This window comes from Ailuropoda melanoleuca, chromosome 17, assembly GCF_002007445.2.
Source record: "Ailuropoda melanoleuca isolate Jingjing chromosome 17, ASM200744v2, whole genome shotgun sequence".
Classification (NCBI taxonomy): Eukaryota; Metazoa; Chordata; class Mammalia; order Carnivora; family Ursidae; genus Ailuropoda; species Ailuropoda melanoleuca.
Window position 1 is genome coordinate 19707860 of NC_048234.1, and position 60948 is coordinate 19768807.

A 60948-nucleotide genomic window follows, 5' to 3' on the forward strand; every position below is an offset into this window, starting at 1 on the left:
TTTAACCTCCTCCTTACTTTTCAATTTTTCTTTTTCCTTACCTCCTTCACTTGCTTCCCTATTTCCTCTCCTCCCTTGCACAAATCATCAGGATTTCTAATATTACGGAGACCCTAAAATAGTTCCACCAAGGAGGGCTTTCCCCTGTGTTTTCTTTGATCCTAAACTCCTCTTCCATTAAAATCGCTATTGGTCTCTAAACCCACATTTCTACTATCTTTGAATTTCTAATCCTTAGCAGCCAACCCCCATCTAAATGCATTGTACTCCATCAGTGTTTCTAAGGATCTCAGGGTTTGAAAGAACCTTAAAAGTTCCTAATCTAATTCTTTTTGTTTAATGAAGGACGGAGGTAGAAAAAAGACTGGATAGAAAAAAGACTGCGCCTGGGTGGCACAGCGGTTAAGCTCTGCCTTCGGCTCAGGTCATGATCCTGGCGTTATGGGATCAAGCCCCACATCGGGCTCCTCCGCTATGAGCCTGCTTCTTCCTCTCCCACTCCCCCTGCTTGTGTTCCCTCTCTCGCTGGCTGTCTCTATCTCTGTCGAATAAATAAATAAAATCTTTAAAAAAGAAAGAAAGAAAGAAAGAAGACTGGATAAAAAGAATGTGTGAAACAAGAAAAGAGGGAAGCAGAGGGAGGGGAGCAGAAGGAGTATACACCTGACATTTTACATACATCATCTTTTTTTTTTTTTTAAGATTTTATTTATTTATTCAACAGAGACAGAGACAGCCAGCGAGAGAGGGAACACAAGCAGGGGGAGTGGGAGAGGAAGAAGCAGGCTCATAGCAGAGGAGCCTGATGTGGGGCTCGATCCCATAACGCCGGGATCACGCCCTGAGCCGAAGGCAGACGCTCAACCGCTGTGCCACCCAGGCGCCCCTTTACATACATCATCTTATTCAAATCTCACAATGACCCCATAAGATTGGTGTTATCTTTCCCGTTTCATAAATGAGGTTACTGGAGCTAAGAGAAGTTAATTATTTTGTTCAAGGTCCTTCAGCTTGTGAGAATCAAATTTAGCTAACTGCAACTCCAAATCCTGGGATCCAAGAAACTCTTGAATTTCAAGGAGGAGGACTATCCTCAAGGGTGTATGATGACCTTTTCCCTTGGTCCTGGGACAGACATGCCCTGGATAGACCACAGCTTTGGAAATGAGGGGGCATTATAAGGAGAATAACACAGTGTCTTATTTCTGAAAGGAGTCAGCGCTATGATGGGAGTAGTTTTGTCTGAAAGGACAGGTGATGCCTTAGGCGAGGAGAACATAGGCTAGGAAATTGGCCAAGGTTATGGTATTTGTCACCTGGAAGGAATGCCAAAGTTAGATATGTAAGATAGTATGGAAAATTCCAAGAGAAAACTTCAGAACATGAGTTACCTCAGTACCAAAGGAAGCTACTCATATTTCTGCAAGCTATTCAAAGAGCAGTAGCAATTTATAAAAATAGACAGAACAAGGTCATTACACAACCAAGTTCATTTGTTTCATTTTGCCTTTGACTTCTAGGGGTTGCTTCTGAAAACATTTTTAAAAATTAAGTCTGGGGGTGCCTGGGTGGCTCAGTTGGTGAAGCATCCGACTCTTCATTTTGGCTCAGGGTGGTGATCTTGGGGTTGTGAGATGGAACCCCATGATGGGCTCCCTGCCCAGCAGGCAGTCTGTTTCTCTCCTGATCCCTCCCCCTGCTCGCTCTAGCTCTCTGTCTCGTTTTCAAATAAATAAATAAATAAATAAATCTTAAAAAAAAAAAAAAAAGTCTTGTTGCAGAGTTAACAAAGTCAAATCTATAAACCACAACCAGAGAAGTCTGATCTCAGGTGCCTGGGTGGCTCAGTCAGTTAAGCGTCTGCCTTCGGCTCAGGTTACAATCCCAGGGCCCTGGGATCAAGCCCTGCATCAGGCTCTGCGCTCAGTGGGGAGTCTGCCTCTCCCGTAGCTCCTGTGCTCTCTCTCTCTCAAACAAATAAATAAAATCTTTTTTTTTTTTTTTTTGAAGAGAAGTCTGATCTCCATCTCTCTCTCTCTGCCCCATTCCCTCCTCCCCCTAGAGGTAATGGGTTTTTTGTTGTGTTGTGTTTTGTTTTGTTTTGTTTTTACAAACTCACAACCCTGAAATCAAGACCTAAGCTGACAGGTGGTGATGGCAGGGTCATGGGTTGGAGCCTTACATTGGGCTCCATGCTCAGCAAAGAGTTGGCTTGAGATTCTCTCTCCCTCTCCCTCTGCCCCTCCCGCTTGTGCTCTCTCTCTCTGAAACAAATAAATCTTAAAAAAAAAGAAAGAAAAAGAAAAAAGACCTAAGCTGACATCAAGACCTGAGGTGAGATCAAGAGTCAGACACTTAACCAACTGAGCCACCCAGGAGCCCCTGGGGTGTGGTTTTTTCCCCATACTTAAAAAAAAAAAAAATTGTCAGAGAGAGAGAAGCACAAACAGGGGGAGCAGGAGGCAGAGGGAGCAGGAGAAGCAGGCTCCCCAGTGAGCAGGGAGCCCGATGCGGGACTTCATCCCAGAACTCTGAGATCATGACCAGAGCTGAAGGCAGACGCTTCACCGACTGAGCCACCTAGGGGTCCCTTCATTTGTTCTTTTAACTTTGTTTTTATCTATTTCATTTTTTTAAAAAGTAATCTCAATGACCAAGGTGGGACTTGAACTCATGACCCTGAGACCAAGAGTCGCATGCTGTACTGACTGAGCCAGCCAGGCACCCCTTATCCATTTTTTAAAAAATGTAAGGTATATTCATCTCCTCTTCTCCCTCTAGTTAAATGGTAGTTTATTACCTTCAGTTTTGCCACCTTGCTTTTTTCCACTGGAGATCATGTCCTAGCAGTATACAGAGATATTTCTTTCTTTTTTTTGAGAATGTGTGTTTATAGCTCTTGCCTATTTCCCATAAGGTGATGGTTTTCCTTTTCTTCTCCATCTTTTTAAGTCCTTCATATATTAGGGATGTTTACAGTGATGGGCTGGAGGTGGCTAGTGGCAGCTTACAAGTGCTGATTGTTAAATCGTCAGGAATTCTGTGCCAAGTTGATGCCACATCGGTACAGTTGAGTGCATTTTGGAATTTAAAATCTGTTATGGTGGGAATATTTACACCACGGTGATGGGCAAATCCTGTGAATCAGAAGTCCTCCTTGCCTTCCAGGACACAACCACTGGACATCAATCTTCTCTAAGTTGGAAATATTTTTTCCCAGTTTTTAACTTGTCTTTTTGCTTTGCTTATGATGTGTTTTGCTATGCAAAAATTTTATTGTTGGGGCGCCTGGGTAGCGCAGTTGTTGAGCGTCTGCCTTCGGCTCAGGGCGTGGACCCAGCGTTCCGGGATCGAGTTCCAGTCGGGCTCCTCTGCTGGGAGCCTGCTTCTTCCTCTCCCACTCCCCTGCTGTGTTCCCTCTCTCTGCTGGCTGTCTGTCACATAAATAATAATCTTTAAAAAAAAATTTTTTTATTGTTGCTGTTGTTTTGGATAATGCAAATTTCAGTCTTTTCCTTAATTGCCTCTGGATTTTGAGTTTGGAAAGTTTCTCCAATTCTTCCATTACAGTGGAATCCGCTCTTATTTCCTTCTAGTACTTATATAGCTTTATTTCTTTAAAAAATTTTTAAAATATTTTACCCATTTGGAATTCATCTTGTGTGGAGAAACAGATATGATTGTCTGGCTATCCATTTACCCCCATACTATTTTTGAAGAGCAACTTTTTCTTCCACTGATTTGAGATGCCACCTTGATCACATATTAAATTTCCAGATGCAATTATTTTCAGATTTTTCTACTTTGTTTCTTTTATTAATCTATGTATTCATGTCCCAATACCTTAATCTTATTATACAGGACTTATCATGTTTTAATAACTGGTAGGGCTAGCCTCTCTTCATTTTCTTCTTTCTCGGGGCTTTCCCAAATATTCTTGCTTATTTAATCATCCAAGTGAGCATTATAATAAAATTGTCTTAACCCTAGGCTCCTTCTTCTATTGTTTTTGCCAAGTGTTAAAAAAAAAAAATATGGCCCTGTATTTTCTGACTTGTGACTCTTCTGGTCTGTACCCCCACTTTAGTCGAGACCTTCTCTTTCTTTTCCCCTTGATGTCCTTGTTCTGGATAATTTGAATTCTACTCCCGGACATTTCCTTACAGAGAAAGCATTTTGTAAATGTCATCTAGCACTTAATGAAGTCACTAATTCTGTTGCTAAATGGCTATGGGATTTAGAACAAAACCATTTCCAGATTTTTTCAGCTATACACTGTAAATAAAAAAACATTCTATTTCATAGGGCTTTTGTTTTGTACAATTAGAAATCATTTTCAGTCCGTTCTCAGTCACACCTATCAGCAGAACTGGACTCCCGTAAGTACTCCCTCCGTGAAGCCTCTCCTCTTCAAACTCCGTTTCTTCCTCAGCCTCCAAATGGTGGAGAGCCCCAGAACTCAGGTTTCAGACCCCTTCTCCTCTCATCTAAACTCACTCCCTAAGTGAGTTTATACATGTTGAGACTCTAAATGAGGACTCCTGAATTTTATATCTCCAGCCTGGACCTGAGCTACGTCCTCAAAAATTTGTACCTCTAACCGCTTCCTTATCAACTCTCGGATGTCTCAAAGGCGTCTCCAATTTAACCTACCCCAAAACAACTCTGATACTCTCCCCCAAACCTGTTTCCCTTACAGTCTTTCCAATCTCAGTTAATGACACTTCTGTTCTCGTAGCTGAGGGAAAAACTTTTTGTACACTCCCGAATCCACAAAGCCCTGGGTTCACTCATGTGACCACAGGTGGCAGTTCAGCACAAAAAGCTGGAATGACTGGGACAGCTGGGTCTCTCTCCACACTGGTCTGTCTCGGGCTTCTTCAGAACTTGGCTTGGGCAGGATTCCTAGAGGGCAGGCCCCAGTATACAATCTCTTCTTAACTTACAGCTTCTGATGTACCCGTATGAGCTCAGTGTCTTTACCACTGGAGCCAGGGAAGCAGTGAGGAACTGGCCCCAGGAATGCCTATGTATGGTGAAATGACTTTGCGGGGCCCTGCCGCCAGATCCCCCACAGTTTGGCAGTTACTTACTCATTTGTAATCAACAAACGTTAGCAACGCAGCAGTTAAGTTGGCAGCTTTGCAGGGCCTGTTGATGTGACCACAACACTCAGCTCTTCCTCCCCAATGACAGGATGATTCCTCAGCTATTTTGTCTAAAGGCTTGTTTCTAAGGCAATTTCCTCCAGGATTTTCTTTCAGGGCTCTTTTGCAGCTAAAAGCTCACATGTCCCCAGCTTTGGGAATTAGAAGTTCTTTCTCTACACATTCAAGTTTCCTAGTGTTTCACAACTTGTACCTGCTCAGACTTTTCCCTTCTTTTGTTAATTCTGTTTCGTACATTTTCCAATCCATTCATGTCTGTTTTTTTTCTTACATAATCCCTTCCTTTGATTTCCTGGGGTTATTTTCATGTCCTTTTTCTAACTACACGAATTGAATGTTTAATTCATTTGTTTACATTCTTTCTTAATCATGAATATTACAAGCTATTAAATTTCTTTTTTTAATAGATATTAACTTATTTATTTGAGAGAGAGGGAGAGAGAGACAGGAAGAGAGAGAGAGAGCACACAAGCAAGCATGAGGGGGCAGGGAGCCCAACTCGAAACTCAATCTCAGGACCCTGAGATCATTACCTGAGCCCAAGGCAGACGCTCAACCGACTGAGCCACCCAGGCAACCCCAAACTATTAAATTTCTAAGTACACTGCCTTCCACCTGTTAAATCCCCCCATCCAGTCACCCAGCTCAGACACACTTACCCTGTAGCTGGCATTGTACTTTACACACATTATTTTTACAACCCATACTAATCTTCACTGCCCATTTTACAGATGAAATATGCACTCAGATGTCTGTCTTGGGGTGCCTGGCTGGCTCAGTCAAAAGAGCATGCAATTCTTGATCTCAGGGTTGTGAGTTCAAGCCCCACATTGGCTGTAGAGGTTACTTAAAAAAAAAGTTAATTAATTTAAAAAATGTCTGTCTTGTGTTTCCATTCCTGGGACATTTGAACATTCAGTTTGAAGGCATTCCCCTAGCCTGTGCCCCTCTCACTGTATCTTCTAATTCAATATCACAGCAAATGCCATTTCTTCAGAGTAAAGTTTAGTAAGCAGCGACCCCCTGATCTAAAACAGCCTCCCTCCACACTTTCGCATATTCTATTTTATTTTGCGCGTAGCACTATCTCAAATTATCTTGTTCATTTGTTTCCTTGCGATGATCTGCCTCCACCACTTAACTTTAAACTCCAAGGAGTAGACATTGTTGTCTTGTTCAACACTGCATTCCTGGGGCTCCTCGGACTACCTGGCGCGCAGTAGGCGTAAGTAAATATTTATGGAATCAATGCATTGTCGAAAGCAAATAATGCAGCTCGTAGAGGATGCGGCACTTCGAGACTCTGCTGAGTAAAATCAACAGCTACTTTTGAATCTGAAAGTGTGATCCTGGGACGTAAGAGGCACCCCTCCATAGATGTGCCTTAGAGCAGCTCACTCAATTTCAGCTGGGTGTCCCTCCTGTGAGAAGAGGAGGAAATGATCATAGTCACCGTGATTCTACACAGATACAAACGTACCTCACAAACCGGCGTGAAAGCAAGAGAGGAGGAGGAGAGGTCGCCCAGCAGCACAGGGGGCAGGGAAGTGCAGGCTGGGGGGAGGGGGGACGGTCTGACCTGGGATTAGTGGCGAAGGGGCGCAGGGCTCGGGAGCGGCGAGAGGGAGCGCCTGGGCGGGAAAAAAAAAAAAAAAAAAAAAAAAAAAAAAAAAAAAAANCCCGCCTTGTGCGCGCGGCGCAGCCTGCCGGCCAGCCCCGCACCTCGCAGCCGGGCGAGCGCGCAGCCAGGCCGGAGTCTCCAGCGCCCGCGGCCCGGGCCGCTCCCTTATGGCCATGGGGGCGTCCGCGCGGCTCCTGCGCGCGGTGATCATGGGGGCGCCGGGCTCGGGCAAGGGCACCGTGTCGTCGCGCATCACCAAACACTTCGCGCTGAAGCACCTCTCCAGCGGGGACCTGCTCCGAGACAACATGCTTCGGGGCACAGGTGGGAGCCCAGGCGGGAGGGGTGGCGGTGCGCCGTCGCCCGGGCCGGGATTTGCGGGGTGGGATGCGGGTCCGGGGAAAGTGGGGCACCGGGATGCCAGTCCGGGGATACCGGTCTGGGGATGCGGGTCCCGGGATGCGGGTTCCCGGATGCAGGTCCAGGGATGCGGACGCGGCATCCCCCTCCCGCCGCCCAGAGGAGAGACCTTAGGCAGCTGAGCAATTGCGCCCCGAAAGCTTCAGGTTTGGGCAGCTTTGGGCGGGTTATTGGCGGAAAAGACTAGACAGTTAGGCCAAGTTCGAAGTTCAAAATTTAAAGTAAACTGCTGGGCTTTGTTTGAGAGGAATGTCCAGGTCCAGTCGCTGCTGCTCCCTTAGGAACTGTGGCCTGTTCTCCACGTGCCCTTTCACCTGGAGAACTGAAGTTTGACCTGAAGGGTTTGCTCTTCCTTTTTTTTTTTTTTTTTTTTTTTTTTTTTCTTTTTTTTTTTTAGTTAAACTCTGGGATTTTCTGGATCCAAACTTTCTCCCATAATCTGAAGGCCGGCTATTATTTGTGCTCGTTGCAGTCACAAAATTGGCTTAGATCTTTGATACTCTAGAGATTTCTTAGACAGGAAAGCTATTCTTGTGCATAGTTATCTGAAAGTTTGTTTTGTTTCTCATGCCAAATAAATTCTTAAAATTCAGCACCAAATCCAGTCAACAAACTCATACTTTACAACGGATGGATTTTATGTTAAGCAAATTATCTCTTAAGAAAGCTGTTTTTATTTATTTATTTTATTTTTCTAAAAAAGATATTAAAATATTTTTTTAAAGTAATTTCTATGCCCAACGTGGGGCTTGAACTCACAACCCGGATATCCGAGATCAAGAGTCTCACGCTGTACGGACTGAGCCAGCCAGGGCCCCAAGAAAGCTGTTTTTAAAATTCAACAGTAAGATGAGGATTTTCCCCTCAAAAGTGTTGACCTTTATTTTCCAAAACAGAACTCATTTTGAACCTACTTTAAAAAAATTATAGAATTAATGCCTGCACAAGGTAAAAAAGGAATTGGAAAAAGGACAGAAGTACATGAAATGAAAAGTAAAGCCCTCTCTCTGTCCCTGAGTCCAATTCTTTACAGGGGAACAGGACCTTGTGTTTCCTTTTAGAAATGTGTATTTGTGTACAAACACACACATATCTAGCCCTTATTTTATGCAGTGTGCAGTTGTACTGTGTACGTATTCTGCATCAGCGTATTTCCACTTTATATCTAGAATATTTTTCCACATCAGAACATAAAAATCCATTTCTGTTCATGCTTGTATAGGTATCTGCTGAATCTAGATCATTTCTAGGTGGGGTTTTTGTCTTTCAAAATGTAACTGAAAGAAAAAGAGCCACCTCAATGCTTTAGTTTGTCTCTTGGAGTTCTTTGGTTCAGCACTGAGTCTGGCAAGTGACTGTTTTTCTCTCTTCTAACATTGATCGCTTAAGAAACATAGAGTGTATGCAGTTTTTTGTGGTCAGTTAACACTTCTTCAAAAGGTTAAATTGTTTGGCCTGCTTGCTAAATGTTTTTGATGCAACATACTTAAGTAGTTAGGTAACAATAAACAGCCTCCAACCAGGCACCTGGTGGGGGTAAGGTTATCCAAAGTGGGAAGGCATAAAGAATGCCTAAGGGATTCTCAGAAAAATAACTGAGCAGTGAGGTGTAACTGTGTGGTTAAGGAACACTTTCCGCAGCGAGGTAAGGTTCCACTGATTTGTGAAAACATAAAGCATTTTTAAAAATTAAATTGAAAGCCAAAGTAGTAAACTTTTTTCAAAATTAAGAAACAATGCTCTGTTTATCCTTAACATCCCCGGACAGGCCCGCTGTTCCTTTTCTGGCTCCCTGTGGAGAAAGGGAGGCTACAGGGAGGGAGGGGAGAGGAGCATCCCTTGCAAAGAAGTCCAGCTCGCCTCGGGTGCCTGCTCCTTCTTTAAAAGGTCTTAAAAAATGGCAGTTCTTTAACGAAGAAAACAGAAAATGGAGCTTAGGGAGATGTCAAGAGATTGTTATTACAGATGTTCTGTATCTCAGGACTAAGAATATATTCTCAATAAATATTTTTCTCTTCTAACATTTTTCTCTTCTTGGTTTTTATTTTTTTAAATTTATTTAATTTACTTTTTTGGTGGGATTGGATATTTCCCATAGGATCAGAGCCAAAAAAGCGACATAGTCTTTTATTAAAAAGTAGTTTCATGTTTTTTGATACTAAAATTAAGGTATATTTATTATAAAGGAAGAAAAAACATGTCATGAGAATATAAAAAAGAGAATTAAAATCCTCATAATTCCACCACCCGGAAACAATTATAATTAACCCTTTAGTGCTTTATATGGTTTTTTCCTGTTGCATTTGTATGTGTTTGCAAAATTGTTGCATTCTAAATGATTGCTCATATACCTGTTTTTCTCACTTATTGTGAGCATGTCCACACACGATAAAACAGTCTTAAAAATGACACTTAATTTCATTTGTTTTGGACGATTTTATTTATTTATTAGAGAGAGAGAGCACGCATGCATGCGCAACAGGGGGAGGGCCAGGCAGAGGGAGAGGGAGAAGCAGGCTCCCTGGTGAGGGACTCAGTCTTAGGACCCCAGGATCATGACCTGAGCCGAAGGCAGACGCTTAGAAGGCAGACGCTTAACCATCTGAGCCACCCAGGTGCCCCAAAAATGATATTTAATTTTAACCTTTTCATATCTTCGGACATCTATGTTGTTAACCATTCTTTGCTCTAGTAAATACTGTTATGACCCTCTTTGTTCATGAACACTTGGCAGCACCTCTGCTTATTTCCTTCCAATATGAAATCCTTAGTGTGGAATTTCTATAAATGTGGTCCTGTCAAATAGTGCTGCAGAAGGAAGGTACCAGTTTACTCTCAAACCACTATTTCATGAGGATGCTCTGTTTTATAACCTAGAGCTGCATTTTATAGCTAAAGTTTAAAATCAACCCAGAAGATGTGACAAGGACACTGGACACATGAGGCCACCTGTTGACAGGAGCACACATGGAGTAATGGTGGCCAGCACTGACCCTGGAGTCAAGAGGCTGGAGCCTGACCCTTAGACATTAGGCCAGCCCTCTGGTTTTAAAGATAAGCACCTGAGTTCAGGAGAGGTTGAAGAATTCGCTCAATCATCAACAGCAGTTACTGGGAGACAAGGATGAACATCCAGGCCTCCTTGAGCGCTAAACACTTTCTTTCCCTGATGCAGTGTTGATGGTCAGGAGATCATTTTAGGTGGACACAATTTTTTAATCTATTTATTTCAAAGGATATTTGAAAAGCAACAAACACACCAAATCTTTTTTTTTTTTTATGAACATGATAATCTGTTAATTTGAAAAGCTGGGTCCCACAGAAGAAAGTTACGTGGCAGAAATTGTGAGGTCACGACGGGATTGCCCAAAGTTTGAGAAACTGCCTTGCAGCTTAGCGCTTCTCAAAGAGGGAACCCTGTGCTAGATGACTGATGCTTTTGAATGTCCTTTGTGCTCATGTATATGTTGGGGAAGTTGAACTCAGTAGATAATCTTCAAAGTCTGTCAGCTCCCAAGATTCTCCAACAAAAACTTTTATTATATACGCCTATGCAACATAGGTATGCCTAATTAGAATGATTTTGACAGTAGGGCAAATTATTTTTGTAATGGCAAAAAAACCCAAAACCCTAATTTATAAGAGGCAATTATTTACATGGTTGGGAATTCCAAAAAATTTAAAAGGGCATTTAGTGAAATGATCCTTCTAGAGCTATTTCATGTATATACAACCAAATGTCACCTGTTCTTTCCTGTTTGTTTTTCTCTTACATAAATGACAGCAAACGGTAATATGTTCTGTTCCTTTCATAATCATGCTTTTTATAGGGATTGCCTCATTTTTAATAGCTTTATTGAGATCCAATTCATATACCATATATTTTACCCATTTGAAGTTTACAATTAATAGACTTTCATATATGCACAGAGCTGTGCAACCAATACTGTGGTCTGTTTTAGAACATTTTCATTACCTCCCCAAAGAAACCTCATACCCATCAGCAATCACTCCTGCTCCCCTCCCCCCACCCAATCTGAGCCCCTGGCAACCCTAATCTACTTTCTGCCTCTCTCGATTTGCCTATTCTGAACATTTCATACGGATGGACTCATACACTATGTGTTCTTTGTGTCTGGCCTCTTTCACTTAGCGTGATGTTTTCAAGGTTCACCCGTGTCGTAGCCTGTGTTGGTTCTCCATCCGTGGTACCGCTGAGTGGTATTTCATCAGATGGATGTAGCAGATTTTATTTACCCATTCATGAGTTGGTGGACTTGTTTTCCAGTTCTTCCACTTTGTAACATATATCGGTACTTCACTTCTTTTTATGGCTGAATGATATAATTTTGTATAGATATATCATTTTATTTATCCATTCATCCCTTGGTGGACAGTTGAGTTTCCACTTTTTGGCTATTGTGTATCATGTTGCTATGAACACTCCTCGTGTATAAGTTTTTGTGTAGATGTCTGTTCTAATTTCTCTTGGGGTGTGTGTGTGTGTGTGTGTGTGTGTGTGTGTGTATACCTTGGCATGCAATTGCTAGGTAAGATGGTAACTCTTTTTGGGCACCTGGGTGGCTCAGAAGGTTAAGCATCTGCCTTCGGCTCGGGTCATGATCTCAGGGTCCTGGGATCGAGCCCCACGTCGCGCTCCCAGCTCGGCGGGGAGTCTGCTTCTTCCTCTCCCTCTGCCTCTCTCCCTGCTTGTGCTCTCTCTGTCTTTCTCTCTCAAATGAATAAATAAATTTTTTTAAAAAATGGTAACTCTTTTTAACATTTTGAAAACTGCCACAGTATTTTTCCAATTTGGCCGCAGCATTTAAAACCCTACCAGCGATAGAGGAGGGTTTCCATTTCTCAGCATTCTTGCCAACATTTGTTATTACCTGCCTCTTTGACTGTAGTCATCCTGGTGAGTGTAGAATGGTATCTCATTGTGGTTTCCATTTGTATTTCCTTAATGACTAGTCATGTTGGGCATCTTTCCATGCACTTATTGGCCATTTGTGTAACTGCTTTTTGTATTCAGAGCCTTTGCCCATTTTTAAAAATAGGTTGTCTTTTTATTGTGTAAGAATTATGTCTTTTATTGTTGTAAGAATTCTTTAGATAGTCTAAACACAAGTTCCTGGGGCACCTGGGTGGCTCAGTCGTTAAGTGTCTGCCTTCAGCTCAGGGCATGATCGTGGAGTCCTGGGATCCAGCCCCACATCAGGCTCCTCCTCTGGGAGCCTGCTTCTTGCTCTTCCACTCCCCCTGCCTGTGTTCCCTCTCTCACTGGCTGTCTCTCTCTCCATCAAATAAATAAATAAAATCTTAAAAAATAATAATGATAAATAAATAAATACAAGTTCCTTATCAGATATAGATTTATAAAAATTTTCTCCCATTCAGTGGATTATCTTTTCACTTTTGTGGTGTTCTTTGAAGCATACAGGTTTTTAATTTTAATGAATCCAGTTCATCTGTGTTTTCTTTTGTTGATTGTGCTTTTGGCTTCAAGTCTAAGAAATCATTGCCTGATGAATAGTCATGAGGATTTATGCCTATGTTTTCTTTTAAGAGGTTTGTAGTTTTAGCTCTTACCTTTAGGTCTGTGATTGATATTAATTTTTATATTTGGTGTGAGGAAGAGGTCCAACTTTATTCTCTTGTGTCTGGATATTCAGTTGTCCCAGCAGCATTTGTTGAAAAGACTGTTCTTTCCCACACTGAATTGCCTTGGTATCCTCCTTGAAAACCAACTGATGGTAAATGTGAGGGGTTATTTCTGGAGTCTCAGTTCTGTTCCATTGATCTATATGTCTGTTGTTATGCCAGTATTGCACAGTCTTGATTGCTGTTTTGAAATCCAAAATGTGTGTCCTCCAACTTTCTTCTTTTTCAAGATAATATGAGCTGTTCTGGGTCCCTTGCATTTCCATATAATTTTTAGGATCAGTTTCTCAGTTTCTGCAAAGACACCAGCTGGGATTTTGATAGGATTCCATTAAATCTGTTAGTCATTTTTGGAGATTATTTCCATCTTAATATTAACTTCTCTAATCCATCAATATGAGATGTTTCTCCATTTTAGTTAGGTCTTTAATTTCTTTTAACAATGTTGTAGTTTTTACACAGTCCATTTTACACTTCTTTTTAAAAATGTATTGCTAAGTTTTTTTATTTTTATTTTTGATGTAATTGTGAATGGAATTGTTTTCTTAATTTTATTTTTCAGACTGTTGAAAGCTAAATTTTTTNAAAGATTTTATTTATTTATTCGACAGAGATAGAGACAGCCAGCGAGAGAGGGAACACAAGCAGGGGGAGTGGGAGAGGAAGAAGCAGGCTCATTGCAGAAGAGCCTGATGTGGGGCTCGATCCCACAACGCCGGGATCACGCCCTGAGCCGAAGGCAGACGCTCAACCGCTGTGCCACCCAGACGCCCCTGGAATTGTTTTCTTAATTTTATTTTTCAGACTGTTGAAGGCTAAATTTTTTGTATATTGATCTTAAATCGTGCAACTTTGCTGAATTCATTAGTTCTAATAGTTTTTTTCGTGGACTCTTTAGGATTTTCTATATAGAAGATCACCTCATCTGCAAATAGAGATAGTTTTACTTCTTCCTTTCTGGATGCCTTTAATTTCTTTTTCTGGACTGCGTGCCCTGGCTAGAATCTCTGATACAATGCTGAGCAGAAGTGGCAAGATCAGATGATCTTTTCTTAATGCTATTTTTATACTGATGAAATTAAGAACTTTTAAAATGAGTTCCATCCTCTCATTCCATTTGGTGTCATTAGTTGAGGGCTTACAAGAGGGCTTGGTCTGAAGAGTGAGAGGTGAGCAAAGGGGCCAATCCCCGTGTTAGGGACTCAGCCTTGAAGCAATGCAAATTTTTACATTTTTCCCCCCAAACACGGGTGATGAGGCTGACCTCTGCTTCCCCAGAGCGGTGGTCAGAGCTGGTCAGAGCGACAGAGAGGTGCACACATACTAAGTCTGTGCACCTTCACAGCAGGTCATTTTATTAAAAGTTTCCTGAACGCCATCCCAGGGAACCATGCCCTCTTCCAGATACAGTTTGTAACCCCTGCCCGTACACCTGTCAATTCCATGCAGTTAATGTGCTTAGTGAAAACCTAAAGTTTCATGCAGATGACAATTTAGAATCTGTTCTGAAGTCCGTGTGGCAGTTTATACCAAGAATTATGGAAACAGGGGCGCGTGGGTGGCTCAGTCGTTAAGCGTCTGTCTTCAGCTCAGGGCGTGATCCTGGCGTTCTGGGATCGAGCCCCACATTGGGCTCCCTGCTCCGCTGGGAGCCTGCTTCTTCCTCCCCCACTCCCCCTGCTTGTGTTCCCTCTCTCGCTGGCTCTCTCTCTCTCTCTCACATAAATAAATAAAAAAAATTAAAAAAAAAAAGAATTATGGAAACAGCCATATACTTTGACCTTTTAATCTGACTCTTAGGAAGTTATCCATCAGAAATAATTTAAAAAAAAAAAACAGAAAAAAGAAGAAAAACAAGGGTATTAATATCCTTAAAAGTAGCAGTGGTAGGGCAAAACCAAGACCAATTCAGATAATTTAAATGTCCAACAGTCCTGCTGTGATAATGTTTTATATATCAAACTTGGGTATATATTGATGGGGTGTTAAACAGTTAACCAAAAATAACTATATAAAGTCACTGAAAAATATTTACAAAATAATGCTAAGTGAAAAAAGAACATAAAACTGTGTATACACAGGAGCACCTGGCTGGCTCAGTCTGTAGAGCGTGCAACTCTTGACCCTGGGGTGGTGAGTTTAAGCCCCATGGAGCTTACTTAAAAAAAACAAGAGGGGCGCCTGGGTGGCACAGTCGTTAGGCGTCTGCCTTCAGCCCAGGGCGTGATCCTGGCGTTCCAGGATCGAGTCCCACATCCGGCTCCTCTGCTGGGAGCCTGCTTCTTCCTCTCCCACTCCCCTGCTGTGTTCCCTCTCTCGCTGGCTGTCTCTCTGTCACATAAATAAATAAAATCTTTAAAACAAAAAACAAAACAAGAAACCTATATACACAAAGATTACAATGGTATTACAGTTCCTAATGTATACAGTATAAATAGTTTGGTGACAAATGAGCAAATCAAAATATTGTTGTGTAAGAAGAACATCAAATTGTGGGTAATACTTTTCAATTGTCCATGAATTCTTCTCCAGGGCGTTTAGTAAAATACAACACGAACACCGTGCTAATCTGGCCAAAAACCGAATTGTGACAGCATCGTCTATTTTAGATGATAAGCAGCAGCTACAGTAACATCATAGCAAGCACTTACACTGAGCCTCTTATAAATAATGACTGTGTCAGGTTCTTATTTAAAAAGAAAATAATTTCTAGTATTCTGTATATTTTTTCTGGTAGAAAATTTACAAAATACAGAACAGCGCAGATATATTAAAAATCACTTATCACATAGGGATGACTGCTATTAACATGGTGTCAGTAGCTTTCTAGTATTTTTTCTGTCTATACATTTGCATTTATATATTTTTATGTAACAGCGGATTTGAAATAGGTATAGATTATTTTGCAACTTCTGTTTTTATCACAATAGTTGACAATGCACATTTTCTTATGACAGTGCTATCCAGAGGTCATCTCTAGGCTAGTGGTTTCCTAGGGGCCTGGAATGGGACAAAACAAATACGCTCGCTGATAGGTTTTTCCCTCCCTCCTCTGCTGTAGAAATTGGTGTGTTAGCCAAGACTTTCATTGACCAAGGGAAGCTCATCCCAGATGATGTCATGACTCGGCTGGCCCTTCATGAGCTGAAAAACCTCACCCAGCATAGCTGGCTATTGGATGGTAAGTGGTGTTAGGAGCATTTCAGATGTCCAGAATGATGAGCGTGGGCAGAGAATGAGCATTTCGTGGCTACAGACACACATCTGGTGGGTGGGGGTGGGGGGGCCTGAGTGCTGCCATTCACCACCCTGAGGCCTCAGGCCAGTCATCTTCTCTGGGCCTGCTTCTTCATCTGAAGGGAAAGACAGAAGTGTACTGCACGATTTCTACGCTCCCTTCAGATGACTAGTCCTTGTGCCCTCCTTTCAGGGTATTTTATAAGGAGAGAGAAGGAAGGGTGGAAAGTAATTTGCAATCAGCTATAAACTTTTTCCAGCGAGAGGTGTGGGCGGGATCCTTGAGGACAGGTTGATTTTTAGTTTTTGAAGAGAGAGAGGGGCATTTATTTTTAGGAATTGGCTCACGGGATGTTGGAGGCTGATGGGTCCCGAGATCTTCAGGGTAGAGACCCAGGAGAACCCATGGGTGGTCAGGCTCCAGTCTGAAGGCCAGTAGGCTTGAGACCCAGGAGGAGCTGGCTTCCATTTGAGTCAGAGGCAGAAAAAGCCCGTGTCTCGGCTCAAGGGTGGTCAGGCAGGAGGAGTTCCCCCTTATTGGGGAGGGTCAGGTCTTCTGGTCTATCCAGGCCTTCCATGGGTTAGGTGAGGCCCACCCACATCAGGGAGAACAATCTGCTTCAGTCAGTCTCCTGAATTAAATGATACTCTCTTCCAAAAACAGTCTCACAGACACACCCCAGATAATGTTTGACCAGTATCCAGGCACCCCCATGGGTCCAGTCAAGTTGATGCATAAAATGAATCACCACCATAGCCGCCCTACAGCTGTGATCAGCCTGCCGGGTAGTACTGCTTTTCCTCGGATAGTTCAACATTAATTAATTCCCTTCCTTCGTCCCCCTCCCAACCTTCCTTTATTTTATTTTTTTCTTTTTCTTTGTAAAGGTTTTCCAAGGACACTTCCACAGGCAGAAGCCCTGGATAGAGCTTATCAGATAGACACAGTGATTAATCTGAACGTGCCCTTTGAGGTCATTAAGCAGCGTCTCACTGCTCGCTGGATTCATCCCGCCAGCGGCCGAGTCTATAACATAGAATTCAACCCTCCCAAAGCTGTGGTGAGTCGTGGTGGTGGCACAGACGGTCTCTGACTCCTCTTGCCCTCACAGACATTAAGGGTTATGACACCTGCTTCTGAGGGAATGTTCTCAGGTCACGTGGTGCGGTGGACGTGTCCAGTGCACTCAGCTTGTTGGTAAAGGAATCCGTGGGAACAATGGGGGTTTGTTACTCATTCAGAGGCATTTACCGATTTCCTACTCTGTGCCACGGAGTGTGTTAGGAGTTGGGGTAAGAAGGGTTAGTGACTGCTGTGGCTTATTCGGCGGTTACAGCTGGGCTTCCGAGGCTGTTGCTGAGTCATGTTGTGTGTATGTGAAATTACTGAGAGGCTGCTTAGGAAACCTTTTAACTCTAAGGACTGATACTGGAGATGACCCTGGGGTCTCAGGGCTCTGTGCTGCAATGATGTCTCTGGATTTGTTTGTTTACTTAAAAGCACACTTTTGTGCTTGGTGCTTACATAGAGATGTCTAAAAATCACTGAACTGCTTATACAAATATGCTTCAAAGATATGTTTGACTCCAGCCTCTTGTAACTCGTTTAGGGCATTGACGACCTGACTGGGGAGCCTCTCATTCAGCGTGATGATGATAAGCCAGAGACAGTGGTCAAGAGACTGAAGGCTTATGAAGTCCAAACACAGCCGGTCCTGGAATATTACCAGTGAGTTTGTCACTTTTCAGAACTTGTCTTAGGTGATGAAGCTACTAAGTCAGTTTTCGGTTATCTATGCTTCACAGTGGAAATGTGAAAATACCAGAAGATCCGATTCAGATTGGTTTAAACAGTAAAGGAAATGTATTAGCTTATGTAAGAAAGAATTCCGGAAGGCAGGGTGGGCTTCAGTCACCACTGGGTTTGATCAGAGTTCTGCCATTCTTTCAGCTTTGCATTTGCTGTGTCCTTAGACTCCTGCATAGTTGCACGCAGTTGCCAGGAGCAGGCAGGGCGTCCTCTCTCATGGAGGGCTGAGGGGTCAGCTTTCCTCCAGGTGAACAAGAGCCCCACGTGTCACGAAGGTGGCACCAGCTTGAACCAGCCACCGTGGTCAGGGAATGCCTTGTACTGTTTTAGGCCTAGATTACTGCCCTTTCTGGAACCAGCTCCTGGTTGTAAGAGAATAGGCTGGTTGGTCGCCCCCTGGAGTGGGGAGTCCCCCCCAAACTCTGCTGTCAAGTAGAGGGAGGGCTGCTGTGGATGCTGGGGAGACAAGTCAGATAATGCCAGCTACCCGTGCCATTAGGTTGCAACCTATCCTCAGATCATTTATTTAGCTAATAGTCTTTAAAAGCTTATGTTCGAACACAATTTTGTCTGCTCGTTAGGGAATTCATATCCCACAACAAGTAAGGGAACTATGCTGAATAAATATTTGACTCAGGCTAAGAAAGAGTGCAGTGTGCTTACCCAGTCTTTCCCTCTGCTCCTGGAGGAGTGATTGCATCCCAATTCCCTCCCTAACAGTCACTAACTGAACAGTGATTCAGTGTCAAGACAGCCCAGTGCTGTGATTGGAGCACATTCTGGATCCTGACTGCCTGAGTTCAGACCCCAGCTCATTGTTGATTAACTTGGTCTTAACTTCTTGCTTAAATGGGGGTAAGAACGGAGGGTCGAAAGAGCGCGTTACTAGGGGTGACTCCTAGAACTGTGTCTGATGCGTAGTGGACGCTGGATCATCGTTGGCTGCTGCTGCTGGTGTAATGGGGACCACGTGCAGTGACCTCTGAAGCCATAGTCTCCCAACTGTTCTAGAGTAGTACTTTCCGGCAGGTGAAATTACAAGAGAGCTGGCAGTTCACTTTCTCCAGTCGCTGTTACTATAACTTTGTGGTTTATATAATGAGCTTGGCTCTGCAGGTGACCAGCTATGTGTGTGGCCCTGGGCACAGTCTTCATTCAACCTTTGTGCCTCAGATTCGTCATGTGTTAAGTCAGAGTGGTATTAAATAGCACCTATTGGATAGGGCTGTAAAGGGAATTGAGAGAATCCACATAAAGGCTTACCGCAGCCCTGGCACCAATAAATCACCATGGTGGTAGTTGCTGTTTTTATTTACCCTGCTGACACTGGTCCACACAGGTCAAGGCTAGGCCCCAAGAAATTGCACCTGCTCTATGTGGGGGAGGCAGAGGGCTGGGTAAATCGTAATTCCATACAATGGGATATGTGCTTCTGTCAATCAGGAACCTCATTCACACTAACTTCAGCAAAGGGGAATTTATTTTACCTATGAAGTCCAAAGGTAGATCCTGGGTCCAGGTGTTCAGACAGCATCCCCAGGCCTTGTGCACGCTCAGCTCCACTATTTCACACTGGCCTCAGTCTCAGGTGGGCCGTCCTTATGTGAGCCCTGCAGCATCCCAGCTTGTCTCTTACCAGTTCAGCTACTGAACAGAAAAGAGGGCCTCTTTGCCAGAAAGAGTCCTGGAGTTGGCACCAATTTCCTCTGATCATGTCCATCCTGGAAGCTAGGGAGTAGGGAGAGTTCCACCCAAATCTCATGGACTGAGTTTGGCTTAAAAGTGTTGTTTCCCAAACACGGTTTTGTTAATCACCCAAAAGTAACCAGGAGGGAGAGCACATTGTTGCTGGGCTGATAAGAACACTGCAAGGCTGTTCACAGAGGTTACCACTTCATGCAGTGGAAGTAGGGGTTTCTTCTGTCCAAATGTGGGGAGGGGAGTTGGGAAGGCTGCAGAGAGGAAGCGTATGATCTGGGTCCCTATCTTAGGAGATACCCTAGTCTACACTAGGTTTTTTTTTTTTTTTTTTTTAATTTTATTTATTTGAGAGCGAGAAAGAGAAAACACAAGCAGAGGGAGGGAGGGGCAGAGGGAGAGGGACAAACAGACTCCCCACTGAACAGGGAGCCCAATGCAGGGCTCGATCCCAGGACCCTGAGATCATGACCTGAGCCAAAAACAAGAGTCAGATGCTTAACCGACTGAGCCACCCAGGCGCCCCAACAGTGGGAGTTACTTAAAGTTAGTCTTAACTCTGGCAAATTTTATAAGGTCATAGAGGAATGCTTTTGTCCTCAGGGAAGCCTTTGGAAGTCAAGTGAAAGGTTGCAGGGGGAGGACTGATGTCTGTTTTTAGAAAGAAACCAGAGTTCCTCAGTTGCTCTTAGGCAGACGTTAAGACACTGTGTGTGAGTTGGAGGAGGAAGATAAGCAAGAGGAGGAATGCCAGAATTTCTGGAGGGAGTGTGTGTTTTGAAAAGCAAACCTGGGATTCTGATCCTGCTCACCATCTTACCCCCAGGGGTGAAGAGACATTGGCTGCTGGTGTGGCGGCAACCCATACAAATCTGCTTGGGGAAAATGGAGAAACACAAAAACAGTTTTTATTACCATTTCCCCCCAAATTCGAAAGAGGAAAAAATAAACCAAGGCAAAAAGCAGGAAGCATCATCAAGTATTAGGAAGTAGTTTTGCAAGTGGGTAAGTAGACAAAGAAAGCCAAGGTTGTGTGACAGGCCCCATGTTTGGAAATCTGGGCTGTTACTTTCTAACACGCAGTTTTATCAGTAAAATAAAGAATCTGAGCTTTAGAAAGGATTACGTGAGCTATTATATTTAAAACACTGAGCTTGTGCTAAGTAAGTGCTCCTGTTTTTCAACTGACCATTTCCGTAAGCCACAGGACACAAGTGAAACTAAAATCTAGGTTTACCAATGCCAAACCAATGCCTTTCTCTCCTGATCACAGACCGTACTTACTGAGACCCCAAAATCCACATCATTTTTTAAAAAACTCTCCTCCCCTACCCCCCACGTGGAGTTTGAACTCAGGACCCTAAGATCAGGAGTCGTATGTGCCACCCACTGAGCCAGCCGGCCGCCCCTCACATCATCATCTTTTGTGAAGAACCACTGAGTGCTGAAGACACAAGAAAGCCATTGCGTGGAATGTTCTGAGGACCAGCATAGGTTACCGTTGCATCTACACGGTAGGAATCGTGATCCCAACGTGCAGATTGAAATGAATGTATATAAAGAATTTAGAGAGTATAGAAACAGAGATGCCATTTCATCACTGACTTTGGTCTCTGAAGAAGAATCCAGACTGGAAGGAAGCACCATAATGCTTTACAAGATCATGTCTCAACTCAACCAGAGAAGGATTTACTGTTGGATCCAAATGTGTTGTGTGGTCAAGTCTAAGAAACGTATGGTCTAAATGTGAGATTCTGGAAATCGCGGAAGGAGCCAAAAGGGTTTTGAACCTTTCAAATGGCATGGAGGAGATAGTGAACCCTGCGAATGTCTGGAATGGCACACCCAGATTGGGGGAGAGTCCTTTTGAGATTCTATTCCAAATAGGGGGAAAGATCTTTGCTTCATGTCATCGGATGACACTACAACTGAACAAAAGGGGTCTGTCTGGAGGTGATACAGAAGATGTGGCCCGTCAGTCAGTCACAAGCTGCTCTTCAACGAGTGGTGTCTCAGCCAGACCGACAAAGCATTTGAGCAAATCGAGAGGGTGTAATCACAAGAAACTGTCATTTTTGAAAACTTTGATATGCATTGAAAACAAAATAGATCTCAGGGCAACTCTGCAGTGTCCAGTGGTGTCTATATGGCTCTGGGGTCTTTCTTCTTCCTCTAAATGTGTTATGGTCCTTATCAGTTAGGAGGATTTATTTTGCTAAACAATTTGCTAACACATTACTCAAATTACAAAACAACAACAACAAAACCCAAATCCTGTTTTTGTTTCTTTTGAATCTAGTGTTTAAATTAAAATAGAAAATTATAGGTTTATGACAAGTATATGATATGATGCTACTTAGGGGATGGCTTTGTTAGCAGTAACGCCTTCAGATTTTTTGTTTTGTTTCTGACACTTTGCCTAGTCTGTCTAGTTAAACATTTGACTAATATTCTTTTGATTTTGGAAGTATTTTAATATGACCCAAGATATGAATAAAGTTTCTCCTGGAAAAAAAAAATCACTTTGAAAAAGCTCATCAGGAAGAGTCAGACCTGTGTTCTTTTGTGTCATTTTTAGGAGAAAGGGGGTGTTGGAAACCTTCTCCGGAACAGAAACTGACAAGATCTGGCCCCATGTCTATGCTTTCCTACAAACAAAAGTTCCACAGATAAGCAGGAAAGCATCAGTTACTCCATGAGGAAAAGTGCATCTCACCAGTAAGAGGAGCAGAGACTCCTCGCCTGTGCATTTAGAAGCTCCTTGTTCTGAGACTGGCACGTATGAATTCTGACAGTTACATTGGTTTCACTTCTGCTGATTTTATTCTGGAAACTGAGGCTGTGTCAAATGAGCCCAATACTAAGATTCATCTTTTCGTCTAGTGTGTTTTACCCAGGTATCTTCTAGGGGTGTGCCATTAAAAAAACATCATATGTCTTAACTTTTGAAAAATCTTCTAAAGCATAATTAAAAGAGCAATTGGTTGTAATGTAACTTTTGTTCAAAAAACTGGTTGATAAAAATTTTATTTTTCTGGAAAAGCTAAAAAATATTCCCTGTCTCTTGGTAAAGTATCTCATTAGAGAAATGTGTGTAGACTGATGCCAAAAAACTGGCATCGTTAGCACTGTGGTACATGGTTTTGTGAGACACTGTGTCTATCAAGTTCTAGAAAACAAGCACCTAGATATGCAGATTAGTTTCAGGATGAAATTCACTGCTGCCTTTACACTAAGAAACTAATAAGCTTTGTCATATATACTGTATTTATTGTGGTGTTAAACCTTCAGTTTACTCAGAATTTTCAGTCTTACTAAATCAGCATATAGGAAAAAACTCAGGTTAAGAACCGCGTGCTTTAGGATCCACTTGCCAGTTTCTGTTTTTGATCTGTGTATGGTCTCCTGTGACGAGTAACAAAGTACAAAAAGAAAAGAAAAGAAAAGAAAAGAAAAGAAAAGAAAAGAAAAGAAAAGAAAAGAAAAGAAAAGAAAAGAAAACCCATGTCCCTAAGTAAAGTAAGCATACTTGGTCCTCAGGACATAGAAACAGATCAGGTATGCCTGGGGAGAATTCCCTTGACACACGTAAACAATCCTAATTAGTAAACAGTCAAAATTAGCAAACTAATCAAATTAGTAGTTAAAAGGATTTACATGGAAGGTTAAAAAGGACCAGTAAAGTAATTGAGTTTGCTGAAGGAGTTCTTTATTCCTAATCAAAGCACTGGACACCTGCTCTCCTTCCCTGCCACCCCCACCATCCGGCAGGGGGAGACGTCTGCCTGTGTGTGTACGCTGAGTAGCCATTTAAACGTGAAGATGATGTGCTTTCTTAGTGGGGCAACAAGGATACACGCTTCTGGCCTGTGGCCTGGTAGGAAGAGTGGGGCGAGGAGAGGCGGAGAAGAAACCCGACTACATCTTCACTGGCATATTTACTCTTCCTTTACTTGGTGCTAAATCCAATGCAACAAGTCCTCGTATAAGCTGTTGATAACTGCCTTTGAACGTCTGGCCCATGTTATCCTGGGCACTTAAAATACAAATGCCAGCAAGTGGTTCTTTATGTATTTTGTGGGGGAAAGCTTTTCTTTTGTTTTTTAAAAATTTAATGTTTAATGTGTTTTAAAAATTTAATGTTGATCTTTCAGAATGGACCAAGGATTATAGGACACATTTAATTCTTTACAACTTTCTGTAACGCCTTATTTGAATGTTAATATGATGTGCTTTCTAAAACTGTTGTGAACTACTAAGCTTATGAATTATCACTGGGTTACCAGGCGTACAATAAAATTAAATTTGAGAACTGTGGGTGTTACTTGGTCTCCGGTATTCCACAGGGCCCACTCCATCCTACCCTCTGATCTGCTGCCCTGATGTCTCACTGGCTGCTGAATTGGTGACTGCTCTCTAATAACTGTCACACAACAGTACATGGGCTGGTTTCATTTGAAGCTCAATCTCCTGCTACAGGATTGCAGGCACATTGGCCTTCTTATCACACGTAGATTTGGAAATCAAGAAGAGGGGTGGAAGAACATGGCTTTGAAAATAAAGATTTATTCCCTCCCTACTCCCAAAACACTTCACCCAAAGTTTTGCACACACATCATTGCTTTGGGGAACACCTGCACTTACTAAAGCAAACAGAGAGAACTTGTTTTATGCTGCATGAGTTGGTGTCAGACCATTCTGATGAAGGCTCTCATTGCCGAGGAGCACGTCCTGCTAAAGAACACAATGCTCAATGGCCATCACTATGATGTATGTGCCACATGGAAATATGTCTAGAGCCGAATGCCATGGCTAGGAGGAGCCACCATCCTTAAAGGCTAAGGAGAACAGTTCCTCAACCCATTACCCTATGTTCCAGAATACCACAGTTATTTTGGTACACTTTCCATAAGCAGGGTATGCTGTGGGAAATGCAAATTGACAGTACCATCCACAAATTTTCTCAATTCCATTTGAAATAGATGACACACTCGCTCAAATTTCTAAACCCCAGCCCACAGCTACTTTTCCCCCAAGTATTTACAATGGCATTCCAGCAAAATATCTTGGACACTCCAGAGTTTGTGACAAAACTTACCTATGTTAAAAACAAATCATGGTAATTACAGACCAAAGGTTAAATTGCTATAATGTTTGCAACCAACAGAGAGAATAAATTTGTATTTTAAAACATGTTTAAAACATACAAGTTGTGTCCTCTCATTGACAAAAGAAATAGCTTTCTTAGTTTTGCAACTCAAGATTTTGATTTTGGAAGTTATTAGTTTATATGCTTTGTAGAGTGCATACCCCACTCTGTTGTGTGTTTGTGTTTTAAACTCAATAATGATCACGGTTTTTCCATATATATAGCACTGAGTAAAGTTAAACTTATGCCAAATTGCACTTTGGAAGGATTTTACCAAAGTAAATCAATTTGGTGATGTTTCATATTTTATCAAAGGACTCTTAAGTGTTTGAAGAGAATCATGCTGTTTTAAGAAACCAAGTGAAAGATGCAAGAATTTTTTTTTAAATCATTTTCATACTTAGAAAAGAGAAAACTTTAAGGCTTATGAGAATGGTCTGACTTCATTATTAGATGCTAAGCAAATCATAATCAACGTTTATTCATTTTCGTAACCACCCCCCCATCACCTTACGTAGTAAGCAGGCAAATACTTATTCCATGAGTCCACTTCTCAGAGACCTGTGAAATGGTATACAATATCTATTACAGACGGGAAATGGACGCAAAGGATTTTAGGAATTTTTAAAATGTGTATATGATATAGTGACAAAACTGAAATGAACAGCATGACCTTAAACCTGACAAATACATCTCTGTCCCACACTAATTTAAGCACTAAAACACATGACTGATCTTGAGAACAGTATATTGACATCTTATTTTTCTCTGAAAATGCCCCATGCTTAATTTCAGGATCACTCTGCCTAAATCCACAATCAATTTTTTCATCCTGTAAGTAAATCCACTTACTAAACCAGACTCACGTTTTTTGGTCAGCATGTTAATTCACTTTTAAAAGGGGAACAGGAATGTTAATCTAAAAGAACACCCAATTTTCCTAGAGATAAGTTATAGGGCATTATGAGCTTATGCAAAATTGGAAAGAGCCCACTAACAGTGTAACTGGATAGGAATGTTACTCATCTACTCCTACAGATGAGTTTTTAATCAGTATTATCTCCACTACCATGGATAAGATAACATTAACAGGTAATAAATGAAGTGGTAGCTACGTAATTTTTTTAAAAAATCTTTTATTAGAAGACTAATTTTATCAGGGGCGCAGCGGTTAGGCGTCTGCCTTCGGCTCGGGCGTGATCCCGGTGTTCCAGGATCGAGTTCCACATCGGGCTCCTCCGCTATGAGCCTGCTTCTTCCTCTCCCACTCCCCCTGCTTGTGTTCCCTCTCTCGCTGGCTGTCTCTATCTCTGTCGAATAAATACATTAAAAAATCTTAAAAAAAAAAAAAGGCTAATTTTATCAAATGAAATAAGAATCTTTGACGGATACTTTGATGTCAAAGATGTTTCCTTCATTTGTTGGGACATTTCATCTGTCTGGACAGCCCAGCAAAATTCAATCTGAAATATGAATTATCCCTTTATTTAGTATTTGTTAAGAAACAGAAAAGAGGACTTTTTTCTTAAAAGGGGTAGTTCTTAGTACTAAAGCAAAATAAAAATAAAAAGGGTGTCAATTTACTATTCTTAGAACTAAAGTACTGTTAAATATGTCAAAGTCTCTAAGTGCAAATCATGGCATTAGGGGCTCCCAGAGTAAACTCAATCGCACATATTTACAAAACAGAGAACGCATCCCTTTGAAAGTAAAAAAATATATATAGCCACATTTAAATAGCTCTTCAATAATTCCTGTTTCAGAGAACACAACCAAAAAACCCTTCAGGAGTAGTTTACCCAGTTTGTTGGTCATTTCTTTCCTCCCCGTACTTGGTCATTAATACCTCTAACTTAAAGAAGGCAAAGGAGATTCAAAACAATTTGAGTGTTTCCAGGCAAATCCTGGGGAAAGGTGAAGTTGAGGAATGTAAAGTAATGGCTCAAGTAATATTTCTGTGAAATCGGGGATTTCACTCCTGTGTCCAATCTCTATTTCAGGAAAGGAAAAACAAGAGCTTACTCCAGAACAGGGAAACAAAACAAACCTATAACTAGGTTATTAGTTTAAAAAAAAATTACAGGCTGATGAATACTACCATATAAATTAGTCAAACATTTTATTATAGAGTATATATTTTTATCAAAAGCACAAAAAGTTTTATTCTGAAAACCAGGAAAATTGTGATTTTACAGAAGTATGATTCAATAAATCCAGTCCATTTCTATGGGTATCACGTGCCTTATCACCTCAGTTAACACAAGGTGCAAATGAGGCCATGGTCACAGGTCTGATCACCGTATGGGTCCCTTAGCCTCATTTGGTTTCTCAAATTGAGACATGCAGTCCCAATCCCAGTCAGCCGTTTTCCAAATGTGTGCTGCTACTCTCAATGGGACTGAGCCAAAGACTAGACCCAATACACACCAAAGCCCATGTTCCCCTAAGTCAGAAGATGAATCCTCAATAATAAGGATAGCATAATTAGCACTGTCATCTAATTCCAAATGAATACTCAAATACCCTGGCACATCTGAAATGAATTCTACAGAAAGTAGTAAAGCTCAGAAGCATTCTATGGTAACTGACCTAAGGACAGAAACGACAAATGTAGTAAAAGCCATCATTACCGACAAGGATCACCAGATTCTTAGAAGTAAGGAGTTGGCAGCTCAAGGCAGTTAGGTCTTCAAGATTTCTCCTGCCTTTTAAAAAAGCCCTTGGGCTACATAAGAATGAAACAAACCACCATGATTTAAAAAATCAGAATATTCTTCTTGTTTGTTCTTACAGGCCATTAGTTTTCTTTTAAAACTTGCTCCCTGAGAGATCCCAGACCATGTCAAGTAAAGAAATTAAGAGTGAGCTCGAACTTGATCTTATTTAAAAAAAAAAACAAAACTATATTAGCTTTGTCACTTTTTATATTACTATAACCTTTAATATTAAAAAGTCAACAGGGTAAAATTAACTTCTAAGTAATATAGTTTTGAGAATACATAGGGCATAAAGTCAGTATCTATATAAAAATGATATTATAGTCAAGGATTTAACTGATGGTGTCGAAAATACAAATGTAATATTATTTTAGAGGGAAAGACTTTGTTTTAATTTTTACCACCCAGCTTATTTAGTAAAGTAGATTACCAACTACCGATTTATTGCTTTTACTATGATGCAACACCAAGACCTGACAGCGAAATGTGCAGTAGGATACAAGTACATTTTTATCTTTAATTATTTTTGTAGAGTAGGACATGTACATATCCACATAAAAAGAGACTGTAGCAGATGCCTCCTAGAATCAACCAGTTCTTGTAAACATTGCATTTGTGCAGATTTTCATACTTTGATTCCAAAACTGAGAACATTAAGATTAAAGGCAAATTTAGTAGCCAAAAAAAAAAAAAAAAAAAAANAAAAAAAAAAAAAAAAAAAAGTCCAGTTTGACTTCCTGCAACATACGGTACCACTCCTCTCTTCCAAAAAAAAAAAAAAATCAAAAAACCTAGCAGCACATAAAAAAAATTTTACAAAACGTTTCAGTACTCTTTTCTCCCCTCCCATCAAAACCGAACAAAAATAAAGTGCAGCACCCATAAAAGTGTCAATAAAATAGCCAAGTTCTTCCTTTCTTGTAACAAAATAGCACTTGGCCTCAGCAGTCTTAACCAAATCATACAGTGTCCATCATTTTGGATTCATCATCTTCTTTATGTACCACTGAGTTTAAACTGCAAAGAGCTGTACTGACAGAATACTGAAGATAATCTGGATTCTGGAAAAAAAAAAAAGAATATCGGGAAGAAACAATGGATGAGAATGAGTTTCGTGTCAGTGTACACAACTACCTACTCAGTTTCACACCCTCTACTTCTCTGCAGTGAAGTAAAAGTAAAGTAGGTGGGAGAGAAAATGGACTTTGGAGTCCAACTTGGGTTGAAGCCCAAGAAGATGAAGAAAATAGACTGGACCACTTGATCCAAAGAGGATGTGACAAAGACAGAAAGATACATGTAAAAAATTGAACTGTAATAAACACTTTTTTTTCCTTTTAACAAAACTTGCAATTTAAATTATTTAATCATATAAGGGTACATCTTCCATGTAATTATATGTACAAAGCTACTGACAACTTAAAAGATAAATATGGCTCTAAGTTGGCAATGCGTCTTGAAGATTACTAATTACCAGACTAAATATTAAAAACACAAAACACTTGCATAAGGAAAAAAAAATGCATTTACCAAGTAAAAATTACAGCTACCTTCAGAGTCTACATGGCTTTTCAAAGGTTAAAAACAAACTCAAGTGAGAAATTACTAATCTTTTGAGAGGTACTTAGATCCACATTTTAAAAATTGAGAATAAAAGAATATTTTTATTTGGATCTTGTTTATTTTTTAAACTCATAAATATCCTATCTGTGTATTTCTAAAGCTAGGAAGAAAACCTTATTCAATAAATGCAAAAATAAAACTATTTTTATTAAAGCACCATGACTAGGGACATAAGCCCTAAGACCCAGGACCTTAGGAAATTCTTCCCTAGGAATTCAATTTTGTCTATTCAGTTGTTCTGAATATCTGCTAGCTACTCAGAGTTTTATTACCGCTATCACCTGTTTTCATTTGTTTATTTTATTTAATGAACACCAATTAGGAAAATAGTCCAAACAGGGGATAGATGTCTTAAACTTTCCCATCCCACAGGGAGGCAGAGTTTTCAAAAGATTCTCTTAAAGTACAATACATTGCAATTCCATTATTTGTAAAAGTCAAAAAGCTAGCCAGACGCCAGATTATTCCCCAGCAAGTACTGATGAAGGAAGTGGCACCAGTAACTGACGGAGGTCTGGAATACCGCACGCACAATGTTGGACCTCAGTTCTAATCCTGCCTCTAGCACCTCATGTAATGCAGTCCTTACAAAGAAAACTACTCATCACATTGAATAAAATTAAAAGCTGGTCTACAGGATAAACCTAAGGTAACTGTTATAACACCTCTGTCCATAAGGCCTTGTTTAGTTCTCTCAAAACGAAGTACGATGGTATTTGCTTATTTCACAAGATTACTGTCAACTGGAAAAAGAAAAAAAAAAAAGCTGAAGTGTTATGCCAATTTAAGTTTTATAAAAAATTATTAAACTCTCATTACACTATTCCATTCTTCGAAGAAACAGAGTACTAAGACCTTTTCTGACAATGCAAGCCCAATTCCAAAGACCTTCAGAACAGAGCTTACAATTATCTATCAAGACCAGACTGGAGTTCCTCTAGAACTCATCATCCATCTCCCTGAGAACTGTTAAGACCTCATTACGGAGAGACTTAAAATAACAAAAAGCAATCAACATACCTAACCTAATCTACACTGAAATTCCATTGATTACCCTGTATTTTCATCTAGGAACGTTCTCAACACATTTCTCGTCCCAGTGACTAGTCCTCTGTAAGAGCACACGACTGTGTCTCCTGTCATCTGATTCAACAACAGTCTGAAGTGCGGGTGAATGAGCAGTGAAGCAGGATAGAAATCCAAGACTGGAGTATTAGCTGTGTCATTCAGGCAAACTGCTTAACCTCCATGAGCTTCAGTTCATTCATCCATGAAAATGAATTACAGGGCTTTTGAGAAGATGAAATGAAACAACATATGAAAAGTGTTTTGCAATCTATAAACTGATGTAATAAAAATGGGATATAATTAGGGGCGCCTGGGTGGCACAGCAATTAAGCATCTGCCTTTGGCTCAGGGCGTGATCCCGGCGTTGTGGGATCGAGCCCCACATCAGGCTCTTCAGCTATGAGCCTGCTTCTTCCTCTCCCACTCCCCCTGCTTGTGTTCCCTCTCTCGCTGGCTGTCTCTATCTCTGTCAAATAAATAAATAAAATCTTTAAAAAAAATGGGATATAATTATTACAGTAAGTTTTTCACCTAAAAGCTTCCCATCACCCAGTCTACATCCTGTGCATCTAGCTGCAATTTTATCCAGTCCTTCTCTCCCTCAGGACTAGACCAGGATGCTCAACTTCTCCAACCATAAGGAATTAGCCCAAATGAATTAAGTCTGAACAATCCTGATAATATCGGCAACTTTTAAGTGTCAAAACTGTATACCCCCAGCCCCCCCATCTCGCCAAGGGAGGCCGAGCAGCAGACTCGGCAGCTCTCTGATACATGCAGTAAGAACTTAGTTCTCTCAAACTAGAAGCAACTTGTTGATAATACAGGCCTCTTAGGATATTTTAATGTGCATCTTTTCCCTCTTATGTTTAGAACCAATAACATCCTTCAAAGTCTCTTTTTTCCTTGTATTCATTATGTGATATCTTAATTTTAGGTTTATAATACTGGACTTGACAGTGTCTTACAGTCACAAAACTCCCTTGGAAAGACTACTTCCTTGTGGGCTATTTCTCAAAAAATGGAAAATAAAATCATTGCTATATTTAAAGAGCATTAAGAGATAGTCTGTAGGACAAATGGAGGGGGAATATTGCTTATAGATGTAACGAAGGGGAAGTATTACTAATTATGCAAAAATCAAGACCTTGATTATTCTTATCCTTGAGAATTAGTATTTTTGGCTGAGTTGAATATTATCAGTTGTTTTCCTTAATTGTCGCTTTGGCCTATGACTTATGTAACTGAAATGGTGAAATTATAGAGACATAAGGTGTAGATACCGAAAATCTCAATCCTACCACTATATGAGATTTAAAACTACAGGGCTCTCCTCACATTGTCTTCTGAACGAGTGTGCTCTTTTCACTGTGTAGGCAACAGACTGAACTGGCTAACACTGGTCTTAGAATCTTGGGGCCAGGAAATGAGATGACTGGGCTCAATTAAAATGCTACTAAAATCAACATGGGCAGCAACTTTCTAGTGATAACTTAAATCTCCCTCTTCCGACAGAAATCCTTTCATGCTAGAAACACAGCTTTATCTTGATCTCACAGCAGAGGCTCAAACAGTCGGTGAACATTATTAGCAAGAGCAGCTTAGCAGAAGGTGCATTAATGTACTAAAAATATTACCTCTGGCAGGCAACACCAACATTTCATAAGATAATACTAAATAAACTCATGGAACAAATCACCCTGGTTGCCACTTGGATGTATGCTCTGAAGCTAATTCATCCTAAGAAAAATTTTCTTTTTTAAGATTTTTTATTTAAGAGGGAGAGCCTGTGTGGGCATGCAGCGGGTTGAGGGGGGGGGCAAAGGGAGAGAGAAACTTTAGCAGACTCCACACGGACACTGGGCTTGATCCCACGACCCCAAGATCATGGCCTAAGCCAAAACCAAGAGCTGGACACTCAACAGCCTGCACCACCCAGGTGCCCCCATCCCAAGAAATTCTTAACAGTACAGTTCGCTGAGAATGAGATGTTCCTCAGGAGCCATCTTGAAAAATTTATGATTGAGCTGATGAGTAGGTAACACTTGCCTCTAAGAGTGCTTAGGTACAACTCATTTCTTCTATATTTAAAGCAGTGGAATTTGGTGTCTCTGTAAATACCCAAGAGATGGAAGAGATTTAGTGCCAAAACATGGCATGAAATGAAAGAGTGATCTTCTGAGGCAAGAATATTTAAAATGATCTCGCATACATAACATGTTAAGAACAAAGAGTAGTCTAAAAGAACAAAAATTATGTGAATAAATTAATGAAACAAGTATTGAGGGACGCCCAGGTGGCCCAGTGGATTAAGCGTCTGCCTTGGGTTCAGGTTGTGATCCCAGACTCCTGGATCGAGTCCCGCATCAGGCTCCTTGCTCGGCGGGGAGCCCACTTCTCCCTCTGCCTGCTCCGCCTGCCGCACCCCACTTGTGCACGTGCTCTCTCTGACAAATAAATAAATCTTTAAAAACACAACTAAACAAATATTTACTCTTCCAGCTTACCTGTGGTAAGGATTCTAACAAACCTACAGATCCCACACTAGAATGGGGAACATGATTCTGAACTGTCATAGGTTGAAAACTTGGTGATTGAGAATAAAGTCGGACTCTTGACTTGAAAGCTTCAAGTTCATTTTTGAATGCTTCAAAATAACCTTCTTCCTCTGCCTGGAAAACACACAAAACAAAGACTGTTTTGCAAGACTTCCGGACCACACACTAAATTCTAACAAACATATTAGATCTGAGGTGGAGGAAGTAAAGAGGAGATGAATAGTTTCAATGTACGTAGACACCACCAAGGCCCCTGTCAGATTTGTGAAGACGACCTGTTTTATAGGAATATTAATGATTGGTTTGTTCCATTTCCCTCTGCTCCAGGAATATAAAACAAACATACATACATACACACACACAAATACATATACACACACAAATATAACAACAGTAGGAATTCTCCATACTTCTCTTGATTCTTGACAGGATCCAAAATAGTTCGCGTTTAACCTCTCACATTGCCAAGCAACAACCAAGGGATATTCTTAAAACCTCCTAATTCTTCAGCAGTTAATGATAAGGCACTATTACCTGTTTCCGTCAATCTCCAGCTCTATACTCCCTATTTGTAAAGCCATGAAAACCACATAAAATTCAACATTCAATTCCATTCTGGAAGTACCTTAGTGAAGCAAATAACCTTTTCAACATTATGGAGAGGAAAAAATATAATGAGTATTATGTTGCAGGAGGGGACCTCCCTCCAATAACGTAGAACATAATCAAGACCCTTGATGTAAAACATGCGATTGGCAGTAGCCTCCACTTAGGGTTCCTCTCCAGTTAAAGAATGACACAGCACTTACCCTATGCTAATAGGACTTTAGGCTTTAAGTTCAGGTGATGGACAAGATTTTGTCAAAATCTCATTCCATAATATCACTGGGCCCACTTGTGTGGAATGCTATTTTTTCTTTAATGTAGTTTAGGTTATGTAATCAAATTAAAACCTGTGAGTTAGTTATTAACATCGGTATCTATACAAATCACGCAAACGATGTTCTGTGCTGCCATTCTATCTTTTTATGAATTTAGCAATCATTTCCTTTAGTACAGCATTTCACTTTAATCAATATATGGTACTTGTACAGACATACAGGATATTAGCCTTCATATCCACAAGTAATCCTTCTCAAATGGTTATGCAACAAACTATGCCGGGAGCCAAGTGGCACAGCTGCAGGCTTTACTGCACACCGAAGGCCTGGGGATTTCGATCTAGAGAGACTTGACTAATTTTTGCTAATCTATGCTAATTTCCTAACTTGTAAAATAGAAATAATAACCCTCATAAAATCTTATGAGGATTTAATGAGTTAATCCATGTAGCGCTTAGAATAGTACCTGGCACAAAGTAATGAGTACCATGAAAGTTAGTTATTCCTTAATTTTAGAAAATTATTATTAAGAACAAAATGCTAAGTTTTAAGACTTTTCTATTTTGACAAAGTAAATTTCAAAAACTAGACATATGTTGTCTATGTTCCATTATCCTATTAATAAGCACTAGTTCAAACATATCCAATCATGTAAGGTGAAAAACAAATTATGGTTTTTATTATGCCTGTGTGTCAAGTGAACATTTAGAATAGTCATTAGAAGCCTAACTAAAATACCAACTCAATCGCTTACTCATTAAAACTCTTACTGTTTTGGGAAAATTACCTATTTAGGCTACACTTTATAGGCGTTTACAGCATTTAAGGTAGGGCTACTATCAACCTGATATATTTTTTTTAAATTTAATACATTTAACTTCATACATTTTTTCCTCTTTATAAAAGGGATTATGTTCATTGTAGTATATATAAAAGAAAATGGCAATCGTGTAATTCTACCACCCAAGAATAATCAGAGTTAAACTTTTGGTATATGTCCTTCTAATGTCTAATTGTGTATACTCAAATGTATCAAATATGTAAAAAAACCATGTAAAATATGTATGTAGCTTACTGGGCAAAACCCCACTATGTTCCCATAGAAATTAGGAAATGGATCATTACTAGCATCTTACGAATCAGTTCCCAAGAGCATTTCTTCTCCCTTCTCTGAGGCTACCATTAATGTGACTTTCTTCTTAAAAGTCACTCCTTTGCCTCTTTGGTTTTACTGCTTACTTACGTACCCTTCAACTATATATCATTTAGTTCTGCTTGTTTTGTAACTTTATAAAGAATATAGAATATTTTTTAAAAGATACTGGATACATCATTCTGTGACTTCTTTTTTTTTTTCTTCACACTCTTGTTTTTTCATCCATGGTAATGCTGGTTAATATTTACCCAAATGAGTATCCCAGTTTATTCATTCTACAGTCAACAGACACTTGGGTTGCTCCCAGGCATTTTGCAATTATGAGCACTTCTACTATGAACATTATGGTATGTGGTGCAAGTGTATAAGAGCTTCTCAAGGGCAGCAGTTCTCAAACGTCATGGTCTCAGGACTCCCTTCACAGTGCTGAAAATTACTGAGGACTCTAAAGAGATCCTGTTTATGTGGGCTATTATTTGTCAACGTTCACTGTGTTAGAAATTAAAACCCAGGGGCGCCTGGGTGGCACAGCGGTTAAGCACATCTGCCTTTGGCTCAGGGCGTGATCCCGGCGTTGTGGGTTCGAGCCCCACATCAGGCTCCTCTGCTATGAGCCTGCTTCTTCCTCTCCCACTCCCCGCTTGTGTTCCCTGTCTCGCTGGCTGTCTCTATCTCTGTCGAATAAATAAATAAAATCTTAAAAAAAAAAAAAAAGAAATTAAAACCCAGGAATTTGAAAAATATTATCTGACATATAACAACAAACTCATTACATGTTAACATTTCTAACATTTTTATTTTAAAAAACTCATTTCTGAAACAAAAATATTTGGTGACAAGTCTGGCTTAACAGACGATGGCTGGATTCACACATCTGCTTCTGCATCAAGTAACATCTTTGCGTTACTATGAAAACAGTTTTGACTCAAGGCCTCCTGAAGCCAGGTCTTGAAGACAGTTGGGTGTCCCTGGACCACATGCTGAGAAATCTGTTCTCTAGTATATATACCTAGGAGAATTTCTGGGTGTTAGCACTTGTTCAACTTCGCTAGGAAATTTCCCAGAGTGGTTGTACCCATTTATACGCCTACAAGCAGTGAATGTGAACTCTTATTGCTCTACTTCTTGTACAAATCTTCAATTATTACTAATCTAGTGAGTGTGAAATGGTATTTCATCTCTCTAGACATGCCCATTTTTCTTTAATATGGCCAACATCATCCTATATATAAATATGTATCACTTCCTTTGACTTTTAGCATAGCATTTTCTCAGTTCATTCAAAATTCTTCTTTAATGTTAATGGTTGTCATAGTATTCTTTGTACCACAGGTTGTTTTTAACCATTCTTCTAGTTGTTGAAATTTTAGGTTTCTTTTTATTTCATTAGGAAAGTCATTTCTCATTAAACTATGAGTTCTTTTTTAATTTTATTTTTGTTAAACTGTGAGTTCTATACATGGAGGATACTGTATCTGTTTCGTTCAACACTGTATCTTTAGGATCTTGAAAACAGTCCTTGCATTAGTAGACGGTCAACGCTTACTGGCTGAATAAATGATGCATTACTCTTAATTTTCCTGAACACAAACATTCATTTAAACGAGTCTCCATTTCACATGCATGCTATAGTACAGCCTCTTACAGAGCTCCCTTAAGTCTAAATTAGAATGAAATGAGCAATGTAAGTTTTCCCACTATAATATCTATATAGAGTTTAGCCTGTGGCATTCTTTGACGTATATGGGCCAAAGAGGCCTCAGCTAAGGCTTAATCTTCCCATTTAAAAATATTAAATAGGTACTTACTTTGGCTTTCTGGAAAAATAAACGAAAACACCCTCTTGGATCCACATTACAGTTTTTGGCCATTTCCATAATAAACTGCATTACAACAGCCTGATGTGCTATTTGTTCCATTAGAGCCCCTTTCTGAAAATAGACGGATTAAAATAATGAGAAATACCTCTGGAAATGTATTTGATATTGTGATTACTATCTGTATTTTCAAACATGACTTTCCAATAGCTTAAAAAAGAAAAGGGTTTATAGTATGTGGGGACAAGAGAAATGAGGCAGCAAAGAAAGCACACAAGAGAAAAGTTTCCATATGCTAACTAAAACAACTAAAAACATTCCCACAGTAAACTCAAGTAGATCTAAAAACAAAAAAAAATACTAATTCCATTTAATAACCTTCCTGCTTTCATTTAAAGTAACATAAAAGACAAAACAAAAAACCAAAAAAGTAAATCAGAATCCACTAAGGTTCCAGAAACTCGATGTTCATACAATACCTGCTCAGCTTCTAGATGAAAACACCATAAAATAAGATATTTAGCAGTCTCTTCACATACAAGGTATGGATGGTCAGATAAAAATCTCTGACTATCATCCCATCGACTCAACATACCTATAAAAAAAAGAATTAAACCACAATTGTCAAATACTCTTACAAATAAAGAAATTGGTATTTTAAATGATTCTCTTTAAAGACAATTCATATTACCACAGCAATTTGTTGATGGTTAACGAGCAAATAAGAGGGATAAAACTCAATTTTTTTTTTTTTTAAAAGAGTTTACCTATTTATTTGAGAGAGAGAGAGTGCATGAGCGGGATGAGAGGCATAGGGAGAAGCAGACTCCCCGCTGAGCAGGGAGCTCCATTCAGGGCTTGATCCTGGGACTCCAGGATGGTGACCTGAGCCAAAGGCAGACACTTAACTGACTGAGCCACCCAGGCGTCGGGATATAACTCTTTTAAAGCAATACCCAATATATTGGAAACAGCTTCCAAAGTTCACAAAAAGTTTTATTTCAGATAATTAGGTTAAAGTAGGGTGACTGGTTTAAAGGCAAAAAACCCTGCATCTGGGAAATGCCTGAAGTTCCAGGCAAACTGAGATGACTGGTCATCCTACGCTGAATTGAGTACAAATGATTTCAAGAGACTCAATATTATTTATTCACAGAATACAATTTTTTCTATTAGAAAGATGGCAAAGAAAGCAAAACCTCAAGAAACTGTATTCAGCAAATGCTTAATAAAACAGAAAAACCACATAATCTCTTATTTATTTAAAAATGTCTAAGATGATATGGTCAGACGTTGCCAGCATGGAAAACCAATCCAGTAGGTATTATAACAGTAAATACACTTTAACCATTTTAGTCATGTGAATCATTTAGTCATATTTATAACAAATAGAAAACAAAATCAGTTAAGCATATTTGAAAGCAGATACCATTTTGCTTCAAAATATCAAGTTAATCCAAGTACTATTTAAGGTGTCTCTTCATCTCTATAGCCAAATTAGTAAGAAATTTTGTGAAAAAGTCAATGCTATCATGGAACCAGCGAAGCGTTCAGCTTTTAATTTTGTTCAGTAAAATTTACGGCTGAACAAATTAACTATGTTAGCTTTAGATTCTTAAGACTCATCCAGGGGCGCCTGGGTGGTTCAGCTGGTTAAGTGTTTGCCTTCGGTTCAGGTCATGATCCCGGGGTTTTGGGACTGAGCCCCACATCAGGCTCCCTGCTCAGTGGGGAGTCTGTTTCTCCCTCTCCCTCTGCCCCTGCTTGCTCTAATAGATAAGTAAAATCATTATAAAAAAAAAAAAAAGACTCATCCAAAGAAGTTTGTATGTCTCTAAATCATTGTGGAAATTTTATAAGGAAGTCTCAACAGTTTGGCAGTAAAGCTTTCCTCTAGACACGAACTGAACTTCTATATATTAAAGTTCCACATCAGAACACAAATGAGAACCAAACTGAGAACAAATGTCTTACTGAGAAATACAAATTTTGCAACACATGGGAATCAACTGAAAATAAATGATTAATTTTCTCATTTAAAAGGAGGGAGTAAGCATTTTAGCATTTTCATGTAAAGAGTTTTACAAGCTTTATAAAGTATTTCCCCAACACTTTGGATACAGTGATAGGGCATTTTAAATTCTGAGAAACAGTGATTTTGAAAGTTATTTAAAACTACTTCTCGGGGATGCCTGGGCGGCGCAGTCGTTAAGCGTCTGCCTTCCGCTGAGGGCGTGATCCCAGGGCGTTCTGGGATCGAGCCCCGCATCAGGCTCCTCCTCCGCTGGGAGCCCATTTCTTCCTCTCCCACTCCCTCTGCTTGTGTTCCCTCTCTCCCTGGCTATCTCTCTCTCTGTCAAATATATAAATCTAGGGATGCCTGGGTGGCACAGCGGTTGACCGTCTGGCTTTGGCTCAGGGCGTGATCCTGGCGTTGTGGGATCGAGCCCCACATCAGGCTCCTCCGCTATGAGCCTGCTTCTTCCTCTCCCACTCCCCCTGATGGTGTTCCCTCTCTCACTGGCGGTCTCTATCTCTGTCGAATAAATGAATAAAATCTTTTAAAAAACATATATATATATATATATATATATAAATCTAAAAAAATAAAAAATAAAACTACTTCTCAAGGTATACTTAAAGAGTCTAGTAACTTCTGGGGGTCAGATCTAAAGAAAGCATAATCCTTCTTTCTTATACCTGAAGCATAAAACAAATCCTATGAAGCAGTTTTGTGTTAGCTTTGTTACACTCCTGAACCGGTAGTATTTTCAACTCTATCTACCATCCACAGAGAGCACATTGCTTCTGTATACTTCTATAGCAGCATCACGACTTACCGAGGCACCAAAATCCTATCCATTTTAGTTTCTTTTACAGGAAGGATAATATGTTAGTGACACAGGGATCATGAGGAAGGGTACCCTTAAATGTTACAATTTTTAAACTATCCATTTAATACCTAAAACAAAATTAATACTTGAGGTTGACCACAGCTTTTCTATATCTGAGAAATACCTACCATCACCTGATTTCAAAAATGCATATCAATTATTATGAAAATGAGGTTAGGTTACAGGTAGTCCATACACGCCTTTGTGAAAAGAGTTTGGAATCTTATGAACAAAATACTTACTCGATGGCTTTAGTGGATAGCTGAAATTACTAATGTTATTTTGGAATTTGTAAACAAACTTATAAACAAATAGAGAGTAGCACAATCTAGCATGGCGACTAAGCAAGCCAACTCTGGAAATCAACTGCATAGGTCCGAAAACTGTCCTTACCACTTACTATGCCTTTCCTACCCCTAGGCCTCCCTTTCCTCTTCTGTAAAATAAGGCTAAAAATAGTATCTCACTCAGAGGGTTTCTGTGAGAATTAAATGAGTTAATACACATAAAGCACTTGGGACAGTGTGACGGAGAGTAAATATTAGGTAGTATCAACACAAAAGGGAACAATTCATTCTTTCATTAAATATTAAATACTTTGGTTAAGGTTAATCTAGTCATTTCAACTAGCCAACCAATCTCTGAATGCTTGAAAAACCTTACTTTGACAAATTAAAATACTTTAATTATGTGCTTTCACCTATGTATTTTCCTCAGCATCTAAATCCCAATGCATCCATTGGCTCTCAGTATTCCACCTAATTTCTAAAATGGTCCTCCAATACACATTGTTACTGATTTCCCCTTCTTTTTTGCATTATAGAGTAACAGATTTGAATCCTTTAAATTATACTTATCATTTTAATGTCTCTTTAATTTTAATGTCTCTATCTGCTAAAACTCTCCCCAAAAGGTCGTAAATTTCTTAATGAAAGATAAATGACCTCTTTTTCTGTATTTCCCAAGTCCCAGGTCTGCTGTATTTCTAATCACCTACCACCAGACAACTATTTCTACCTACATGCTTGCACATAAATTTATCTTATTTGAAACTAAAACCATTTTTCTCTCTCTCCATCTATCGTGCTTCCTAGGCTCCATGTCACCCACTCAAAAATTCTAGAAATTCCTCTAGACATTTCCATTCTTCCCACATCAAACTGCTCACCAAGTCCTGTGGTTATACTATTATAAACAGTCAATACAGTGAATCACATTAATAAATTTTCCAATGTTAAGCCATCCTTGAATTCTTGGAATAAACCTTTTAAAAATATTTTTTCATTATTATAAAAATAATGTATATTCATTGTGAAGAATTTGAAAAATCCAGAAAAATCATCTGCAATCCTACAAGAGAAAATTACGTTAACACTTTAATGTATTTCTTTCTGGGCTTAATTTTTATTTTTTTAAAAGATTTTATTTATTTATTTGAGAGAGTGAGAGAGCACAAGCAGGGGGAACAGCAGAGGGAGGAGTGGAAGAAGCCCGATGCGGGGCTCGATCCTAGGACCCTGGGATCATGACCTGAGCCGAAGGCAGACACTTAATGGATTGAGCCACCCAGGCGTCTCCTGGGCTTATTTTTTAATGACTTAAAATTAGAATCGTATCATACATATCAATTTTCTATTCATTTCACTCTACATTCTATTCAGGAGTACTCTGTATTAAATGTTTTTCAAAAACAGTACATTAATGTGTTCTGAAAAACAAAATGTATGTGCTTACACTGAGGAGACTGAATATCCCCTTCCAAACAAATGAGAAAGAGCCATCATAGTATTTATACAAACATTTATAGCTTTTGATAAAATGTCCAGTGACAACACCCTACAGACTCAAAAATGTTAAATCACAGCTAACTTGGCTGGAAATGGACAGATGACGTGCCACGAAAAACTGTGCTAGCTCATCAAAAAACCACTCCGACGATCACAAAGAAAGTGACGTCAAAGATGCATATGATGGGGGCACCCGGGTGGCTCAGGTGGTTAAGCATCCGCCCTCGGCTCAGGTCATGATCCCAGGGTCCTGGGATCGAGCCCCGAATCGGGTTCAGCGCTCAGCAAGGAGCCTGCTTCTCCCTCTCCCGCTCTGTCAAATAAATAAATAAATAAAATCTTTAAAAAGAAAAAAAAAGATGCATATGACGTTGAATAAAACTTCTGCGAAATTTAAAAGAAAACAGACTTTGCTGCTAAATTGGTATTTTATATTTATAAAACATGAATTTGCTAAATTAATAAATTAAATACAAATGTAAGGGGGAAATCAAGATTTCACTGCTTCAAAAAATACTCCATGATATGGTTGTAACATTTATCATTAAATGTAAAGTCCACCTAATTATAAGAGCAAACAATACATAAGATAGTCAACAGATACCATCATGGAAGTGTTAATGTCAAGTACACTTGAAACCACAGAGAAGTACCAGTATCGAGCCCCTGGAGCCCTTCACAGCCCCCCATGTATCAGGTCCATGTCTTCCAAGAGTCTGGAATGCAATCCAAGTTTGGAAAGCCTCCAGTCAGAAACTTTAATTACAGCAGTTCTTCCAGATGTGTTTGCCTCAAAGAAGTATATCAATGTAGTCATAATTCTGACAAATGCTTTTTCCCCTTTTACCACAGTAAGCACATAACACCAAAAACATTTGCTTCTACCCAGAAGGAACAGCATTAAACTTTCACTATCTTGCCTAAGGTCTCTGTCGGCTCTGTGCCACAATTTAGTACACAGGGACTTTCATCATCTCATCATCCCATATGATTACACGCTGGCCCACTTCATACTGATGGAACTTGGTAAGCAGGAAGTAGCAGGTATCCAGATGTCCTGGTAAGATACATACATGCCAGAAAGTGGAGAAAAAACACATGAAAATTTGGAAGCCTACCAGCATAGTAAAATTTCTGTGGATGCAAGGGGCTGTGACAAGTAGGGTATCTCCTCCAAAGTAAAAAGCCAGTGTAAATTTTCACTAAGAAACAGGCACAATGTGAATCTGGGAGTAGCTATCAGGTCTGGTTGGCTTTGAAGACAGTAAGGCTCTGGTAAGTAATATAGGATGGACACTGGAAGCCCCCAACACGCAATGGCAAAATCACTGCTTATTAATCACTTGTGGCTGCCAAGTCAGCCTTTTCCTCAGTCATCTCCCTGCTTACATAACATAAGCTCAAGGGTTATGGTGGCAGACTTGAGATTATGCAGATATTCAATGGCATGGGATCTCCCCATTAAGGTATTCCAGTATAGCCTCTGAATACCTAATTTGCCAGTAGCAGAAACCAGTGCTGAAAACTAAATATGGCACCATATGCTGGACGGATAGTCAACCACCAAGTATCAGATTGATTATCTTGGTTCCATTTCATCTTGGAGAGACCAGCGGTTCCTCACTTGAACAAACCTATTCTAGATCTGGTATTGCCCTCCCTTCTGGCCATGCTTCTACAAGTAATACAACTGTGGTCTTACTAAATGAGTTATTTAGTACCATACCACATCAGTTCGTTCGTTTTTTTTTTTAAGATTTTATTTATTTATTTGACAGAGAGAGAGGCAGCGAGACAGGGAACACAAGCAGGGGGAGTGGGAGAGGGAGAAGCAGGCTTCCCGCTAAGCAGGGAGCCCAATGCGGGGCTTGATCCCAGAACACTGGGATCAATGACCTGAGCCGAAGGCAGACGCTTAATGACTGAGCCACCCAGGTGCCCCCCACAGTAGTTCTTGACCCAGATATTCATTTTACAGCAAAAGGTATGAAGACAATAGGCTCATGAAATTCACTGGTCTTATAAATATCACTACCCAGAAGCAGGTTTTATGGAATGGTTAAATGTTTTATTGAAGACTTAAATATAGTTGTACTGCCAGGTGGGTTACAATACCTTGTTGAGATTGGGTTAATTTCCCCACACAAAACTGTTTCTTATTGAGGCATTCAGTTTACAGCAAAAATGAGGGAACTGTTTTGCACCTACTAGGTTTCCCATGGCTCCAAAGCAACTAGCTTACAGAACGCCAGCTGGGTGACAATACCTTAAAGAATGCTATTCCACTAGATGCAGGGTAACACATAGGTCTAGGAAGCAAGGACTATACGTGCGAGTGGCAAATCACATTATCACAACCAAGACTCATTAACAAAATTTTTAAAAGTAAACTTTGTTCATTTCTTCAGGTTGTATCCTTGAATTAATCTGAATACACAGCCTTCTTTTTAAAAAAAGATATATGAGAAAAATGAATCCTTTATGAATAAACTACGTAAAAAGGGAAAAAAAATCTGAAGTACTATCCACTGCCCTAATAAAAACTGAAGGATGAATGAAATTCTAAATACTGAGGGGGAAAAAACACCATTAGAAATGTATTTCAAAATGCTACTTAATAAGCTTATTAACATATTTCAAATGAAAACTATGTTTACTAAATTAACATATTACTTGGGATCAAAAAAATATGCCCTGAGCCTTAACCCCAAACACTTCCCGGGGACATTCTGACCCCAGCAGTACCAACTGCTTACCCAACAGAGCATGTGGTTTCCTGACTCTGCCTTTGCACATGATGCCGCTGCTCCCTTACCTACAGGGAGAACTCCTATGTGTTCTTCATACTCTAGCTCAGATGTTCTCTCTCGTGGGAAGTGTTCACCACATCAACCCCCAGCCCACCATCTTTCCCCGATAGAGAAAACTATTTTTCAGTAGTTTGTATACATATTTCTATTATTATGTTTATTTGAATTGCAGTTGAAGGATCTGCATGAATTATACAGGAACATATCCAAAACCTAAAAATGAATGCTAATCTTATAACCATAAAATAATCAGATACCACGGAAGCAAAGAGGGAAAATGACAAAAACAAAGACTAGTTGGGAAATGGAAAGAGGCTACAGAGTAAGCAAAGACTGTGTCTTAGAGGGTAGCATTATATAATAATAGATTGAATTTTGCTTCTCTTCTCAGTCTAAAGCAGGAGCTCTACAAGTGCCAGAAGTAGCCACAAAACTGGAGTTCTGTCATTTATCTTCTTTTTGGTCCCCATTTTATAAATACACTTTTTGTACACATATTTATGGTATCAAACACTTTCTTTTTTTAAAAGATTTATTTATTTTGCAGAGAGAGAGAGAGAGCGAGCAGGACGGCAGAGGGAAAGGGGGAGAGAATCTCAAGCAGATTCCCTGCTGAGCGCGGAGCCCTATCCAGGGCTCAATCTTACGACCTTGAGATCATGACATGAGCCAAAATCAAGAGTCGGACTCTCAAATGACTGAGCCACCCAGGCACCCCGATATCAAACACTTTATAAAAGAAGGAAACTAAGCAGCAGACTTACCGAAATGTCTGATTTTTTGTTCATATTTCTGCATAAATGATTTTGACTTATCTTCATCTTCTATATCTTTTCTTTTATCTTGATTAATAAAACTCTAAGAAAAAATTCTTGAAGTTAAAATCAGATTTTATATTCACTGAATATTCTTTCTGAGATGCTGAATGCCTAGCAATGTTTCCTACAGACACTATAAAAAGGTGGTATAGTACTATACTGATATTATATTATTAAATTTATCTGTTAAACTTTTTAAAAAATGAAAATTTTCTTGTATTAGTTTCATTATTTTTTAAAATGGTATGTGTGTAAAATTACAGAATTATTTTAGAAATCATACAAAAAATCCAAGTGCATTAACCTTTTTGTTAAATGGAATTTTCCTATCGAAGTATAGAAAGAGCCTTTATATGCATAATATATATTTCACATTACTCATTTCTATTAAATATTTGCAACTCTGGCCTAATCTTTGGAGTTCTTGCTAGAAATAAACTTAGACATTCAAAGTATATAAAGTATACTTATTATAAGTTCTTCACTAAGACATAAACCTAAAATAGACCTTTGTTGTAAATTTTTCTTAGAAGAGGCCAGTTTCATTCTGAAATCAAGTACAGATTTCTATTAAGGAGGTGCTTATTTTCAGTAAATAAGCCATAAAGCAGACCAAGATGAAGTTTTTATCTAGCCAGAAAAACTGGCAGAACAGTTTCTCAGAACATTCTGTGATCACATTTAAACCTTGTGATCATCACTGCCAAAACCAAATATCTCAAACTAGCTCTCTGCCAGTTTACAACTCAAAAGCACACAAGTTTATGTATTTCAAAATAAAAAAACATTTCCTTTATATATCCTGCTATCTAGACCAGCACTGTCCAATAGAAACATAATCCAAGTCACAAATATAAAGTTTTGTATTAGCCACATTAAAAAGCAAAAAGGAACAGACGAAATCGGTAACACATTTAACCCAACATATCCAACATATGATCATTTCAACATGTAAGACAAAAAAAAATTAATGAAATATTTTACTTTTTTTGGTACTAAGTTATTGGAATCTGGTGTGTATTTTACACTTACAGCACATCTCAATTCGGACTAGCCACATTTCAAGCGCTCAATAGTACATGTGGCTAGTGGCTATCGAGTTGGACAGCGCAGATCTAGACCAGTCCTCTCAAGTCTCAAGCTCCCAGACAAAATCAATGTACGATTTTGAGCAAATGACTGGAACATAAAGATAATCCTAATTAATTTGTGGTATAAATGTAGGCTATGTTAGAACCTAAGTTCAAAAACAACAACAACAACAACAAAAATAATTAAAAACAGAGACAAATGAAAATATTTCCTTTATGACCACTGTGTTAAGATACATTAACTTTATTAAACAAAGAAACACTACTTTGACCATTCCCTCTGGAAGAAAAAAAAAATTTAAGTAGTTATGGTACATAAATGCAAACCAGAAATAAGTACTAAGAAGACACGCCCCTTAGAACAGTATATATAGATACAGTGAATCATTCAGATAAAGAATGATCCTGGTGTGTGTGTGTGCAGAAATAAATACACACTGGCACAAGCACATAAAACGTCTAGAAAGATACAACTCGCTGTTAACAGTGGTTATCTCTGGGAATGAAACTGGAAGTGAAGGAAGCCTTTCCAGTCTATTTTACATACTTGTTTTTTTTATAGTAAGCATGCTGTACTCATAGTTTTTTCCAATTTAACAAAGCACTGACAGAGCTAGTGCTGTCATACATTTAACCTATGTGTATTCTTTGTTGCTGTAGCAGAACTAGGGCTGGTCCAGCAGAAGGAAATTAAAAGTGCTGAAGAGGATGGGTTGAGAGTGGATACTAGGACAGAAACAAATAGTGTCACGGACTGAGAAGTCTAGAGAGTAATGATGGTTAAAGATAAAGTGAATGTGGACTTAGACAAGAAAGAGCAGTCTATCCCTGAAGCTTCCAGAGTTTGGTACAAATAGAAAGAAGTGCTACTTTACACATCAGTAAAAATGCATTTCATTGCCCATTTCCTCTTCAGATACAACAAAGTATAAAGCCTACATAATCCAGTGAGAAACTAAACTCTACTCTTAATAACTACTAAGTTGGCAAAACTGTACTAATCCTTTCGGTAATGTTGGTAATGCTAAATCTGGATTACTACCTGAGGTTTACTAAATACATCCTGGTAAGTAACAGTGAAAGACACTATTTAATAAATCCAGTATCTACACATTAGTATTATAAAACTGATAGCAAGCTGACAGCAACATCAGAAAGCTCTAGTAATGTCTGAGTTTTACCAAATGCCTGGCCCTATCCTGTGGGCTTTTAAGAAATTACCTCAGTCTTCATACGCACCCTATATTATTGAAGAAACTGAGGCTTAGGAATGTTAAGCGACTTGCCCAAGGTGAAATGCCAGCAGCATGTGACAAAGCTGAGATCTGGGTCTGATTCCAGAGTCCACCCTTACATTCAGCGTGCCATGCTACAGCCATAGATTTATTTTAACGACTACCCACATTTGACACTATTGGGGATACAGGTTTCTGTAACAAACACTTTTCATAAACTGTCAAAACTGAATACTGTTCAGAGGTTCTGTTGCTTTGTTACCAAATATGCACAAATGCTTTGTACAAACACTTCCATTTTCTCTTCTTTCATTATAATCCAATAAAAAGTCGTACCTTGTTAAAAACATCCTTGCTAATGGCATCCATGTTCCACAGACACATTCTCTCTCTTTGTACTAGAGCCTCTTCTTTCTGCCGCCATTCTTCTTCACGTTGCCTTAGCTCAGAGACTGCTGTTTGTGCTTTGGCATGTTCCTGATCCAAGGACTCGGAGTTATGCAGGGCTAAGCTACCAAGTTTTTGCTGAGCTTCAGCGAGATTCCATTTGCACGCCACAGAGCTCTTCACAAACTCTTTCTGCTTTTGACAAGCCAGTTCAATTCCATGGCTATACATCTGGATGAAAAACAATATTGTAAGAAATGAAGAAGGCAACGGGTACGTTTATGCAGCACAATTCAATTTTCTTTTAGTCAAGGATTACTGTACAATGTTTTTGGTACATACGCATTCTGCCTCCTGTGGTGTGCAGTTATACTTTTATATTATAGGTCTTCTTTCATCAACTAGACTCTAAAAGCTACTTTGTTAATCCATACCGCTCTCCTAACAACTAACAGCAGCAAAAAGCCTGATAATTAGCACAACGTTCTGCCTATAGCTGGTGCTCAAGAAACATTTGATTTATAGCTTCATAGTCCTAAAACAGCAGAATAATGAGAACAAAAGCTTCAATCTAGTCCATCTCCTTACAACTGCTGAAAACCAGATCTTCAGAGTTTTGTTCTGGAAGTTCCTCACTGCAAATAACCTTTTATTTAGAAGTAATCACTTCTTGGTTTCTATTTTCTTTCTATATTATCCCAATCCCTGGTGATCTGAGAAGTTCTTATATGAAGAATTTCTGTTTATAACTGACTCTCTCAGGCAGATATTCTTTAACTTAATCCTAATCAAAATAGGCAAAATTATAAAAACAAAAAAACCCTACCAAAAACTGGTCCATCCTGGTGACTGAGTCTGTTCCACGTAGAAGCAACAGTAATTAGTTTTAATATTTACTGAAACACTACACTTATAGCACTGGGATGGGTGCTTAATTCCTTATATTCTTCAGCTCTATAAAATAAAAGCTGAAGGCACATTATTTATGACTTCTCGGCCAAAATGTAGATCAATTTCAAACTAAGTATTCAGAACAATTTTACTTCCATTTGTTCCCTAATCTGCATCACTACTCAAGCCCTTATAATTTCATAGTTCAATTATATAGTCTTTCTCATCTGACGCCATTCTCCACTCTACTAGACTGGGAGTAATCTCTCCAAAAAACAAATGTGATAATTTTATACATTCGTAGAGTCTTGGGATAAAGCACAAATTTTGTGGCATGGCATGGTCCTTCATGATCTCACTTCCTATTATCTCTCCAGACTCAATTCTACTTACTCTCCTGCTTGTTTGCTTATTCTTTCCATCCCCCACCCCTTTCAATGTGGCAATCCCTCATCCCCTAACTCCTATCTCCATTCCAGACTCTGGTATCACTTCCTTAAATTTTCTCTAATCCCTTCCCTTCCCACCCAAGGTTTGCATACTTCTTAGTCGTGTTTTCACACAATATTGTGCTTATTTGTTTACTCAACCAGCACCTTCTCAACGGGCTAGAATTCCATAAATCTTAGATGCATAAATGATTCTCCACTTTTTGGAACACACTAGTGGCGGTAAAGAATTCTGAGGAAAGCAGCATGCAAGGCCTCTACTTTGGAGCTGAGTCTTAGAATTCTGTTGTGGCAAATGTGGACATTGTTGCCATTCAGGTGATTTACTCATTTAGCAGGTTTGGAGCCCAGGCACCACAAGGCCCTAACCAACCAAGTAAAGTATTTGTTTTTATTTTTTGCTATCTTAGGTAGGATCAAGAGTAACTGTAGCCTAGCTATGCTTAAGAAGGGGCCAGGAAAAGGAGAATAATGAAGCTACAGAATTTGTTTTGTGAGAAAAGACAGATATACTAAGAAAGGCAACAAGGACAGATGAAAATACCTTGCATTTTCCAATTATGTGGGAACAAATACTCATGTCTCAAATCAAACATAGAAATCTTATCTCTAAATTCTAAAAACGACTCATGTTTAAATTCTTCTCCACAGACTACACAGACAACATCTGGCCATTTAAGCAAACTATCCAACATATATTGAGATGATTTAAAAAAAAAAAAAGATCACATTTTACCTGTGAACACATTGAGGTTTTAGAGGAACATTAAACATAATAATATTTTAATGAACATGAATTCAAAAAGGAACTGCTGGGGCGCCTGGGTGGCACAGCGGTTGAGCGTCTGCCTTCGGCTCAGGGCGTGATCCCAGCGTTATGGGATCGAGCCCCACATCAGGCTCCTCCGCTATGAGCCTGCTTCTTCCTCTCCCACTGCCCCTGCTTGTGTTCCCTCTCTCGCTGGCTGTCTCTGTCTCTATCGAATAAATAAATAAATCTTTAAAAAAAAAAACAAAAAAAAAAACAAAAAGGAACTGCTGGCATTAGGTTTACTAAATTCTGAATTGCCTTTTATTTTAACTGAATATCAGAACTATACATCACATATGACACTAAGATGCCTAGATTCCCCACGTCTGGTAAAATTAAACCAGAGCTGTTTTTTAAAAAATTGTAAAATGTTGATAATTTTAATTAAACATTTTTTTCTTTCTAAATATTCTAACCCAAGAATTCAAGTCCTAAAGTCAGCAAGACAAGTAACTGGGTTATAAACACACGAATTAACTTAGGATTAGTAATCGCTTTGCAAATTTTAACACCTAAGGTAGTGTCAGCCATATGGTTTTACATTACATCACAGGATGGGAAGTGCAGCAGGTAGGAAAAAACACTGTACTACGAGTCAGAAGTGGTTCTAGTTTTAATTCTGCCACTAAATAGCTATAGGATCTAGAGAAATCGTTTTTAATGAAGAAGGTTAAGTCTATTTACTCATAAAATCACTGTCAGTTGAATAAGCTTACAATTCCAAGTGCACAAGTAAAAACTATACAGATTTTTTAAAAGTTTATTGTGTTTTAGTAATCTCTACACCCAACATGGGGCTCGAACCCACAACCCCAAGATCAAGAGTCACATGCTCCTCCTACTTAGCCAGCCAGGTATTATCCAGCTCAGATATTTTCTAAGTTCAGAGCTTCCCTGAGGTTACTTTTGTGATTCAACCACAATGTACTGAGATTCTGGAGATCTCTTATTCTCTCCATATGCCTTCAAAATTGACAACAGCAGCTGCTGTTCATTTTTTTCCCTCCACAACACATTCATTATATGCTCATATAACACATTTTGTATACAAAGATGACACTAGTGATCCATAATTAGGGGGTGACTACTGACCTATCAACTCTCATTCTGGCCTCCTAAAAAATGTCTTGCACTTTCCCGGAGACTGGCTGGCTGAAGTACAGTCCATGGTTATGAAACAGCATTTTTCTCCGTGAAGCCAACTAACCCAGTGAGCTGGGCACAGGACCGATGGCCTTACACTTACTGGCAAACGATTTAAATAACTCATCTTCACTAACAGCTAGCAAGATGAGCCTATAGAAAAACTATTAATTCAGTTAAGCTCTCAGGGACCCCGTTTTGCAAGAAGCCTGGAAGGCAGACACACCTATAACTCATTTCACCGAGCATATTAGCGTTTGGTCTGTGTTCCTGAAATACACTTCCAAACACTCAGATTAGGAGGAAAAACCAGGACAAGGTGATAAGGGTATGTAAGCACTCCCTAAGATAGGACGCAGAAAAATGGTGTGTCGTTTGCGTAAGTTTCAGAGGAAAGACTGAAAACCACAAGTAGCACCAGGAATCTGAGGAAGAAGTCTGAAGGAAAGGCAAACGTGTGTATGTTGTGTGTATGTGTGTATGTGTATGTTGTCACTGGAGAATGATGTGAAGCAAAACATAACCGGACGGGAAAAATGGTCACGTTAATGAGACAGATTTACACCAGCATCAAAAGCGAAGTTTACAGAATTTATTCAGATGTCAGTGAAATTGGATCCTAAATCTGTATAAAGTCAGGGGCTCAGTGAATTACTGAAATACAACAACATGTTACTGAACATACAACCACTGTTCCTAACTATTAACCGTGCACAAGTATCAGAGCCTTCAACAGAATAACGCGCTCCGATAAAGACACGCACAAGGGGACAAAGGGTCAACGTTATAATGTTAGCCGCCCCAAATCTGGGTGCTGTCAAGAGTGAGGTAGGGGTGGGAGAGGGGGAGGAACGTCTTCCAAGGATCGGAAGGAATTCGCCAAGGTGAAAAGGTGTGCGTGGAGGTGGAGGTTGGGAATATCTGGCCAGCCCCCCTTAGAAGCCCTCAGAAGATGCTACAATAGCAGTAGGATGGCATCAAGCTCCGGACCCCGGGAGTAAGATGGGGGCGCAGAACAGCGCACAGGGAGGGTCGCAGAGACAGGGGACTCTGGGGGCCTGGCGACGGTACCTCCCCATCCCCCTCACCAAACGCGGGACCCTGCTCACCTGCGCGCCGCCGCCCGGCAGCTGCGAGCAGCGGGGAGAACTGGGGGACACGTCCAAGTCACTCTCTTCCTCAGCCTCACCCTCGGCCCGAGGGAGGCTCCAAGGTCCTGGCGGCGGCCACGGCTGCTCCATGTCCGGCGGCCCCCAGCCCTAGAACCGCCACTGCCAACGGACTTGGCGTGAGTGGAACCTGCTGCGCGGAGCCAGCAGCCCCAGCCGGCCGGGGCCGTTACCCAGAATCCCTCTGCTGGCCGCGACTCCGACGCACACCCCGCGCTAGCCTGGGCCGCGGACGGCGGAAGAAGACGGACTCTCTTGGAGTCGTCACTTCCTGTTTGGGGGCGGGGCCGGGAGGCTGGTCCCGGGGCCCCGGGAAGTGGGTGGGTCTGAGGCTCGCGTTTAAAATTCCGTTCTCTGAAACCTTTGAGCCCTTCCAATTTACCCCTTGCGGCGCTGCGGGTTACGTAGTGTCAAGTAGTTCTTGCCTAGCGTTCCCTACGCTATGCGCCTTGGGTCTCGGACGTCGAGAGATGTGGTGTCCCCTTTGCAAGTTGTTTACAGACTGCGACTCCTTTCTGCACGTTCATCTGTAAACTAGGAGTTCTGAGGCCGGGGTGGGCGAAAAATAGGGCAGAATTTTGAAAAGCAGAGCCAAGTTTTCGCTCCTTTCGAGTTCCACGCTACAGGAGTTTTGCGAAAGTTGCCTGGGAGGAGGGCGCCGACGATGAAGGACGCGGGCAAGAGGGGCTCGGAAATGCAGACGAGGGCGGGTGATAGCGGACCAAGCCAGGGCAGTCGGTATCCCACGCATCTCCTGTAGTCCTGAAGGTCTGCGCTCTCGTTGTGCCCTTCGTTGAGAAGAAATACACCCAGCGTGCCCAAGGTCACACGTTCAAGGAGAAGACCTGTGACCAGCCCGGGGGTCTAACTTCAAAACGTGTATGTTCAGCAGTTCCACGCTGCTGCCCTACTCACAATTACAGAGACCCGAATAAAAACGAGACGCCATTCTTTCAGTCTCGTAGACAAACTTTGAGGTTTGTCAATACCGAGTGTTGACAAGATGTGAGGAAATGCCGTTAAAGAGAATGTCATTTGTGTAACCTTTCTGGAGGGGTGATTTGACAATATTAGTGGTTTAAGGGCTTTAATTCAGCAATTTCACTACCGGGAAATTATCCAATGGTTATTTTTGTACCAATATCCAATGATTTATCTACAAAGGTGTTTGTTGCAGCATTTTGCAGCAAAAAACAGGAAACAATCTAATTGCCCATCAGTAGAGGAACTTAATGGTATATTAATACAGTACGGTATCAGTCTTTAGAAAGAGTAGATACGTATGTGCCCATACAGAAAATCTCCAGAATGTGTTGAGTTAAAAAAAAAAATTGCAGAATTACCTACGTAACAAGAGCGAATGCTCCAATCTGTGTAAAAATCGTGTGTGTGTGTGTGTGTATAGAAAATTCCTGGAGAGTGAACAAGAATTGTAAATGATGGGGGCGCCTGGANAATTGCAGAATTACCTACGTAACAAGAGCGAATGCTCCAATCTGTGTAAAAATCGTGTGTGTGTGTGTGTGTGTATAGAAAATTCCTGGAGAGTGAACAAGAATTGTAAATGATGGGGGCGCCTGGGTGGCACAGCGGTTAAGCGTCTGCCTTCGGCTCAGGGCGTGATCCCGGCGTTATGGGATCGAGCCCCACGTCAGGCTCCTCTGCTATGAGCCTGCTTCTTCCTCTCCCACTCCCCCTACTTGTGTTCCCTCTCTCGCTGGCTGTCTCTATCTCTGTTGAATAAATAATAAGATCTTAAAAAAAAAAAAAAAGAATTGTAAATGATGGTAGATCAGGCTAGGAGGAAAGTTTCTGAGTTTCTTTGCTTTGCGTTTTTAGCTTTACTGTATTATGCGGTTTGAATATTTTTCAATGAATATATGTTATACCTTAATAATTAATTACAAATTAGTTGAGAAGCACTGTGCCTAAACCTTTGGGGTTAGGGAAAGCCACGGGAGTTAGAAAGCGAGAAAGAAAAGGAAAACACTTTTTTCTGTTTGTTTCCATGAAGGCACAAAGTGCTTTGAGCAGTGCCTGGCTTGAAGTAAGCCCTTTATAAATGTTAAGTATTGTTGTTTTTATTGGTTTTCCTCCTACCTGTCTCACTACTTCCCCTCAGGCTCTTTGACAGGCTCTCCCCCTTCTAACCAACCTCTAATTTTAGAATTCCTTAAATTTTGGTATCTGTTCTTGTGGCTTTAAATAACGTCTGTGTATTGACAGCTTCCTAATTGAAATTCAAGCCCTGACCTAAAGTACTTCAGACTCATTTGTCTACCTGCGGACTTGACATGTCTCTCTTTTTTAAAGTAGGCTCTACCCCCAACTCAGAGCCCAGTGTGCTACGCCCCGACATCTCTCTTTGAATGCATATTTTAAATTTAACATTTCCAAGAAACCCTCTTGATTCCACTTCTTCCCCAAACTTCTTCCTATCTTCTCGGTATCAGTAAATGGCACCACCACCAATCCCGAAAGAGGTCAAGCTTCATTTATCCCCCTCCTTCCTCTCCCATGTCTGAACCAAAGCAAGTTTTGTTGTTGTTGTTTTTTTAAGATTTTATTTATTCATTTGACAGAACGAGAGAGCAAAAGCAGGGGGAGCAGCAGAGAGAGAGGGAGAAGCAGGCTCCCCACCAAGCAGGGAGCTCAATGCAGGACTCTGTCCCAAGACCCTGGGATCATGACCTGAGCTGAAGGCGGACGCTCAACCATCTGAACCACCCAGATGCCCACAAATTTTGTTATTTTTACCCTCAAATACATCTTGAATCTGTCTACTTTTCTCCAGTTATAATGCCTCCTCCCTAGCCCAGGACACCATGATCCTTCCTTGGGCCTACGACAGTAGTCTTCAATGTCTCTGTTTCATTTTTGCTTATTAAAAATCTCTTCATACAGTTACCAAAGAGACTTAAAAATATATATAAATCAGATCATGCCAGACCCCTGCTGTATCAATTAAATGCTTTCAGCACAAATAACAGAAACCCCAGCCAATAGAAACTTAAACCATGAGGAAAATTATTTTCTATTTAACAAAAAGGGTGAAGATCAGTGTTCTCAGGAGTGATTTAGTGGTTTGTTGATGTCATCAAGGACTCAAGTTCTTTCTATCCTTTCCACCCTCCTAAGTCTGTTGACTTTCATCTTCAGACTTGTCTTGGTTGCAGGATGGCTCCCACAGCTCTGGACATCACATCAAAACAGGACAACAGCCAAAGCAGGAAGAAAGGAGGCAAATAGCTTTATTTACTTGTGGCTCTACTGTCAGAAATAAAAATGTTTCTCAGAAGCTTCCAGTGACTTCCCCTTATATCTCATTGTTCAGAATTGTCTTAAATAAATTATGATTCACTCCCTGAAGTGAGACGCATTGCCACCCAAGCAAAACTGGGGCTCCATTAGCAATGAAGAAGAGCTTATGGCTATTAGGTAAGCAATTACATTGTCTGCTCTAACTTTGAGTTCCTTTGCTATCTTATGTCAGCCAACTCTTCGGTGTCATCTCTTAACCTCCTTTGCCCCCTGTCCAGGTCTCTCTTAGTATGCTCACTGGCCTCCTTTCAGTTTCTCAAACATACCAATTTCCTCCCTGACTCCTGGCCTTTTACATTTTGTTGCTCCCTTCACCAGGATATCTTTTCTCTAGTACTTTAGAAGTCCTGCTAGTGGTCATGCTTTTCTTTTTAGATCTTGGATCAAATGTCATCCTCTTAGAGAGGTGTATCTGCCCACTGGGTCTAAATTAGGTTCTTATTCCCTCTCCAACCTATGAACTTCTCTCTCACCCCCAGCACCTGGATTCCTTCCTAGTATTTATCATACTGCTGTTATCTTATGTTCACTTATTATCTTTCCCTGCCTAGGATGTAAAGCCCACAAAGGCATAGACTGTTTCTTATTCACCCTTCTACCTCCACTGTCCAGAACAGTACCTAGCACACAGTAGGTATTCAATAAATATGTGTTGAAAGATGCATAAGGAATGAATGAATGGAAACAAGGATAAAAGGAAAGGTGTGAGATTAAATAAAGACAGAAGAGGGTGGACTATTCCCGCCCACATGGGAGGTGTTCGCACCAAAACCGTGAAGAAGGTGGCCTGGGTTATCACTGAGAAGTCCTACATGTGCCCGGGGAATGACTTCCACACCAACAAGCACGTGTGTGGGGAGATCACCATCATCCCCAGCCAGAAGCTCTGCCACGAGATCACAGACTCTGTCACACACCTGATGAAGCGGATTCAGAGGGCCCCAGGGAGAGGAATCTTCATCAAGCTGTGGGAGGAGGAGAGAGAAAGGAGGGATAATTACACGCTCGAGATCTCAGCCCCGGATCAGGAGATCCTGACACTAAGGAAATGTTGAAACTCTTGAACTTTGGCAGCCTGTCCACCCTGCAGGTCACTCAGCCTGCACTTGGGATGAATTTCAAAACACCACGTGGAGCCTTTTGAATCTTCTGCTGTGCTGTAATATCTTCAATAAACCTTGGACAACCACCTGAAAAAGGTGAGAAAGGAATGGAAAGAGATATATTTTGGTAGGAGAGTAAAGGGTGGATATAATGACATCATCTTAGCCATTGCTGCCTTTGGGGCCTAAATCCCTCGCTCGAGTTCAGTGGATACTTTTTACAAGTCTTGGAACTAAATCAGACTCTTTTCTACTTTCTTATATTGGATCATAAATATAATTCCTTGGAAACGGCTTTGGGTCATAATTAGCCTACTGCTTCCATGGACATAGAACTAGTCAGCTGACATTCAAAGGAGCAAATTAGTTTTTCCTGAGTAGAAATTACTTTAAAATGAAAGGATATGCACTAAGTAGTCCAGAACGCCCAAGGGCAGTCCTTGTGGAAGGGTTTGTGTGGTATTAAGTATTGAGCATACAAAAGCCAGTGAATCAAAGTAGAAGCCAAAGAGGAACATATGAGTCTGACTCATAAACTCTAATAAAGTTTGTGAAATAGATCCCATGTGTGAGTCCAGATCCCAAATGACTTCAAGATTGTTAAAAGCCGTTCAAGTGCAATTTAATTCCTTCCTTGGATGCTTTCCTGCTACTTGGGGAAAATTCTGGAGAAGTGTGTGCACTTAAAGAAATACTCAGATTGCCAGCTCCTGTTTTGGTTAATCATGCAGAGGCCACTAGTCTTATAATACAGTGCTGCTTTTTTCCTTAAAGTGGGTTTCCCCCTGAATCACTTGGAAAGTATTATGTATCTCAGTAATCTCCTGAATCTGCTCTTTGAGGTAAATAGATCCACCATGTTTTCTCTTCTGAATTCTACTGAAGGGCATTTCATAGTGATACCACCAAGAATCCTCTTGATGGGCTATTTTAGGACAGAAGGAAGTTCACACAAGGATATGATTGCTGTCCTTCTTTAAGTATATGTTAAACATTTTTAAATTGTTATTATGAATATATTGATACATGAAAGTATAATAATAAATACCATATATCCATCACCCAGATCAACAATTATGAAGATTTTGCTACATTTGCTTTATTCATTCTTTTTATTCATTTGCTGTAGTATTTGAAAACAAAATCTTAGACATCAGATCATTTTACTACTATATACTTTAATATGTAGACATATATCTAAACAATGTTGATATTTGCCTTGCATAAACACAAGGACATTACCATACCTATCAAAATTAATTGCTTGGTATTATCTAATGCCCATATCACAATCAAATTTCCCCAATAGTCTCAAATATTCTCTTTAAGTTGGTTTGACTCAAGGTCCTCTCCCAATGGTGGCTACATATTACATTTGGTTGTCAGATTTCTGAAGTATTATTTAATGCAGAGCATTTCCCCTGACCTTTTCCCTTCTTTTTTTTTTTTCCTTAAGGTCATTGACTTGTTGCAGACTAACTGGATCAGTTGTTCGATAGAATGACCCATATTCTAGGTGCGTCTCTTTGCTTCCTTGTGGTGTCAGGGACATGTTTCTCCATCCCCCATATTTCCTTTAAGTGAAGTTTGCTCTAGAGCAACACTGTTCAATAGAAGTTTCTGTGATGATGGAAATATTCTACTTGCCCTACCCAGTATAGTAGCCACTAGCCACATATGGCTATTGAACACTTCAAACGTGGCTAGTGCGAGTGGAGAACTGAATTTTAGGTTTTATTTAGTTTTAGTTAATTTGAATTTAAATAGCTATATGAAGCTATCTTAGTGCAGCTCAAGTGGCTTGACTAGATTCAACTTCAACTTTCTTGGCATAAATGTTTCATAGGTGCTCTCTGTGAATCACATAGGGAGACATGATGTCACTGTTAGTGAAGTTAAGATTAATTAGTGGTTTCATTAACTTTTTAAAAAATACAAACTTCGGGGCACCTGGGTGGCTCAGTCATTAAGTGCCTTCAGCTCGGGTCATGATCCAGGGGTCCTGGGATCGAATCCCACATCAGGCGCCCTGCTCAGTGAGAAGCCTGCTTCTCCCTCTCCCACTCCCCCTGCTTGTGTTCCCTCTCTTGCTGTCTCTCTCTCTTTCTCTGTGAGATAAATAAATAAAATCTTTTAAAAAAATAAAAAATATAAACTTCATCTTAATGCAGTTTATGAGAATCAAGGAAAGTGTCCAGCATTGTTCATTGAGCTTTTTTATACATTCACAGTAAAAGAAAGGTGAACTTTTCTCTTCTGTATATCAAACTGTGGAAAAACTAAACTGTTAAAGAACATTTCAGAGAAAGATTTTGGAGAAGGCAGATACAAAACAATTATTTCTTGGGCCTTAAGGCTAGGCCTGTGCTTTTTTTTTTTTTTTTATTTAATTTTTTTGAGAGAGTGGGAGAGAGCGATCGAGGGGAGGAGTAGAGGAAGAGGGACAAGCAGACTCCGTGCCCAGCGCAGAGCCCAACACAGGACTCCATGCGGGGCTTGATTCCACAACCCCCAGATCACAACCCAAGCTGAAACCGAGTCAGGCAACTAACCTACTGAACTACCCAGGCACCTCTGGGTCTGTGCTTTTTTTTAAAAAAAGAAAAAATCAGGGTGCCTGGGTGGCTCGGTCGGTTGGGCATCTGCCTTCATTTTTTTAAAAATTTTTTTAAAAGATTCTATTTATTTATTGGACAGAGAGAGAGAGACACAGCAAGAGAGGGAACACCAGCAAGGAGAATGGGAGAGGGAGAAGCAGGCTCTTCGGTGAACAGGGAGCCCAACTTGGGGCTCGATCCCAGGACCCTGGGATCATAACCTGAGCGGAAGGCAGACGCTTAACAACTGAGCCACCCAGGCGCCCCTGGGCATCTGCCTTCAGCTCAGGTCATGATCCTAGGGTCCTGGGATTGAGCCCTGCGTTAGGCTCCCTGCTCAGCTCAGTGGGGAGTCTGCTTGTCCCTCTCCCTCTGCCCCTCCCCCTGTTCCTGCTCACTTGCTCTCTCTTATAAATAAACAAACAAAAATCTTTAAAAAAAAATCAGTGATCTGAAAATGTATCATTGCTGAAATAATCCAGATTGTTTCCTGTACTTGGATCTTTTTTTTTTTTTTTTTCTTTTCAGGCATTTCCCACAAATGCTAATGAACAGCTCACTTTGGAAACTCAATCTGCTGGTGGTGTTCACATTTGCTAATGAATAATTCACTGTCTCAAAAGATTGTAGGCCTAAAAATGAGTCCGAGTCCAGACATAAACTAATGCCCCAGAACAGGACCTTGGAGGTCTTTTTCACTTATTATTGAATACATCTTCCCTTGGAGAGACAACTTGCTCTAGTAAGTGAGCATGAAGGTGCTGCGGAGAATAGCTCCTTGTTCCTTACCTGCTGCTTTGTCAGACCACCGGGTGGCCCTTCTTTGTACTGTAGAAAGGAGCTGATGACAGGATAGAGGGCAGGACCGTGGTTCTAAAACCTGGTTTGACTAACTCTATCCCTTCCAGACTCTGGTGAAAACGACAGCCTCTCTTCCCAGGAAAATGCCCATATACACATGCAGGAAACGTTGGCTATTATTTCAGGGGCTTAGGACCCCTGAGCCAGCCAGGGGTCACAGAGTAAGACACACTGCACTGGAAGCAGAAAAGCAACCACGCTTGCAGGGGTGTTTTCACGGCGTGCAGCATACATGATGCTGCCCCAAAGCTCAGGAATCTAGTGTCTGGTCCTCCCTAGAGAGTCGGATTTAGGCTTTTTATTGTTTGATGTTTTCTACTTGTTTTAATTTGTTTTCTTCTTTGGACTAGATAATGCAAATACTTGGCAAAAATATTCAAAGAGTACCTAAGGATATTCAATGAAAAGGAAGTTTCTTTTCTCTCTCTCTCCCTTTCTCAACTCTAGGGCCCCTCCCCCGGAGCATCCACTATTAGCAGTTTCCAGTGTATCCTTTCAAGAATAGTCTAAGCATGTATGCACATATCGTATTCCTTTTCTCTACCAAATGGCAGCATACTTCACACATTTTTTTGTTTGATGCCTTTTGACCCCCTTAGTCCTATATTTTAGAGAGTATTTATTGCTATGATGTACAGCTCTGTTTTATTCATTTTCCATGCTGCATAGTGTTCTGCCTTAAGGCTTAAGCATAATTGATTGAATCTGACCCTACTTAATGAACATTTAGGTGGTTTCCAGTGTCTTTTTTTTTTTTTNTTTTTTTTTTTTTTTTTTTTAGATTTATTTATTTTAGAGGTGGGAGGGGCAGAGGGAGAGGGAGAGACGGTCTAAGCGGACTCCGTGCTGATAAGGGAGCTGGATGCGGGTCTCGATCTCAGGACCCTGAGATCACCACCTGAGCTGAAACCAAGAGGTGGTCGCTTTACACACTATACCACCCAGGCACCCCTACCCCCCTGCCCCAGTATCTTTTTTTTTTTTTTAAAGATTT

General features: G+C 40.3%; 2 protein-coding genes, 1 long non-coding RNA gene and 1 pseudogene across 7 annotated transcripts in view; 3 read left to right on the forward strand and 1 right to left on the reverse strand.

Moving 5' to 3' along the window:
* LOC117796959 overlaps positions 1-6803 on the forward strand; it is an 11836-nt gene extending 5033 nt beyond the window's left edge. The window contains exons 2-3 of the long non-coding RNA XR_004621752.1: positions 6324-6393; positions 6577-6803. This is a non-coding gene — a long non-coding RNA (uncharacterized LOC117796959). The remainder of the gene's footprint in view (positions 1-6323; positions 6394-6576) is intronic.
* Positions 6804-6853: 50 nt separating this feature from the next.
* AK3 (adenylate kinase 3) lies at positions 6854-23930 on the forward strand. 2 transcript variants are annotated; one of them, XM_002924345.4, is made up of 5 exons: positions 6854-7113; positions 15935-16054; positions 16999-17171; positions 17721-17839; positions 22197-23930. In XM_002924345.4, the coding sequence occupies exons 1-5, from the start codon at positions 6957-6959 to the stop codon at positions 22315-22317; spliced, it is 690 nt and encodes a 229-aa protein (XP_002924391.2). In that variant the 5' UTR covers positions 6854-6956; the 3' UTR covers positions 22318-23930. The 2 variants fall into 2 exon arrangements, with proteins under 2 accessions (XP_002924391.2, XP_034502999.1); XM_034647108.1 differs by lacking the exon at positions 22197-23930 and adding an exon at positions 20445-22160.
* A 4041-nt stretch (positions 23931-27971) lies between these two features.
* On the reverse strand, positions 27972-52321 carry CDC37L1 (cell division cycle 37 like 1). Of its 4 annotated transcripts, XM_011231189.3 has the most exons (8): positions 52013-52321; positions 47559-47840; positions 44843-44936; positions 37067-37182; positions 36579-36701; positions 32683-32847; positions 32225-32286; positions 27972-28545 (listed from the first exon to the last, which is right to left on the reverse strand). In XM_011231189.3, exons 1-7 carry the CDS (start codon positions 52142-52144, stop codon positions 32263-32265), a joined length of 936 nt encoding a protein of 311 aa, XP_011229491.1. In that variant the 5' UTR covers positions 52145-52321; the 3' UTR covers positions 27972-28545; positions 32225-32262. The 4 variants fall into 4 exon arrangements, with proteins under 4 accessions (XP_011229491.1, XP_002924390.1, XP_034502996.1 ...); XM_002924344.4 differs by lacking the exon at positions 32225-32286 and having other exon boundaries at positions 52013-52320; XM_034647105.1 differs by lacking the exons at positions 27972-28545; positions 32225-32286 and adding an exon at positions 28723-29850.
* Positions 52322-54730: 2409 nt separating this feature from the next.
* Positions 54731-60698, forward strand: LOC105239820 (annotated as a pseudogene).
* The last annotated feature ends 250 nt before the right edge of the window (positions 60699-60948 follow it).

Coding starts and splice junctions, on each gene's coding strand:
- AK3 (XM_034647108.1), top strand. CDS start 6,957: ATGGCCATGGGGGCGTCCGCGCGGCTCCTGCGCGCGGTGATCATGGGG. Junction 16,055..16,998: donor GCATAGCTGGCTATTGGATG/GTAAGTGGTGTT, acceptor TTCTTTGTAAAG/GTTTTCCAAGGACACTTCCA. Junction 17,172..17,720: donor TCAACCCTCCCAAAGCTGTG/GTGAGTCGTGGT, acceptor TAACTCGTTTAG/GGCATTGACGACCTGACTGG.
- CDC37L1 (XM_002924344.4), bottom strand. CDS start 52,144: ATGGAGCAGCCGTGGCCGCCGCCAGGACCTTGGAGCCTCCCTCGGGCC. Junction 37,183..44,842: donor ACAAAAAATCAGACATTTCG/GTAAGTCTGCTG, acceptor TTTTTTTTATAG/GTATGTTGAGTCGATGGGAT. Junction 28,546..32,682: donor TGTTAGAATCCTTACCACAG/GTAAGCTGGAAG, acceptor TTTTTTTTCCAG/AATCCAGATTATCTTCAGTA.